Genomic DNA, 54,629 nt, shown 5'->3' on the forward strand with positions numbered 1-54,629 from the left:
CTTGCTCGGGCGTCAGGACCCCATCTGTCCAGCATCAGCTAGACCTCCCAGCGTTGGTGGATGAGATCAGCCAGGGCAAGGGAGGTGGCCCCGGGAAGAGACCGACAGGCGCTGGCGCCACCTGCTGGAGGGGGCCCGCGGACAGCCCCACCTTCTTCCCGATGGGCGTGTCTAGCCCTGAGTAGCAGAAGGCCCTGGCCACGTGTCCTTTCAGAAGAGAAAGTAATCCATATCTTTTGCTCACTCATTCATTCACAAGTATTTACTCAGGGCCGTCTGTGTATCCTCGTGGAACAAGTGATGAAAGTTGCCAGGTGTGATGCACACACCTGTAATCCCAGCAACTAGGGAGGCTGAGACAGGAGGATTGTGATTTCAAGGCCAGCTTCAACAATTTAGTGAGGCCCTAAGCAGTTTAGTGAGACCCTGTCCCAAAAGAAAACATTAAAAAAATAAAAACGAAAAATGGCTGGAGATGTGGCTCAGCATCCCTTGGATTCCATTCACATACCAAAAATAAATAACTAAAAATAAAATAGGGCTGGGGCTGTTTAGCTGCCAGTAGAGCCACGTAGTTTCAATCCCTAATTCCTGAAAACACACACACACACACACACACACACACACACACACAGAAACATTTTAAAGTGGTGGAAGTTCTCAAAAGGGGAGGCTCAGGGTCAGGGACTGGATGCACCTGACCCAGCTTGCTGTTGTGGAAGGGATGATTAAGCTGAATCCTGAATAATAACAACCAACATTTATTAAGCACTTTCTGTGTACTAGACGCTGCTATGTCAGTACTTTAAATGCTTTTCCCCACTAATTGTACAACAATCCCATGAGGTAATTGCTACCATTATCTTCATTTTATAGATAGGGAAAACAGGTTCAGAGGTGCTAAGGAATCTGCAGGCGGTCACAGGTAGTAGGCAGGCTCCTTGTCCAACTACAGGCTCCTGCTTGAAAAGTCAGGTGAAGAAAGTTGTAGCCAGGGCTGGAATCGTTGGCTGTGTGGACAAAGGAGGAGAAATGGGTGAAGGGGACCAAAAAGGAACCCCCAGGCAGGCAGCAGAAAACCTAGGGAGGGACTAAATATTTCTTCTTTTTGCAGCACTGGGGATTGAACCCAGGGCCTTAGCACATGCTAGGCAAGTGCTCCACCACTAAGCTACATCCCCAGTAGAAGCAGAAGGAATTCTGAGAGGACAGAGGCACCAAAGGGTCAGAGGTCAGAAGTCAAATAAGATAACAACTGAGACTGGACATGCTCCTACTCACTGGGTGCTCCAGGCAATGTGGAAAGTTGGGGCACAGAAACATAAGGAGGCCAGAATAGGTAGTCTCTCTGCAAAGGTCTGAACACCAGGATGAGGTCAACCAGTAGATCATGAGTAGTCTACCAAGAATGCCTGAGAGGGCAGTTAACCATCTGGAAAGGCATGCAAGTGCCTCGAGGACACTGGGACTGGATGTAAGAAATAATTGGAGGTCTGGGGACGTAATGAAAGTGTAACAGCCTGACCTCTGACCCCCAGGCTCCTGAGGGAGCTGGGATAGGGACTAGTGCAAGAAGGTGCAGCTAGAAGAGTACCTTGGGAGAGCCTGGTGCGGTGGTGCATACCTATATTCCAGCTGCTTGGGAGGCTGGTGCAGGAGGATTGCAAGTTCAAGGCCAGCCTCAGCAATTTATGGAGTCTGTCTCAAAATTAAAAAAAAAAAAAAAAAAACTTAAAAAGAGCTGAGGATAGAGCCCTGAGCAGAGCACTCCTGGGTTCAATCTCCAGTACTTTTTTTTTTTTTAAAAAGTCCTTAACCACTGAACAACATGCCTCGTCCTTTTTGTATTTTATTTAGAGACAGGGTGTCACTCCTCAGTACTTAAAAAAAAGACTGGCTGTGAACTCGAAATCCTCCTGCCTCAACCTCCAGAGCCACTGGGATTACAGGCATGCATAGTACCTGGCTCACTCCCCAGTACTTAAAAAAAAAAAAAAAAAGTGCCTGGGAGACCATCTTCACCTGCAGTGGCGAGCTGCTGAACCTCTAATATAAGCCCGGTGTTCACATTGAAATCAGCCATGGTGAGAGAATTTACACCGTAGAGGTTCATATTTGCCACAAATCACAGCTTTCCCCACTCCTCTTTATTAAACATTTACCAGCATAACAATTCTCCTGTGCCAACTTCACAGAAGAGGAAACTGAAACCCAAAGATAAGGAAGGACTTATCAGAATTACATATGGAATTTTCCCCCTTTGATCCTTTCAATCAATCATTGACTCAACAAATTTGGAGCCAGGAGCAGTAGTGCACACTTACAACCCCAGGACTTGGGAGGTTGAGGCAGGAACATCTCAAGTTTGAGGCCAGCCTCTGAAACCTAGTGATACCTGTCTCAAAATAGAAAATAAGGACTGGGGATGTAGTCCAGTGGTAGAGCACACACCTAGCATGTGTGAGACCCTGGGTTCAAGTTCCAGTACTACCAAAAAGAAAAGAAAAAGGGCTGGGGCTGGGGATGTGGCTCAAGCGGTAGCGCGCTCGCCTGGCATGCGTGCGGCCCGGGTTCGATCCTCAGCACCACATACCAACAAAGATGTTGTGTCCACCAAATACTAAAAAATAAATATTAAAACTCTCTCTACTCTCTCTCTTTAAAAAAAAAAGAAAGAAAGAAAGAAAAAGGGCTGAGGATCTAGCTTAGTGCTAGAGTATCCCTGGCTTCAATTCCCAGCACCGAAAAAAAACACTAATAATAATAATTACTATTATCATATCACGTGCCGAGTGCCTCCTCTGTGTTAGGCTTTGGAAAGAAACATCCACTGTCCTGCTGGAAGCTCTTTCAGTCTGGTGTAGCACGCAGAACATAGAAATTGGCTTTGAACACTGAGGGCTAACTACCAGCACGGGCAAATACGGGTGCTGTAGCCTTGTGGGGGTGCACATCCATCGGCTTGGCCAGGAAGGCTCCTCAGAGGACATGACACAGGTCTGGAGGGTGCATTCAAGACAGAGGGAAAGCAAGCGAAAGGCCTAAGAGCCGAGGGCCTGGCAGGAGCCTGCGAGCCATGCATTCCTTGTGCAAGTCTCATTTTGCCAGCAGTGACCGGGAGGAGGGGTTTACAGTCTAGAGATACTTGCTGGTCCACCAGCCAAAACCTACGTCAGTGAGTTAGCACAGGGATCGCATTCCTGAGCCCCAGTCTAGGTGTGGAAATTGAGGAATCCAGTGACAGTATAGGCCAAGCCTCTTGCAGACAGCACCCCCTGGGGGCCAGATGGGGGAGCTGTGAGAGGTTAGGTGACAAAGGGAGGGAAGACATGGAGCAGGGTGTGCGAATGAAATAGGGTAGAAAAGCAGAGCGAGAAGTTGAATATTGGGCAGCATATGTGGTGGGGAGGAAAGTATAGATGAACAGGCACAACTTCCAAAGAGCAAACATGTATTGAGCATCTACTGTGTGCCAGGCACTGGAACACAGGAGTAGATTAGATCCAGTTCTTGTCCTCAACGGAGCTTCTGATGTATTGGAGTAATAAACAGAAGCAGGACGGGTGCAGTGGTGCATGCCTGTAATCCCTGCAGCTCAGGAGACTTAGGCAGGAGGATTGCAAGTTCAAAGCCAGTCCCAGCAACTTGGTGAGGCCCTGTCACTCAGTGAGACCCTGTCTCTAATTAAAATACATTAAAGGGCGGAGGGGGGAGGCAGAGAATGTGGCTCAGTGGTTAAGCACCCCTCAGTTCAATCCCTGCTACCAAATAAATAGTTACAATATAGTTCTTAGGAATGGTAAAAAAGACACACAAAAGTAATCAGGGGGAATTTCTGGGGGGAAAATGACATTGAAATGGAAGATGAAGAAGCATTATCCTACCCAGGTGAAAGGCGGAGTAATGGGAAGGAGGTTTAGGGTCAGCTGGATAGGAGGACAAGGGCCAGATCATGAAGAACATAACTACAGGAAGGAACCTGAATCTAACGGCAAAGGAAAGCTAATCCAGGGTTTCAAGCAGGAGGGTTTCATGAGTAGATTTTATTTATTTATTAGAATATACTGGGGATTGAACTCAGGGTCACTCGACCACTGAGCCACATCCCCAGCCCTATTTTGTATTTTATTTAGAGACAGGGTCTCTCTGAGTTGCTTAGTGCCTCACCATAGCTGAGGCTGGCTTTGAACTCACCATCCTCCTGTCTCAGTCTCCGGAGCCACTGGGATTACAGGCGTGTACCACTACGCCAGGCTCCCAATCCTTTATATTTTGAGATAGGTTATAACTAACTTGCCCAGGCTAGTCTCAAACTTGGGATCCTCCTGCATCAATCTTTAGAATTACTGGGATTACAGACATAGGTCACCAAACCCAGTTAGATTTATTCCATTTATTTATTTATTTACTTACTTGGATACTAGAAATTAACTTTTTTGTGGTGCTGAGGATCAAACCCAGGGCCTCACGCGTGCGAGGCAAGCGCTCTACCACTGAGCCCCAGCCCCAGCCCTTTTTGTTTTTTATTATTTATTTATTTAGAACTCAGGCATTTTGATTTATTTTTGTTGTTGTTGTTTATTTTGAGACCAGGTCTCACTGCATTGGTGTGGGACTCTCTAGGTTGAGGTGGTTGGCCTTGAACTTGCAATCGTCCTGTCTCAGCCTCCCGAGTTATTACAGGCATGCACCCTCACACCCAGACAGCTAGATTTCTTTTAAATGATCTCTCTGACTGCTGTGTGGAGACTGGACTGAAGCAGGCAGGGGCAAGGCAAGGACAGAGGCAGGGAGACCAGTTACAGGCAATTTCAGACATGGTGACGATGGCTCACATCGGGAGGGTAACAGGAGCAGAGCGTAACAGGAAGTTAATGGACATGGGATTTTTATTTCTTCTTTTGTTTGGTACTCAGAATTGAACTCAGGGCCTTGCACATGCTAGACAATTGCTCTACCACTAAGCCACATCCCCAGTTCTTTTATATATATATATATATATATATATACCTTTATTTAATTTATTCATTTTTATGTGGTGCTGAGGATGGAACCCAGTGCCTCACATGTGCTAGGCAAGTGCTCTGCCACTGAGCTACAGCCCCAGCCCCCAGGCCCAGTTCTTGGGAAATGTTATTGAGGTTTAGTAGAGAGAACTTGTTGCTAGACCGGATGGGAGGAAATTAGGTGAAAGAGAGGACTCTGAGAAGGCTCCAGATTTCTGGCTTGAGCAACCAGGTGGATAGTGATGTCATTTACCAGAAGCTGGCGGAGGAGCTAGTTCAGACTGGTGGAAGCAAGAGCCAGAAATTGGGCTTGCAGTTCCCAAACCAGCACCTGTTTCCCTGTGGGGGCGTTGCTGGGAGGAGGCATGGAGAATTCAGGACAGAGGAAAGGGAGTACAAGGAAGAAGAAGGGCAGAAAGAGGGAAGAATAGTAACAATACTATCTATGCCAGGCACTGTGCTACATGCTTTATATACGTTCAGTGAAATTCTCACAACATGATCATCTTTCCCAAATTAGCTACCTCAAACCCTTCCACCTTCATATCCTGCTTTTTTTTTTTAACTTAAAAAAATTATTTACTGGGCTGGGGATCTACCTCAGTTGGTAGAGTGCTTGCCTTGCATGCTCAAGGCCCTGGGTTCAATCCCCAACACCACCACCACAACAAAAATTATTTATTTATTCAGTGGTATTAATGGTTTAACCCGGGGGCCTCTACCACTGAGTTAGACCCCAGCCCTTTTTATTTTGAGATAGAGTCTCATTAAATTGCCAGGTTGGCTTTGAACTTGCAGTCCTCCTGCCTCAGCCTCCAGAATCACTGGGATGACAGGTGTGTACCACTGCCATACTGGGGATTGAACCGAGGGCCCTTTGCTTGTTAGGTGAGTGCTCTGCCATGAGCTAAGTTGCCAGCCCCATTTTATTTTTCTTTGTAGCAACTATCACTGCCAGAAAGGACATTGTCTATTTGTTTACCATTGCCTCCCCTCCCCCCATAGAATATCGGCTCCATGAGAGGAGGGATTTTATATGTCTTGTTCTCTGATATATCTCTGATGCCAAAGCAGTGCCCAACATAGCAGATGCTCACTATATATTGACTGACTGGTGAAAATCTTTAAATTCGTTTTTTTGTTTTGTTTTGTTTTTTTAAAGAGAGAGTGAGAGAGGAGAGAGAGAGAGAGAATTTTTAATGTTTTATTTTTTAGTTCTCGGCGGACACAACATCTTTGTTGGTATGTGGTGCTGAGGATCGAACCCGGGCAGCACGCATGCCAGGCGAGTGCGCTACCGCTTGAGCCACATCCCCAGCCCAAAAATCTTTAAATTCTTGTTAGGTAGGTTTTTTTTTGTTGTTGTTGTTGTTATTGTTTGTTTTGATACCAGGGATTAAACCCAGGGGCACTTAACCACTGAGCCACATCCCCAGTCCTTTTTTTACTTAGAGGCAGGGTCTAGCTAAGTTGCTGAGGCTGGCTTTGAACTCGCAATCCTCCTACCTTAGCCTTCCGAGCCACTGGGATTACAGGCGTGTGCCACTGTGCTGGGCATTAGGTAGATATCATTTCCCTTCAGACCCAACTTGGTTGGACTTGGATGCCTGTTTCCTTAATTTTTCCCCTCAACAGTGACTCCCAGGGGGTTAGGAGGGAGCTAGACAATAAGCCAGTCTAAACAGCTGAAGGGGACTCAGGATGACCCAAGGAGTTGATCGATCGGACCCACCAAAATGCCCACCACCTGGGTGTTTATTCTAAATCAGGAATAGACTGATAGCTTGATTGCCCCATCCATATTGGATGTCCATCAGAAGCCGGAGAGGGCCTAGTGGAAGCCTGAGATGATATCTGAGGAGTGTAGGGTAGAGAATGGAGCCCTAGCTCAGCAGGGGAAGAGCACTTGTACCCTGGGGTCAGAACCCAGCCAGGGGCCCCCTCCTGGTAACTGGCCTGCAGTGCCATCTGGTGGCCAAGGCTCAAAAACACGTTTTTTGAACCTGTCCACTCCAGGGTCTACAAAAAGCTAGCCACCTACCTAACCAGCAAGACTCCTTGGCCACCTCTGCCACCAAGCTCCAGATATCCCTCCAGTTCTCTCCCTTAGAATAAACCTCATCCATCCTTCAGAGGCGACATCGGATACTTCATCCAGGAAGCCTCTCCAATCTGCTCCAGCTCCACAGTGGATTCCTTCACAGCCTCTAAGCACTCACTGGGTGTCACTGTCTCTGGGATCCCAGGCTCTGACATCAGAAAGCTCTGGCTTAGACCACTGAAGTCTCGACTTACCGGCTGTATGACCTGGGCAAGTCACTTGACCTCTCTGAGACTCAGGTCTCTCATGTTAAGCAGAGAGACAGCAACTCCAGCTTCAAGGAGTTATGAAGATTAAAGCTATGAAGTCTGAAAAGACTAAGCAAAGATCCTGCACCAAACAGGCATCCAGGAAATAGCAAGTCCTTTCCCATCCTCTGTCTTCCTCTTCCCTTTCCTGAAAAGGAAGTATGATGGAACAGAAGGCTGAAGGGAGTCACAGGACCTGAGTTCTCTAGGCCTTCATCTCTTCTGTAAAATGAGGCCATTAGATAATGAATGAACTATTAATTTACCCACTTCCTCGCTCAACTTCTATCCCCACCACCCATATAGGGGATGGACCCCAAGGGGGTGCTGTACCACTAAGCTACATCCTCAGCCCTTCCGATTTTTTTTTTTTTTAAAGAGAGAGTGAGAGAGAGGGGGGGACAGAGAGAGAGAGAGAATTTTAACATTTATTTATTTTTTCTTAGTTCTCGGCGTACACAACATCTTTGTTGGTATGTGGTGCTGCTGAGGATCGAACCCGGGCCGCATGCATGCTAGGCGAGCGCGCTACCGCTTGAGCCACATCCCCAGCCCCCGATTTTTTTTTTCTTTTCTTTTCTTTCTTTCTTTCTTTTCTTTTCTTTTTTTTTTTTTTAATTTTGACACAGGATTTGCTAAATTGCTTAGGCTGGCCTCGAATTTGCAATTCTTCTCCTTCAGCCTCCTGAGTTGCTGGGATTATGGGCGTATGCCATCATGCCCAGAACTCATTCAATTTCTATCCCAGCTGGGCATTCTATGCAGAATATCCTGTTCTATACATCATATCCATCAATTCATCTGTGCCAGACTTTTTTTTTTTTTTTTTTTTGTATCAGGGATTGAACTCAGGGGCACTCCACCACTGAGGCACATCCCTAGCCCTATTTTTTTTTTGTATTTTATTTAGAGACAGGGTCTCTCTGAGTTTCTTAGTGCCTCGATGGTGCTGAGGCTGGCTTTGAAATTGCAGTCCTCCTGTCTCAGCCTTCAAACTGCTGGGATTATAGGTGTGCGATACCACACCAGGCTCAGTCTGGGCTTTGTCCTTCAGAATCCCCTTCTAATACCTAGCACACAGTGCCTGGAACAGAGAGAGCGGGAAAAACTGCCCTCCACAACCCACCAAAGTCATGTTTACTGCCTATGTGCTCGCGAACACACACACACACATGCACAGAGCAGCCAGGAGAGTACCCAGCCCTGTCTGGCTCCAGGTGTCCCTCCCCCTCCCTCTTCCCAGCCAGAAACCAGAGCTGGCGCCACTGGGTGAGGAATCTAGGGACCAACTGTCACAGGCTCCAGTATCACCTGCCTCCTGGACGCCTGAGTCCAGCCCTGAGTCCCACAGGGACCCTGTCAGCCAGCTGTCCTGGGGGGCCCAGGCTCTACCCCAGCCCCTTGGAGCAGCTCTCCCTGGGGAAATCAGACAGTGCAGGGGACCTGGGGGGAATGCTGGGATAGTCCCAGAGGAGGAGCAGACATGTTTGTCTGTCCAGGTCTAAACTGCAGGCTGGGCCGACAAAGCTCTTGGAGATGAGATGAACCCTCCCTAGGACTAGGGAGGGATAAGTGTTAGGTGTAGGTCCCCAGCCCTTGGTACTTAGTGTGTAGACAGCAATAACAGGTGCTCAGAGGACAGAAGGGACAGGACTCCACAGACAAGCACAGCCAGGGTTTCCACTGCTCTCCTGTCCTCTAGCCTCCTACAAACCTCTCTTCACCATGGCACCTTTCCTGCCCTGCGGCCAGGCCTGTGTGTGTGTGTGTGTGTGTGTGTGTGTGTGTGTGTGTGTATGAGAGAAAGATAAAGAGAGAAGAAAGAAAAGAGAGAAGACAGAGGCAGGCAGACAGAGTTCGCCTGCATGCCAGTGCATAATGGGAATTATTTTTGGAATTATCCGCTGTTTGGCTGGTCTCATTTTATTTCAGCAAGTTGATCTAGAACTGACTTCAAGTGACACACCATGGGTCAGACTCTTCTCCAGCACCTACCACATCCTATAGGAGCTTTTTTTTTTTTTTTTTTGGGGGGGGAAGGAAAATGGAAATCCCATAGGTAGATGGAGCCAGGCAGATGGATGGAGCATGCCTGTAATCCCAGTGACTTGGGAGGCTGAGGCAGGAGGATCGCAAGTTCCAAGCCAGCCTCAGCAACTTAGCGAGGCCCCAAGCAACTCAGTGAGACCCTGTCTCTAAGGGCTGGGGATGTGGTGAGGTGGTTAAGTGCCCCTGTGTTCAATCCTTACTACTACAAAAAAAAAAAAAAAAAAAAGTGACTGGCTAAATGAATGAATAAAAATTAACCAGTGAAGACCACAATCTATCTAAAGTCAACCGCAAGGACAGAATAAGAAAGGCTAGGAAATGACGCTGACTGAACACCTGAGAGGAGCCAGGTATTGGGCTAGGGACTTGACATATGATTTTTATCTTTGAGGTGAGGAAATTGAGGCTCAGAGGTACAGGCTCAAGGTGGCAGAACTAACTAACAAACAGCATGTTTGGCTCCAGAGCCCTGTCCCTTCCTCTTACACTTTGAAATTTTAAAAATGCAGTTATACTTGGGGCTGGGGCTGGGGCTGAGCGATAGAGCGCTCGCCTAGCATGCTTGAGGCCCTGAGTTCAATCCTCAGCACCACATATAAATAAGTAAATAAAATAAAGGTATTGTGTCCAACTACAACTAAAAATAAATGAATAAAATATTGTGTCCACCTACAATTAAAAACTAAATTAAAAAAAAATGCAGTTATACTTCATGCATCCTTACTGCTAGGTGTGGTGGTGCATACCTGCACTCCCAGCAACACTGGAGGCCCTAAAGCAATTTAGCAAGACACTGTCTCCAACTAAAGAAAGGGGGCTGGGGCTGTAGTTTTTTTTGAATATTTATTTATTTATTTATTAGTTTTTGGAGGACACAACATCTTTGTTTATATGTGGTGCTGAGGATCTGGGCCGCACGCATGCTGGGTGAGTGCGCTGCTTGAGCCACAGCCCGAGCCCGAGGCTGTAGTGCTTGATAAAGCACTTGCCTCCAATATGTGAGGCACTGGGTTCGATCCTCAGAGTTCATCTATTTTCTTTTTTCTTTTTTTTGAGAAATGCCACAAGGGCTGGGGATGTGGCTCAAGCGGTAGCGCGCTCGCCTAGCGTGCGTGCGGCCCGGGTTCGATCCTCAGCACCACATACAAACGAGGATGTTGTGTCCCCCGAGAACTAAGAAAAAATAAATAAATGTTAAAATTCTCTCTCTCTCTCTGTCCCCCCCTCTCTCTCACTCTCTCTTTAAAAAAAAAAAAAGAAATGCCACAATAATTTAAATACATACACACATACACATATACTTACTGAACCTCTGCTGTGGACAGGGTAGGTGCTCAGTGCTGGGGCACCCAGGGTAGGGGATACAAAAGTTAAGATGAAAAGGCTAGCTGGGCACTGTGGTACATGCCTATAATCCTAGCAACTAGGGAGGCTGAGCCAAGAAGATCGAAAGTTTGAGGCCAGCCTCAGCAACTTAGTGGGGCCCTAAGCAACTTAGAGAGACCTTGTCTCAAAATAAAAAATAAAAAGGGCTGGGGATGTAGCTCAGAGGTACAGTGTCCCTAAGTTCAGTCCTAGGTACAGGTGTATGGGTGTGAAGGTAAGAGGGCTTGAGGTGTAGTTTAGTGGCAGAGCACCCATCTAGCATGCTTAAGACTTCTGATCCCATCCCCAATACTAGGGAAGAAAAAAAAAAAAAAAAGGAGAGAGTTTGGTCCTCCAAGGTCCTCAAGGAGAGAGACATGCCACCTATATACCTTTCTGTCATGAGGCAAAGAGTAGGGGTATTTTTAAAGTAAGGCCCTCTGCTCTCATTGCCATAACCTTAGATTGAGCAGGCAGGGGTGGGGGAGAAGAGCCCCTGGATAGCAAGGTGGCTTGGCTGTAGCCTGGCTGGCAGGACTGTCAGTGGAGGGGGAACTGAACAAAGGAGCCCATTGGCTTCAGGAACCAAAGCTTGGAAAAAACCCACCCTGCCGGCAGTCTCGGCAGCTCTGGCGACTGAGGCACGGGGATTGCAAGTTCAAAGCCAGCCTCAGCAACTTATTGAGGCCCTGAGCAACTCAGTGAGACCCTGTCTCTAAAAGAAAATATAAAAAAAGGGACTGGGGGTGTGGCTTAGTGGTTAAGTGCCCCTGGGTTCAATCCCTGGTACAAAAAAAAAAAAAAAAACAGGCAATAAAAAAAACCCACCCCAAACCTGCCTCCTCTAGGTGCCCACCCTCAGGTCCCTCTGTGTTAGGCACTCCCCCACATGACTTGCAGGCACATGCTACACACACCACGTACACCATGCCACACATCTAAGTATGCGTGCACGCCACCAGCATGTCCTGCCCTCCGGGTGCCAGGTTCACACAGGCTCTTCTCCTGCCTTGGAGGATATTTGCCTGGAGTCGCAGTGTAAGCCCCAGGGTGGACGTTTACACACTCAAAGGGCTGATTTTTGTTTGTTGGATCAGTGATGTGGGCCCAGCAGGGACTTGCCTTGCCCACCTCGCCCTTCGGCCTGTCCCTTCCCCACTTAGTAGTCATGCCCACTCACACACACTTGTTTCTGCCCTTTGTTTTCCACCCTCCAAATCCCCATGGCTTCTTTGGTCATTAACCTCCTGCTTTAATTGGCTTATTGGGGAGGAAAGCAGAGGTAGGGCAAATTCAGGGTGGGTGTCTGGGGGGAATCTCATTTCAACGGGGACAGGAAAGCGCAAGCCATCTGGTAACCCTACAAAAACGCCTGACACACAATAAGTCCTATGCAACTATCTGCTCTTTCCACTAATGTGAAAAACGGTCACCTGGTCTTCAGTATAAACTTCCCCAGATGAGAGCCCTGTAGTCTCCAGTACCAAGGATCCTCCAATCCAGGTTTCTGGGGACAAGTGTCTGAAACAGTCCACTCTCCAGGGCCCTGTCTTTCCCATTCTTCCTCTTCTACTCCTGCTTGATGGCAATAGCACCCAACCCCACAATAAGATTTGTTGTTATCTTCTGTTAAACCCTTCATCCAGGGAACACCCTGCCCCAACTCTGGAGAATTCTGGGGTTCTGGGTCCAGGCTTCTCCTTCCTTGGATCTGCCCAGCAAAGGAGAAAGAGCCCTGCAGTGTGGCAACCCCTCAGCACCTCCAGGGATCCCACCCTTTCCTTGGTGTGCAAAGTCAGTGTTTCCAAGAATCAATTTTTGAGGGAACTGAGTTTACATTTGCTTAGCCTTTAGGGCCTCAAAGTGCATGGGTCTATGAGGTCATGTCACCCATTTCCCTGCCTCCAAGAAAACTAGTTCAGATTTCAGTTCCCAAGGCACTCTAGAAAAGGACACCTTATCACTGTGGCTCACCCACTCATTCTTTTCTTTTTTTAGTTATATATAACATTATGATACATTTTGACATAATCACAAAAGCGTGGAATATAATTAGCTCTAATTCAGTCTGCAGCATTTTACCCCCTCCCCTTTCTATCTGCCCCTGCTCCTGCTCCTTTCCCTCTACTGATCTTTCTGTAATTTATTTATTTATTTATTTTTAAATCAGTGTATTGTGGATATATTTGTTTTTTTTCACCCACCCATTCTTATAAAACTTTTGGAAAGTCTAATCTCAAGCCCTCAAGCTGCAGTGTCATTCATTCTCTTGGGAAAGACCCAGAGATAAAAAACGGTAACAAACAAACAAAAAAAAGCCGAAGGCATGGAGTAAAAGGGAGAAGACAGTACTGCGTTGCACCTCAACTTCCCCCAAATGCCTCCTGAAGGTGTCCAACTGTCTGATTCAAGCCTTTCAAAACTTATTTTCAACTCTCACCAAATTCCCAGCTTCAGAGGGGCTAAGCTAACGGGTGTTCAGCTGGACAGAGGCGAGCGAAGCAGAGTGGACTGAAGCTTGGTGTTGAGAAGCAGATCACCCCCAGACCGGGTTCCCAGCGCAGGCCCGAAGGAAGCCTGGGTTCCCGGCAGACCCCGGTCTTTGCGCCCTCCGTCGGCTACACCCCAAGTTCAAGGCCTCACCAGGACTTTGGCCGCCTCGCGGCTCTCCGGGCCCTTCTCCCTCGTCTTCCTCCCGCGTCACTCCAGCTTCCCCGCCCATTCCACGGCTCGGAAGGACGCGGACTAACTCACCTCCCAGCCGGCGCCTCTGAGATCTCCGGGACAGGGGGGCCGAGGGGGCGGGAGGGGACAGTCTGCTGCTTAAGGATGGGGAGCCCCATTCTCTGCCAAGGGCCCACGCCCAGCCCGCACCCCCTCCGGGCCCACGGAGCGCCGAGGCCGGTCCTCCCCCCATCGCGGCTGCGGGCTTTGTCTGCCGCGCCGAGAACCTCTCCCCGCGGCCCGGCCGACTCGACTCCGGCGGCGGGGAGGGGAGCGCGAGGGAGCGGGCGGGGAGGGGAGGAGGGGAGAGGGGAGCCGCAGTGACCGAGCGGGGACCGCTCCCGCCCCGGCCCCTTCATTACCATAAGAAAGAGGGCCCGGACGGGCCGGACCGGGAGGGAGCCGCGCGCGAGGGGGCGAGGAGCCACCGTCCTTTTCACACACCCGTCTGTTTCTGCACACTGTCCCCTCTCCCCGTGTCCGCCCCCAGGAAAAATTAGGGACCTCGACTTCCACCCCACCCCTAGCTTTGCCTGGGAGCGGTGGGTAGAGAGCCAAAGGCACAACCCTACCCGCCTCGGGTCAAGGAATTCGTCCCCGCGCCCCGAGGGCGGGAAACTACAACTCCCGGCATGCCCCGGGCGCCCCCGGCGCGCCCCCCTCCCGTCAGTTCCATGCTGCTCCATCCAGTTCATTTAAAACAAAAGAGTTTGAGCGCTGGAAGGGGCTGGGCTCTACTGGGGGCCACGGCGCGCAGCTCCAGGACTGGGGCTTGGTGCGGGAGCCTAAGGGGGGCGTCTGGACGGCGGAGACTAGAGACTCCCGGGTCCGAGGCGGGAGGGGTGGGGGCCGAGATCCCGCAGCCCCCCGCCCCCCGTCACCCCCGGAGAAGAGCGGAGATCGGCTTTCTTGGTTTTGCTTCTCTTTACCCCCACCCCCACCCCGGGGGCTGGGGCGAGGGGAGTCGGGTTACAGGGTGTTTGGGGAGGGGGGCTCAGGGGGAGGGGCTATCTTTCTATCTCGCTTTCTTCCCCCCTCCCCAGTTCTTTGTTCCCCCCTCCCCACACACCCCCTCCTCTCCTCTCCCCTCCCCTCCTCTCTCCTCTTTTCCCTTCCACCACCTCTCTCTCTCCCTCTCTCTCTCTCTCCCCCAGCTTTTGTTTCGCCATGCCTAGTCTAGTGGTATCTGGAATAATGGAAAGAAATGGGGGCTTTGGAGAACTAGGATGTTTCGGGGGAAGCGCTAAGGACCGAGGGCTGCTGGAAGACGAGCGCGCCCTTCAGCTGGCTCTTGATCAACTCTGCCTCCTGGGTTTGGGGGAGCCCCCCGCCCCCACGGCGGGCGAGGACGGGGGAGGTGGGGGGGGCGGCGCCCCCGCGCAGCCGGCCGCCCCCCCGCAGCCGGCCCCGCCGCCGCCGCCCGCGGCGCCCCCGGCCGCCCCGACAGCGGCCCCCGCGGCGCAGACGCCCCAGCCCCCCACCGCCCCCAAAGGGGCGAGCGACGCCAAGCTCTGCGCTCTCTACAAAGAGGCCGAGCTGCGCCTGAAGGGCAGTAGCAACACCACGGAGTGTGTACCCGTGCCCACCTCTGAGCACGTGGCCGAGATCGTGGGCAGACAAGGTAAGCGGGCACCGGGACCACGGAGTGGGCTGGAGTGGGGGGCACCCCATTCCCCGCGCGGAAAGTTCATTTCTTCCTCTCTTGCCCGCCCCTGCCCTGTCCCTTCCCCACAAAGGGGGACCCGCCCCCTACCCTGATTTCCAAGTGCCACAAAGTTCCCTGCTACCCTTAGTCGGGACGGTTCTCCAGACCCTTCCTTCCCCAGGGCTCTGCCCTTAGACAAAGAAATATCCTCGAACTGGGAAGAGGGAAAGGGGAGGGGGACCGGCCTCCCAATCCAGGGAGGCTGTCCGGAGGGGGTGTCCGCTCCTAGCTAGAAAAACTGATGGAATGTGCAAAGAGTTGCGCAGGAACCCCTAGTTCAGTATCTGCTTGTAGGTTGGGGAGGGGGCACTCCTGGGACCCCCGGCTGCCTGGAGTTAAGGACTTTGGGGGAGACCTGGCCCGGGAAGCCAGCCTGAGTATCTGTCTCTTTGTTGGGCTGAGTGTAGGAATGGAAGGGGGTGTGGCTCACCGAGGGTCCGGGTCTGGGGGAGAGGTGGAATGGGGGGCCGCTGGGAGGAGGGGTTCCTGTGGTTACCCACACACCAAAGTTGGAGGATCCTCGGTGTTTTGGAAGGGGTGTCTCCAAGGAAGTGCTAGTCCTGGTGTGGACCGCTGCTTCCTCTCTGGCTTTTGTTCTGGGCTGGCCACGGCCTGGGGCCAGAGGCCTGGAGAGGGGTCTCTGAGTGAGAAAGTGGGACAGGGCCGGAGGGGAAATGCCGGGGTAAGGGTGAGGAGCCTTCACCTGGAAATTTGGCGAGGGGTGTGTGTCTGGGTGTGTTGGCAGGGGGTGTAGTATTAATCCAGCGTAGAATGTCTGATACCGCACCCTCCTCAGCCCAGCATCCCTGGGCGGGTGGGTGGGTGGGGGTGTTGGTAAGGGTCCAAATTGAGCAGACGGGATCTTGGGGACCCTTCCCTCTCCCAGTTTCCCAAAGGGGGGGCGGGATTTGGAAATTGCGAAGGGGCTGGGCTGGGGAGGTGTGGGGTGGGGGAGGAGCGGGGGAGGAGCTGTCCCACAGTGGGGAACAATAGAGGAGCTGCATTCCGGCCGGGAGTGAGGGAGGAGGCCGGCTTCTGGCGGCGGAGGAGGGGAAGCAGGCCCGGGGGGCCCCGACTCCACATCCCACCTCATCCACTGGGAGTCTGGGGGCTGGGGAATTTAGAGAGCAGAATGGAGGAGGGGAGGGTGCCACTCCCCTGCATGGCCCTGAACCCCTCTGGGGCTCCTGATCTCCTGAGATTTCTGATTTAGAAAGTTGGATTTCCTCTTCTTAGAAACTGGGGATCCTGATCCTAGAACTGGGTGGGGACACTAATATCTTTTCTTGGGTGTGGGGGTGGTCTTGGGAGGACCCGGAATTTAATGGAGTCATTCTTTACTCTTCTGCCTCTGCGTCATAAAAGTAGGGGGATTTCTCCTATTCAGAGAAGATATGCCTCCCCCTCCCCTCATTCCTTAAGTACATGGAAGTCCTCCCTCTTGTCTGACCTCCCTCCTCCTGCTGCAATGTTAATGCTCTCTATTTGACCTCTAGGAAGGTGAGGCCCAGTGGGTTTTTCCTTCAAGAGATACTTGTTCAGAACTGCAGAACCCAGGATGAGGCCCACCCCAGTCCTGTCCCTCCAGGCCTCTAGATTTTCTCCTTAGCCGTGTACCCTGGCCTCCCCTCACTCCAGCCCCAACTCTGAAATATACCTAGCTCCCACTTAAGTTATTGACCCCAAACTTAGAGCCTGAACCCAGGTGCCCATCAGATGGCATGTTAGTAGGAGTGGCAGGAGAGGGGACTTTAAAGCTCCGCAACCCTCCAAGCCTCACAAATAGAACAATCATTTACTGATATTAAAGCAGCACAGATGTGGGCTTGACAACAGGTAGGACTTAACTGCCAAAGGCTGAGGAAGAAGCCATCTGGAGTGGAGGAAGGAGATTTTAAAAAAAAGAAACAAAGAAAGAAAGAGCTCCCTTTGGCTTGTGGTTGGAGGGTTGGGGCAGTCAGAAAAGTGGACCACTTGGATTGGGATAGGTGGTGTGTTGGGAAGAGAGAAAGGGGAGAGTGAATTGTTGGTGGAGATGGGTGTGAGCACAGCTGTGTGTAAATGGGGCCAAAGTTATTTGTGTGCTCAGGAATGTGCAGTTTGTGTGCTGGCTTGGGAGGATGGGAATGGAAACACCAGGACCCCGTGTGCAAGTGAAAGGGGCATATGAAAGTGTATCTTGTGCTCACCCCACAGGTATTGTTATGAGATAAAGGCACTCCGCACCGCTGCTCTTAGTGCATGTGTGCAAACTCACAGGCATGTGCTATGTGTGCTTCGAGGAAGAGTGTGGTCCTCTGAGACTGGGGGCAGGCAGGGCATGTGGAGGAGGAGGAGAGGGCTTGTGGAGCCAGCCTGGAGGTCTCTAGCCTTTCCCCACGGTGCTGCACCCCAGCCTCCCTCACTTTTCTCTCTCCCCTTCTCCCTCTTTGTCTCTTTGTCTTGTATTTCTTTTTTCTCTTCCTGCCTCTCCCTCCAGCCTCCCAGCTTTGACCCACTCCTCTTTCAAAGCAGAGGTATGGATCCAGAATACCCTTTTCCACCACCCTACTCAGCCCCTAGCCCATCTCAGCTCTCCCCCCACCCCCACCTAGGGACAAGGGGACAGGAGTGACAGGGGTTGCATGCTGCTCCTCCACACGGGGTTTTCTTTATTACCCTACTCCTCCATTCTCCCTTGAAATTCTGATTCTCAGACCCGCCCCAGGGTCCCCCTCTGCACCAGTTGCTGCAAATGCGTTATGATTTGGGGACCCTCAGAGAGAGACTACTGGGTAGAAGATGTGGGGGGGGAGGTCACAGAGCAGATGGAGGTCGGAGTTCCTGAGTCAGCTGCAGGACACTTGTGATGAATGGAGGCTAAGTGAGGGGTAGATTGTGAGGTTACTGAATGCATTGGGGTTCAGTGTAAAGATTGGGGTTGGTGACAGAGCGGGTGATAGTGATTTGGAAGTTGATCAGTAGCCAGAAAAATTGAGGGGACAGCAAATGTTTGGGGAGTTTTTGAATGGATATATGGGAGCAGTTTGTCTGGGAGGATGATTATTTGGGGGTATATTCGGAAGGTCCAGGATGGAACTTGAGTGGAAGTTGGTGCGTTTTGAAGTCTGTGGTTAACAGAGACACTGGGTAGATCTGAGATCCCGTGAGTGGATTGTTCAAGTTGGGTGGGCTGTGTGTGCGGTGGTGAAGTCTTCACTGGGCGGACTGAAGGGTTTGAGGAAGGTTGGGCATCTGGGAAGGAACCCCGAGCTATCTAGTCCTAGCACGAACCTCCTTGTCCTGTAAGTTTATTTCTCTTCCCCTTCCCTACTGTATCCCAGGCTGCAAGATTAAGGCTTTGAGGGCCAAGACCAACACCTACATCAAGACACCGGTTCGGGGCGAGGAGCCCGTGTTCATGGTGACAGGGCGGCGAGAGGACGTGGCCACAGCCCGTCGGGAGATCATCTCAGCAGCTGAGCACTTCTCTATGATCCGCGCCTCCCGCAACAAGTCAGGCGCAGCCTTCGGTGTGGCCCCTGCACTGCCGGGCCAGGTGACCATCCGTGTGCGAGTGCCCTACCGAGTAGTGGGCCTGGTGGTGGGCCCCAAGGGGGCAACCATCAAGCGCATCCAGCAGCAGACCAACACGTACATTATCACGCCGAGCCGGGACCGTGATCCGGTGTTCGAGATCACTGGTGCCCCCGGGAACGTGGAGCGTGCGCGCGAAGAGATCGAGACGCACATCGCCGTGCGCACGGGCAAGATCCTCGAGTACAACAATGAGAACGACTTCCTGGCCGGGAGCCCCGACGCCGCGCTCGACAGCCGCTACTCGGACGCCTGGCGGGTCCACCCACCAGGCTGCAAGCCGCTCTCCACCTTCAGGCAGAACAGTCTGGGCTGCATTGGCGAGTGTGGAGTGGACTCTGGCTTTGAGGCCCCACGCCTGGGCGAGCAAGGCGGGGACTTTGGCTACGGAGGATACCTGTTTCCGGGCTACGGCGTGGGCAAGCAGGACGTGTACTACGGCGTGGCCGAGACTAGCCCCCCGCTGTGGGCGGGCCAGGAGAACGCCACGCCCACCTCAGTGCTCTTCTCCTCCGCCTCCTCCTCCTCCTCCTCTTCCGCCAAGGCCCGGGCTGGGCCGCCGGGCGCACACCGATCTCCTGCCACCTCTGCAGGACCCGAGCTGGCCGGACTCCCCAGGCGCCCCCCAGGAGAACCGCTCCAGGGCTTCTCTAAACTCGGGGGAGGCGGCCTGCGGAGCCCCGGTGGCGGGCGAGATTGCATGGTGTGCTTTGAGAGCGAAGTGACTGCCGCCCTCGTGCCCTGCGGACACAACCTGTTCTGCATGGAGTGTGCAGTACGCATCTGCGAGAGGACGGACCCGGAGTGTCCCGTCTGCCACATCACAGCCACGCAAGCCATCCGAATATTCTCTTAAGTCCCCTGCCCCGTGTGTCCTAGGCCCACTCCCCAGGGGCCGGCCCTGGACCTCTTTTCCACTAGGGCCTTTTGGAAATCAATGAGTTTTGCAGGGCTAGGTGCTTACAGATATTCGCTCGCTGGGGAGGGGGGTGGAAGGGAGGCCATGGTGGCTGGAGGGTGGGCCACTTTCAGAGCCTCTGGTCACCCTGCCTTGGAAAGATTGGGAGGGGGGCCAGACCGAAAATTTTACTAGAGTTACAACTCTGATACCTCAACACACCCTTAAATCTGGAAGCAGCTAAGAGAAACTTTTGTTTTGCCAGAGGTGGCCGCTAGGGCGTCCTGACCCCCTCTGCCCACCTCCCCAACTATGTGTTACTGCCCTATCCTCTGTGGAGGGGGTGGGGAAAGGGAGAGGGAGAATTACCATCTGTATCTAGAGGTGCTCTTTGCAGTTCTTGGCCCTCTCTGGTCCTGACCTCTGACCTCCTAACGTGACCCTTTAGCAACCCCCCCACCCCCACCCATATCCTGTTTGGGAAACTTGTTCCCAGACTTTCCTATAGTATAGGGGAACTGCCGCCCGGCAGAAGTCTGCAGAGATCTTCTGTGGGGCGGGTGGGATGGGGAGCAGCCTGTCAATCAATAAAGGGCTCAGAATTCATCCTCCTCGCAAGGCTGGGCTAGAGGAGTCTGGAGAGCGGCGCCCCTCTACGCCCCTCCAGTTCTTCCCTGTCTTCCTTCCTTTGGTTCTTCTTTGCTTTTTCCTTTTTTCTAGCTCTTTTTCCTTCCCCGGGGCGGCTGTCACTCCCAGCCCTGTCTGGCTCCTTCTCTTTCTCTTCTCCCTTCTCCCCTTTCGCTCCTGTTCCTTCCAGCCCAGCTTTGGGGACACCGTCTGTCTGGAGAAAAGTGGGGGAAGAACCTTTTGATGACCCCTCAGTTCCTCTCCAGGCATTGGGAGGCCCTCTCCCCACTCCTCCAAAGAAACATCTCCAACCCTTGATGGAATGTATCCCCCGTTCTCAGTGACACTTTGAGAGGGGGACTAATACTGGGGTACATAAAGGGTCAAACACCCGCCTTCTTCACCTATGGGCATTATATTTAGGGAGCAGTTCCCACGCTGGGTTTTCTGGCTGTGGGAAAGGGGAGCAGAAGCAGGAAAGGGCCCGGGTAGGAGAGATGTGGTGGGGTGACCCCCTCTCCTGCAGTGCTCCCTTCCCTGGTTCCTCTCTGGACCTGACTGAACCTTTAGTGAATCCTTATTAGTGTGCAAATCATGAAATGTCTGTCCTACCCACTGTGGTTGAGGAGAGAGGCCAGGTCTTAGGAGAGGGGGTCAGGCCTGGGCAAAGCAGGATGGAGGTGCTTCAGGGCCTGTTCCGAGAATCATGTATTGTGACAGTCCTGGCACCCCCTTTGCTGCCTCCCTACTGCTCACTTGGGGCTGCCACCAGCCTCCCACCCTCCTGGTTCCGCTGGCCAGGCCAGGAGAGGATGGGGATGGGAGCCCCAGAGGGCCCAGGAGATCTTGTATATAATGGGGTGGGACTGTTGTGCGTGATCTCTGAGCACTTAGAGCTCAGGAGTCCCATTCTTTCAGAATGGAGAAGGGGTGCAGGGATGGAGGCACAGAGGGAGTCCCCTCCTCTCCTTTCTCCTGTTGTGAATTAATTCACCTCTCCTCAGCCTTCCCCTCCAAACCACCAGCCTGGGAGGGGAGAGGAAGGAGGTCACAGCCCAGAAAACTGGCCTGTGGCAACTTCCCTCCTTCCCGCCAATGTGAGCCATCCTGAGATGTCTGTACAATAGAAACCAAACCAAATGGGCACCCTCGGTCACCGAGGGGCGGGCGGGAGGGGGGTGGGAAGAAGGGATGTCTGTCTGTGGATCCCCCTCCCCCTCTCCACTCCTTACCCACAAAGGCAAAAGACTGTTACACTAGGGGCTCAGCAATCCAATCCCACCCTTACTGAGTGAGCCAGACCTAGGAACAAAACACACAGCAACAAAACAGGAGAGAGAGCGCGAGAGTAGGAGAGGGAGCGAGATGGGCGACAAACACAGGAGAGGAAACAAAAATAGCAAAAAAAAAAAAAAAAAAAAAAGCAGTTCTTTATAATTTAATATTCTATTTTAATAAAGGCGTTTATTACCGTATAAATGTAGCAAAGAACCTGGGCTAATATGAAAAAAAAAGACTTTTTATTAGGTAATTTATTATATGAAAAGGATATTTTATTTTATGATAAAGTGATCCTTAAAAAAAATAAAAAAACTTTAGAAGGTTTAGAATATATGTAGGGAGAGAAGAAGAAAAAAATACATTTGTATTCAGAGTTAAATCTTAAAAAAAAAAAAGTGTTTTTAATATATGTTCGGGTTTACGTTCCTTTTTTCCCCCACTTTTTTTTGGGGAGGAATGTCATTTGCTTTTCTTGGGGGAGCATCCTGGGATGGAGGGTGGAGAGAAGGACTGGGGGAACCTGGTCCCTTCTGGGGCCCTGCAAGTAGATTGGATTTCACTCGGTGGGCTCCCCCTCCCCTCTCCCCCTTCCCCTCTGGGGAGCCGGCAGAGCCAAACAAAGAAAGGGATTAACTAGAAAGGAAGAAGCTGTGGGACTAAGGACTGAGGATCCTGGGGTGTCCCCCCCTTCCCCTGCCCTGTCCCAGGGGCTACTGCGGAGGGGAGATCCAGAACTGAGGCCTGGTAGGCCTACGGGAACCCTCAGAGAGGTGTGAGATTTAATAGAAATAGATTTTTTTTTTTTTAACCAAAAAGAGAGAGAGAGAAGAAAAAAGAAAGAAACCGAGGGGTTTAAAAGAAAAGAATACTACAAAATAATAATAATAATTCAAATTTATTTCATATAATCCTAGAGAAAGAAAGAAAGAATTACTAGTTACTTAGTAGACGATATTCAGATAGTTTAAAGTTTAGTAGCATCGAGGACCCCTGGGTCCAGTAGAATGTATAAAAGTCGTATCAAAAAAGAATAGAGGAGGGAAATGGCTGAGTCCACCCTGGTCGCCCCATCTTCAGGAATCAGGGTTGGAGCAGGTTGCTAGTTAAGATTGGGAGCTTCCAGTCTGCTGGGGTTGATTCTGAGAATCCGTGGAGTTTTTAATTGTAGGACAGGTAGATGAGGGGCTCCTTCCCAGGGTCTTTGAAAGGGTGCACACTGACCACCTCAGCCAGGTGGGGGCCTGGGCTGGGGGCAGCAGAGGAGGCTGAGCACGTTACCTACACACCCTGTACCTGGGGGCCTGGCCATCTCTATTGGGCGGCCCTTGCGGCAAAGTGGTCCATCCTCTCTGGGGACTCAGGGAGGATGGAGACTGCTTGCTTCAGCTCTCCCAAGTCAGCTTCTCCCAGGCCTGAGGAAGTCCTTACCAAAGTATAACCTCAATTCACTTTACTACAGATAAGAGCCAGGTAAACCATCCCACAGACGAGTCAGTGGAACACACTTTCCACCATCCCTGGTCCCTTTCAGCATTTAATGTTGCTTTTGACCTCTGAAAGTAGTGATCTCAATAATTATTCTCCTTTAAGTCTGTATGGTGCTTTCTAGGTTTGCAAGTTATCTCATAAAAGCTAGATTTCAAGAAGGACTTTCTACCCAGTGAGGTGGAATGGAGACGACTATCCTCCAAGGCCTGGGAGAATAGTCCCCCCAACAATACAGAGACAGGTAGGGGCACAGGGGCTTTGGGTGACCCCAGCTCTTAACTCCTTCTACTCCAGCCCTCCTCTATCCATAGGGGTCATCCACTGTGCCCTGGCACAGGGGCACGTGGCCTTCCCCACAGAAAACTGGGAGGCTAGCTTTGCAAGTGAGGAATCAACATTTAAGCACTTGCCTCCTACCAAACCCAGCAGTCGACCCCATCAGGCCCTTTCCTCCCATCTCAGAGGGTGGAGAAGCCCTTGGCTCTCCCTTTGGCATGAGGTGCCTGTTCCTTTACACCAGTGACTCTGCCATGCCGCTCCCTGACCCCAGCCCCCAACATCTCCCTCTCCCCAATTTACTCTTCTTGCCCCACCTAGGGACAGATTTCCCCCCTGCTCTATTTGTCCTCAAACCCTCGCTAGTCTGGGATGGTAGTGTCTGGGATGGGGAGGGCCTGCTTCCCCTTCCCCGCTCGAGGGTGCGGGTGGGGTAGGGTGGGTGGGTGGAGACCGCCCTGGGGCAGAGAGGATGGTCTCTCCACTGTAGAAAGTAGAGTAGGATTGTGGTCAGACTTAATTTGAGGCATCTAGTGAAGACACATCCACCAAGGAAAAACAATTTCAAAAGCAAAATAAAAGCGGGAAATAAAACGGACCCATGAATAATCAAGTCAAAGTGATGTTGCACAAAATGCAGAGAAACCAAGAAGGGGGAGGGTTAATGTATTAAATGTGCTATTAAGAACTTAATTTTATTAAAAGTATTATTACTTAAGGCTTTGTCTTCCTCTGCATTTCACTCTGCATCGACCTGGGGTGAGAGCCAGGGACTGTGGTGGGGATGTCGATCCTGGGGGGTTCTCTCTGCTTTAGCTCTGGGTGCCCCTAACGCCCCTTGTGGGAAGTGGTGCCTCCAGGGTTCCCTGCCATTGGCTGCCCTCTCCTTTCTCCAAAGCTCTCAATCCCTGTCTCTTCCTTCCACATTTACTCCCTTCTTTTCCTTGGAGATGTTTCCGCACCTCCTACCCTGCCCTGCAGAACTGGAGAAGTTGAAGCAAGGGGAAGAGCCCTTGCCTGGACTCCTCTCCCAGGCTCCATGAAGAAGATGCAGAGGGCTGAGCGACCCAGAGCCTCCCCTACTCACCCTGCTAGATTCAATCCATCCCTCTGGGGAGAGGCAGGAGACTGGATGGAGGACTCCAGCCTTCAACCTCCCAGCCTTAAAAGCCCCTTTCCAGCACACATCCAGGGCCAGCCCTGCCTCCCCTTCTCTCCTGTATCTCCCTCAGCCTCCTCCTCTTGCCCCTGGCATTGGCGTGACCTCAGTTCTTGGCACCAGGACCCTGGGCACCAGATGGTGCCCGCCGATGGTTTCCTTTGTCTCGCCTTCCAGATACCCCTCCCCTCCAGGCTGTCCTCCCTCCCCACCTGCCCTGGAGGTTGGCAGAGGGAAGGGCGGCACCTCCCTCTCCCTTGGCACTGTCCCCAGACCACAGAACTCCAGAGGCAGCTGGCCCTGGGGAACAGTCAGGATGGTGGGGAAGACTGGAGAAGGAGGAGGAGGAGAGGGGATCTGGGATTCAGAGGAGGGGCCAAAGTTGGGTGGGAGGCACAGACAAGTGCAAGAGGAGGAACCATAGGAAGCAGCAAGACAGCCAGGCATTGATACAAAACAGCTTTATTTGAGGGTCCTAGCCTGTGTGGGGGTAGATAGTTCATAAAGATACGCACAGAGGGGCATGAGGACCCCAGGGCTCTGGGGGGCTGTGAACAGGGAACCAAAGGGCAGAGAAAGTCCTGCAATGGGGGTGGGGTGGGGAGCTTCAGGAAGCATGGGGGTGGCGGGCAGGGTTGGTCATGGCCAAGGTCAGAGGCTGATGCAACAGGCCCTCTTCTGCCCAGGGCCAGGCTCCTGCCCAGCCTGGGCACTGCCCAGGGTGATGGCATTGGTCCGGGTGCTATTCTGCCTCTGCTTGGACACCTTGGCAAAGATCTCTGAGAGGATGGAGGGCAGTGATCAGGCCCGAAAGTCTGGAGGTGCACACGCACACACCCACCTGCACGCACACACTCTGCGTGTCCATTCTGAGAACCAGGGGCTGGCCACACATGCAGTTCTGCCAGAAGGACGTGGAGTTGGGGTACAAGGGTCCCTTCTACTTACCTGAGTGGAAAAGGAACCGCTCACTTTCCCCTGGGAAGTGTGGCTTTATGTTTCCTTCCCTCAGCTGCAGGCTGAGTGAGAGGCCCCGGGGTGGGGGGTGGCAGGGGCCCAGGGGCTACAGCTCTGGAGGGGGAGCCCACAGTGGGCTTAACAGAGTGTTTTCGTTTCTACCACTGCCCTTTGAAGCCCCAGGGATGGAAGGAGGGTGCCAAATGGAGGCAGGCTCTAACCTTTGAGGACAGTCTCAAAGGCCAGTTCGACATTGGTGGAGTCCAGGGCTGAGGTCTCCAGGAATAGCAGCCCATTGTTTTCTGCCAGGAATGGAAACACTCGATTAACTGTCGGATCAAAGGCAGTAATAACAATAATAGCAGCAACAACAACTTAATGTGTTATGTGCTAAATCCTTGGTATATAGTAACTCATTTAATCCTTCAAACAACCGCTGAGACAGGTAGTTATGAAACTGAATCAGAGAGAATGAAGGAACTTACATCCATGTCTCACATCTAGTAACAACAAGAGGAGATGGGAGGCTGGGCCACGGGGGCGGGGACCCTGAAGCACTATGTTGTGCTGCTGTTAAGCCTAGAAAAGCCCTGGGGAAAGGGTGACTGGAGATGACCAAGGGGAGCCCACCAGCATCTTTGAGCATTGCAGGGAAGGGCTGTCCTAAAATCAACTATGAATGATTGCTGAGGAAGACCATCTCAGGGCAAGTGGAGGGACATGATGGCAGACGCGGGGTCCCAGAGGGAAGTACTGGGAGACACTGAGCAAGACTAGATGGAAGTCGGGCATGATGGCACTGGGCTGGCCTGTAATCCCAGCAGTTGGGAGGCTGAGGCAGGAGGATTGCAAGTTCAAAGCCAGCCTCAGCAAAAGCAAGGTGCTAAGCAACTCAGTGAGACCCTGTCTCTAAATAAAATACAAAATAGCGCTGGGGATGTGGCTCAGTGGTTAAAAGACCGTGGGTTCAATCCTTGTACAAAAAAAAAAAAAAAACAGTGGATGAAGATAGAGAACCAGGGGCCCAGATGGAGGAAACCCACACTGGGGGCCCCGGGGTGAGAGTGGGGACTAGAAAAGATGGAGCTGGTGGGGTGTGGGCAAACCGGAGGAGTCAGACTGGGTGGGGGTGAGCTCTCACCAGCGAACATGCGGGCCTCATCAGTGGGCACTTCCCGGGCCTGGCTGAGGTCACTTTTGTTCCCCACAAGCATGACAACAATAGTGGCCTCAGCATGGTCATAGAGCTCCTTCAGCCAGCGCTCCACGACAGCATAGGTCTGGTGCTTGGTCAGGTCGAACACCAGCAGGGCCCCCACTGCTCCACGATAGTACCTGGGTGGGAGTGGGAGGACAGACAGGAACAGGACAGACAGCCTCAGAACAGACTCCGGAGCCAAAAGGCCTGAGAGCAGGATGCCAGATACTGAGAAACACAGAAACTGGGGTTCAGGGATCCAGACCCCAAGGGAGCAGCCATGTGCTCCAGGGATGCTGGTCTCGGGCTCTGGAGCTTCACCTCTGTGCTTCAGAACCTGCACTGGCCCCTCAAAGGCCCGCCACTCCTCGGGTCCTTGGTCCTGATTTTAGTCAGTACTCTGCACCAACGCACCTCTGGGCTCTGGCCAAGTGTGCCTCCTGGATGCCCCACTTGGGAGATCTTTGTCACAGGGCTCCTCGACCTACAGTGCCCTCTTCTCTCCGATGGCCATTTCTCAAAGACAGGTCCCTGACCTGGCCACTCAGGGCATCTCTGCCAGCGTCCAGCCGCCCACTGGAGCCGGAATAGCCATCTTCAGCCTCGGTTTGTATAATTTTTCTCTGTTTCTTGATTAATCAACTAAGCTCACAAGATGTCAAGTGACCAAGAGTGATGAGTGTGTGAGTGTGACCATAACCCTCCCCCCACCCCCGACAGCTGCTATCCCCCACCACACACTCCTGGAGCACCTTTTACATATTTGGGTCTGATACTGACTAAAAGACACTTTGAATAGGTGTCAGGAACCCTAACTTCCCGTTGTCCTCTGAGATGTTATAAATTACTCCAATTTAGCACTTGTGGTCAGATGAATGTGGCCAGATGGAGTGCTGACGTCAGGGGGCGCTGTTGGTCCGCGGAGCCTGCCCCATCCCTGCTCCACCCTGATTTCATTTCCCCTTGCCTGTATTTAAACCAGGATTAATTATAGCACCTTCTTCAGGGGTACTTGAAGGGTTACATAAAATGCCAAGTATAAATAAAGTTCTTTGAACTTTCCTGGGCACATGGCAAAGGCTTAGTAAATTGTGGCAAGGACTTTTTCCCCCTTTCCTTTAGTACAGGGGATTGAACCCAGGGGCACTTTACCACTAAACCACAGCCCCAGCCCTTTCTATGTTCTATTTGGAAACAGGGTCTCCCTTAATTGCTGAGGCTGGCCTCGAACTTGTGATCCTCACACTGTTGCCCGTCTCCTGTCATCTCCTCTGGGAGCACACTGCCGAGCCTCCTGTGCCTCCCCCTGCTCCTCCACTTCTCAGGGGTGTCCCTGACTTCCCCCCCAGGGCTCCAGCAAGCAACCCACCATCCCCCCAGGCCCCGGGCTCACGCCGAGGTGATGGCTCGGTATCGCTCCAGGCCAGCTGTGTCCCAGATCTGAGCCTTGACAGCTGCGGTGCCCAACATGACCGTGCGCGTGGAGAACTCCACCCCGATGGTGGTCCGGCTGTCGTGATTGAACTCGTTGCGCGTGAATCGGGACAGCAGGTTGGTCTTCCCCACACCTGACTCGCCGATCAGCACCACTGGAAGAGCCGGGAAATAAGGGCTGAGCACCCAGCAGAGGGGCCCTGAGCGCACCTGAGCCGGGAGGGTCTGTCCCTGCAGAAAGGCAGAACTGAGCTCCCCAAACTGAGGAGGGAGCCCCTTCGTTCTCCTGGCAAAGACTCGGGTCAGCAAGTCGCATAATGCATCCGTCGTGGAGGGCAGAGGGGTCAGAAGTTTAAATCAAACAAAGGTGCTGCGAGGGTTGCAGGCCTGCTCCGTAGAGCCCTGACTGATGGTCAGCCTGCATTGCTGGGAGGAGTGAAATCTGTGGACTCTTCTGGGTGACATGTGAAAAGGTTACTGAGGTGGGTAAATATGGACAGGGATGGGGCAGCACATATCTCTGGCTGGAAAGTACAAGAACGTTGGGCATGTCTCTGTGCATTAGCTGAGCAGACACGTGGGGAGGGAGGGTCAGTGTGGATTATTTGCATAGCCAACAAAGATATGAACAGAAGTATGTGTGAGGGGACAATTTAATAGGTGGCATATATGTGGGCAAGGGTAAGGTAGGGAGTTATGTGTGCCCGTGACTGTGCATAAAAAGTCAGGGTGGTGCACCCCTGTAATCCCAGTGACTCAGGAGGCTGAGGCAGAAGGATTTCATATCCAAGGCCAGCTGCTGCAAATTAGCAAGACCCTGTCTTAAAGGGAAAAGCAAAAGGGCTGGGGATACAGTTCAGTGGTAGAGTGCTCTTGGGTTCAATCCCCAGTACATACATAAATAAATAAATAAATAAATATAGAATTCAGTTGACCCTAAAGAGATCCTGCACTGTATGCTTAAAAGCAGGGAACTAATCTGGGCACAGTGACACATGCCTGTAATCCCAGTAGCTCGGGAGGCTGAGGTAGGAGGATCACAAGTTCAAAGCCAGCCTCAGCAAAAGCAAGGCACTAAGCAACTCAGTGAGACTGTCTCTAAATAAAATACAAAATAGGGCTGGGGGTGTGGCTCAGGGGTCGAATGTCCCTGAGATCAATCCCCAGTACCAAAAAAAAAAAAAAAAAAGCAAGGGAATGAGGACTGGGTGTTAGACTAGCTCTGTGTCCTTCAGGAAGCTATTTAACCTCTCTGAACCTTATTTTCATATGAAAAAGGGGGGTGGTGAATAGCAATAGTATTTACCTTATGGGCTGTTGGAAGAAGCAGATTAGATATTGCCCAGAATATAGCAAATGTACAAAACTGCCAGGTGCGGTGGCACACAGCTGTAATCCCAGAGACAGGAGGATTTCGAGTTCAAAGCCAGCCTCAGCTGGCAACTTAGTGAGGCCCTAAGCAACTGAGTAAGACCCTGTCTCTAAATTAAATACAATAAAGGGCTGGGGATGTGGTTCAGTGGTTAAGTGCCCCTGAGTTCAATCCTGGTACCAAAATAACAACCAAACCCCCATATACAAAACTACTGATAAGTTTGGTTGTTGCTGACCTTCCAGTGCTTCTGCCTTGGGTTTTCAGGGAAAAGGACCACTAGAGGGGCCACAGAGACCTTTTAGGTTGATGAGCAGCACAGGAGCTGCAGCAGGGTATGAGGGGCTGATGTAAGCACAGCCCACACATTGCATGTCACTGACCTGAGCCCCCAGCATTGGAGGAGGCCACCCAGCTGGTTCTGGAAAGGCAGCCTGGTACCCGACCACTGGGAGTCACATATCTTGAACTCTGGTCTCTGCTCAGGCTCCAAGGGGCTATGTGAACTTGAACAAATGGCTCTCCTGGGCCTCAGTTTCCTTGTTTATACACTTTTAAAGGCCTCTTCCAGCATTAAAAAATCCTTATTTGTACAGGGCAAGAAAGAGCCAGTAGCTCTTTCTTGGTATGTGTGGGTAAGAGGAGTGTGTGTGTGTGTTCCTATCTCTTCCTACTGGAAACCTCATCTCAATTTCATCCCTCCCAGTGGGTGGGTTTCAGGCTCTGTCCTAAGACCCTAAAGTTGCTCAAGATGAGAGTTTCAGAGACAGACTTAGGTTTGAGTTCTACTGACTTTGTGAACTTTTTTCCCCATTATTTTTTATTGGTGCATTATACTTATATATCATAGTAAGATTTGTTATCTTTGTGAACTTTTGTAAGTTACTTATTCTGTCTCTAAACCTCAGTTTCCTCATCTTTAAAATGAAGTTACTAGCCGGGCACGGTGGCACATGCCTGTAATCTCAGCAGCTTGGAAGGCTGAGGCAGGAGGATCATGAGTTTATTAAAGCCAGCCTCAGCAAAAAGCGAGGTGCTAAGCAACTCAGTAAGACCCTGACTCTAATAGAATACAAAATTAGCGCTGGGGATGTGGCTCAGTGGTCGAGTGCCCCTGAGTTCAATCCCTGGAACCCCCCCCCCAAAAAAAAAGGTGTTACTAGTAGTTAACGTTTATTGAGTGCTTACTAAGTATCAGGCACCAGCCTAAAAGCTTTACACAGATTAATTTATTTAATCCTCAGATAACAATGCCCTGAGGTAAGTGCCATTATTATTATCCCCCACCTATCCCACCACAGGGAGTGCAGGCAGTGGACAGCCTCCAGCTGTCACCTTCATCAGAGGCTGACTCTGATGCGGACAGCAACCTCCCTGGAAGTCATATCTTTCCTTGACGGTCCCTTCTTGATGGGGGGCTGAGCAAGGTGAGGTCATCACAGAGCCCCGCAGCCTTGGCCCAGGCTTTGAGGAGTTGTTGGTGTGGTTGACTTCTCCCTCTTCCCAAGCCTGTCTCCTCCCTCTTGCTTTCACAGGTGTCGAGTCAGTCCCTGATCAACACCGGGCGGCCCGACCTTAGAGTCAGCTTCTGGTGAGCCCTCCTACACTAACCTGTAAGTGGCAGGACCCAGACCTCATGCTGTGCTTCCTCTCAGAATGCAGGATAACTTTGGGGGTCGTTATGGTGATTAATGAGTTAGTGGCTGGTACCTAGTAAGGGCACCCGGACTCCTGTCAACCCTTACTCTGTTTCTCCTTCCTGGGAAGGATGCCAGAAGTACAGGTTCCCCAACCTGAACAAGGGTGGGGCTGCGGCCGGGGAAGGCAATGGGGTGAGGTGGGGTGGGGTGGCTAGAAAGGGATCTGAGCTTTACCAGGCCACCCTGCCCTCGAGGAGGTATGGAGGTGGCTTTGGGGAATCACAGTGGGACCAAACACAGGGGCCAAGGTAAAGAAGGAAGGATATGTGCGTATTTCCAGAGACAGCCAAATTTAATTCAGTGCCTAATATTCAGGTCCAGGAATCTGCCAAGGGATAGTAGCTCAAGTCTCAGCGCCAGGAGTCCCCTGGATTTTATCAGACCCAGCTCCAAATTCATTATACTTCCTCAGTGTGTTTCCTGTATATTTACAGACTAGCCCAATAAAGACAGATCTTCTCTTTCTCTCCTTTTCCATACATCTGCCCAGAAAAAAACAATTTTATTCCTGTCAAATGTTTGTTTCTCCCTCTATCCAGAAAGAAAGTCCTTTTTGAAGTCGGACCTGCATCTCTTGTGCTGCAATGTCTGACTATTCCCCGGGATCCGGGCTTCTATTAAGAACGAGGCCAAGAGGGCAGTATAAAGGCATGATGAGCATCGTTATTTACAACAGTGGGGCGTACTTGGCAACTCCAGAACCTTTGCTCCTTGTCACCAGACCCTCCTTCACTTCCTGCACCTTCCTTTCTGAGCTGGGGGGAATCAGGAGATGTGGGGAGTCCTAAGAGAAGCAAAGCAGGAGGGGGTCCCCTCTGACTCTATTCATTCATTCCTGGTCTTCTCAAGCTTCCTCTCTCTCCAAGGACCCCAACTTACCTTTGAAAACAAAGTTATAATCTTCCTCAGTCCCATTCCCCATCTCGGCTCCGCATGGAAGGTGCAGATGTCTTCGGTGGCAGAGGTCACAGTGTGTGCGTCAGCTCAATGCCCTGAACGCTCAGCTCTCAAGAGACCTGGACCCACTTCTCTTCTCATTGGGGGCAGGATGGTTTCTACAGCCAAAGGGACTGAGGACCGACTCAAAGCCAGCCAGGTCCAGGAGGCTGGGTTCTGGCAGGTGGGGTGCAGGGTGGAAACCGAGAAGACGGAAGCTGAGAACAGGAAGAGCGGGCGCTGGAGACCTGGGGCCCAGGTGGGTGGAGAGAGGGTGACGTCAGACAGGTTGGACAGGTTGGGTGTCTGCCCTCAGCCTGGGCTCCCACAAGGGGAGAGACAACTCTAAGGGGTAACAGTAGGGAAGCTGGGGACAGGGTCTTTGGACAGAGGCTGCTGAGAGCCGAGTGTGCGCTGCTTGGCTCCTGCCCCAGCCATGGGAGAGGTGGGGCAGCCATCAGTGGGAGAGAGACAGCTCCTTGGGAAGCAGAAATCCACTTGGTGGCCTACTTTTCCTTCAGAGGCCCTGGTAGGAGTCTGCTGGAGGACCAGAGAAGGGTTGTTGCAATAAAGGGGCAGGGGCTGGTGGACTGCCAGCCACCCAGGTGCAGAGCCCAGCTATGGGAGCTGCATCTTGGCCAGACTTCTGCCCCTCCCTCACAGCCAGGGCCTGGGATGGGCAGTATTTCTCACCCAGGGTGGAGCTGGACTATTTTTTTTTTGGTACTGGGGATAGAACCCAGGGCATTTAACCCCTGAATGACATCCCCTGCCATTTAAAAAATATATATTTTATTTAGAGACAGGTCTTGCTGAGTTGTTTAGGGCCTCCCTAAGTTGCTAAGGCTGCCTTTGAACTTTCGATCCTCCTGCCTCAGCCTCCCAAGCGGCTGGGATTACAGGTGTGCACCACGGTACCCAGCTGGGACTCTGAATTTTCTGCTTGCCTGGTCCCTTCCTCTGGCACTGGGGCAAGGGACTCACCAGCACAGACCTGCTCTAAGGACACTGAGGAGGGAAGAGGTGAGGCAGAAAGAGCAGATGGGGTGAGTACGGAGGCAGGATCTGGAGATCAGAGCCTCTGGGCAGCCTTCTAGGATTCTACTCCTTGTCTGGGATCCGAGGTCTCACAACAAAGGCATTTTGTCTGCAAAGAGCTTCAAGATCTGGAAGGACCAGGCATGGTGATGCACACCAGTAACTTCCAGTGACTTAGGAGGCTGAGATAGGAGAATCGCAAGTTTGAGACCAGCTTCAGCAACTTAGTGAGAACCTGTCTCAATTGTATACATAAATTATATAGGTTTATGTGTGTGTGTGTGTGTGTGTGTGTGTGTGTGTGTGTGTGTGTGTGTATTTTCCTGGAAAGGGTCTGGGTGAGCCTTTGAACACCTGGGAGAAGAAGAAAGGAATGGCGCCCCCTTTTGGGCAGTCAGAGGGACCCTTTCAAAACCTCAATCAAGGATACTACACTCCCAGGGCCTTCCATGTATTCTTTTTCCAAACCTAACCAGTTCTTTGCTCATCTGAGCTCACTCCTAAGGTTTTGCCACTAGGTGGGTAATTCTGCTCTGAGCAGCAGAGGTTAGGTAAGGTCACCACTGGATAGGCAAAGGAAGCTTGCACCAGCCAAGAACCATCAGGTTATGGGATGTCACAGTGAAGGAAGGATGGGTGGAAATCCACTCTTGTAGAACATGAGGAATCCTCTAGGCCATCCCTGATTCCTTCCATCCAAGAAAGTAGCCAAGAAACAAGTCAGGAGTTAACATTTATTCTGGAAAATACAAAAGCCCACCCTTCCCCCACAGTTCAGGAGGTTTGCCCAGGAGGCCTTGCCCCTCTGACTGGTCATCTCTCTTTTCTGACCCCAGCCTCCATCAACGCCCATTATGATGCTGCTACTTGGGTGAGGGGCTCCTCCAGGTATTGCACCAAGGCCTGAGCCTGCAAGAGGGTGAGCACACATCAGTCCACCCAGAGGGATCCCAACCCAGTCTGATCCCCAAGACATACTGAGCAACCACCTGCTCTTGGGAGTTCACCCACAGCAGACATGGACTAAGGAGATAGAACTCCAGAAAGGGAATGTGGATCGGAGTAGACCAGGCGACAGAGCACAAAGGCCGGGCCCAGAGCGGTAAAGAGATGGGCACAGACATACCTTGGCCTTCAGCATCCCAAAGCCCACTGTCTCCTTGGCATACATGCACAGCAGAAGGTTGGCCACACGGGTGATGGCTACACGGCCCTCCTGTGGGGATCATATGATGGGATGGGATGTTCTGCTTGGCACTTGGAGTCCCCCTTCCCCAACAGTTCCTGGGGCTCTAGAGACTGCATGTCCTAGCACAGCAAGAGGTTCAACTGACAAGCATTGGTCATAGTCCTGGATGTGAGGTTATTTACCCTAGGGAACAGTCTCCCAGAAACCTGACTTCTCTTTCTGAATCCCCAGTCAGCAGAGGCATTAATATATACATTAAAGATTTTTTTTCTTAGAGTCTTTTGGATTTTGTTTTTGTTTGTTAATTTTTTGGTACCAGAGATTGAACGCAGGGGCACTTAACCACTGATCCATATCCCCAGCCCTTTTTATTTTTTATTGTGAGACAATCTCAATAAGTTGCTTAGGGCCTCACTAAGTTGCTGAGACTGGCTTTGAACTTATGATTCTCCTGCCTTACTCTCTATAGCTCCTGGGATTACAGGCATGCACCACCGCACCTGGCTGATTAAAGAGTTTTACATCTTGTAACAATTATCCAACAGGTGATGTTATTGTTTCTCTGTCTGCTTGTTTTCTTTCTGTACTGGGGATGGGGATAGAACCCAGGCTGGTTTGATCAGCATTAAAAAAAGGAAAAAAAAAAAAAAGAAAAAAAAAAAAAGCAGCAGCATCTGGGCAAGGTGGTGCACACCTGCAATCCCTCAGCTCTGGAGGCTGAGGCAGGAGGATGGTGAGTTTGAGTTCAGCCTCAGCAATTTAGCAAGACCCTAAGCAACTCAGTGAGATCTTGTCTTAAAACAAAAAAAAAATATAAAGGGCTGGGGATGTGGTTCAGTGGTTAAGCATCCCTAAGTTCAATCCTTGGTACTAAAAAAAGAAAAGAAAAAAAAACCTCATGTAGTAAGGGAAGTACTGTTTCAAGAAACTTCCTTTTTAGTGGATGCATATATGTAGTAAACTGATTTAAAATGCATTTCTTATGGCTGGGGTTATAAGTCAAAATATTTGGAAGTCATTGCCAATAGCACCAACTCCACACTATGCAATAGTAGAAGTCATTTGTTAAACCAAAATGGCATTGGTTGGGCATGGGATGGGGAACAGTAGGTAGTGGAGTAGAGATTCTTCCTGGGGAGTTCACCGTTAGGGCCTGTTCAGGTTGGTTCTGCACACCTTCCCTAGGTATTCCCCTGATGGGAACCAGGCACTGCACCCCTGCCTCTCCGGCTCCATCTACTAATCTCCCCCGTTCTCATGCCACTCCGGCCATACCAGCCTTGTTGAGCCTTGACCAGGCATCATTTTCCCCAGTCTTTGTACTTGCTGTTCTGATAGAAACTCACTGTTCTTCCTCCAGATAGCTAAACAGCCTGCCCTGAGCCCACTCCCCCAGCACCTTCCTTCAGATCTCAGATCTTTTCAGGTCTCTTATTCAGGCCTCTGATACACACCACCCTCACCCCATTTTCTCATTTTAGTTTTTTTTCCATATATATATATATATATATATATATATATATATATATATATGAAACCAGAGGTGCTTAGCCACTGAGCCGTATCTCCTAGCCTCCCTGTCCCCACCCCCCTTTTTTAAAATTTTGAGATAGGTTCTTGCTAAGTTGTTTAGGGCCTTACTAAGTTGCTGAGGCTGCTTTTGAACTTGCAATCCTTCTGCCTCAGCCTCCTCAGTTGCTGGAATTACAGGCCTGCAACATGGTGCCCAGCCTAATGTGTTTTACTTATTTTTAAAATATAAGACTGTAAGCTTCATGAGGCTGGGGTTTTGCCTGTTCCATTTGCTAGTTTTTCACTAGTTCTAAGAACATTGCAGGAACCTGATGACTGAACAGATCAGAGATGAACGAGATAGTTCCTGTTCCAAAGAAGTTCACATTTCCTCTTTTTGCACTTCATTTCCTTTCTTTGTAAACTGAAGGGGTCTAGAGACTCTGCTGTGGTTCTGTGAGTCAGAAGAAGCAGATGACAACACTTGGGTCACACTCTGTTTAAATCTAGCCATTCTTTCATTTGATTTTTCACAACACCTGGGGAAGTGGGGAGGGGCATAAGAAATTACTGTTCAGTCCTTAGAGAGGAGGTAAGGAAGCTCATAGAGGTTAAGTGATTCACCCAAGGATCCATAACTGACAAGTAAGTGACTGGCTGGGACCAAAACGCAAGACAGACCAGAGGTCTCGGGCTCCTTCCTTACCACCACTAGACTCCCAGAGTCCTGCCTATTACAAATGCTGCTGCTGACCAAACCTTAGTAATCATGTTCCGGAGATCTCCCTACCCTTCCAACCATCCAGAATGGAATCCAGGTCTCCCTCTTGAGATCCCCTTAGGGAACAGAGTAAGTCTGACTCCTCTCTTCATACCATGCAGTCCATGAGGATGAATTTGAGATTGTCTTCATTAAATGCCTGGTTCCCATTCCGGTCGTAGGCGGCCCAGATGTTACTCGCGATGGCTGCGGTAACCCGGGCGTCCGTGTCCCCGTAGCCCGAGTAGGCCAGCAGGGATCCCTCGTTATTCAGGAGCCTGGCGAGGGGCAGGGAGGGACACAGACAAGCTCAGGGGAAAAAGCAAAACGCCTGGGTTCCTAACCCTCCTCCCTTCTAGGAAGTCAGGGTCTGGGCCGAGTGTGTCTTGGACCGTGCCCTGCACGCCGGCTACCCGTTCCCAAAGGGGCTCTCATGCTGGTTCCCGCAGCCACTGTCCGCCTCTGCCCCCGCCTCCCTTCGTGGAGATCCTTCCCTAACCCTCCCGCAGCAGCCGCGCACGGCCCCGCTCCAGCACTCGCCGTCGGGTCCTCGAAGCGCACTCACAGGGTGCTCTGGACGCCTCCAGTGTTGGCTTGGCTTAGCACCTGAGTCAAAGCCTTGGGACGCAGCATGCCTGCAGCTCCTAACCCTGGGCTCCTGCACCCAGACCCCCAAGCTGCCCGCCGCTAACCTCTGCCTACCGCTTCCCGTACACCTAGGGCCCCGCTCCGCCTCTCCCTGGGACTTGTAGTCTCTCCGCCAGCCTAGCGCCCCTCGGACTGAACCCCGCCCCGCGCGGGGAACGCTGGGAATCGTAGTGCCTTGTGGCTTCGCGAGGCACTCTGGGAAGTGTAGTTCGCTTTCCAGTCACACCACGTGGCTGTGGCGGGGGCGGTGAAGAGCGGGAGTAAAAGGACAGTGACACTTTTAACCCCTTCGGGGACAGGAAATCATGTCGGCTCGCCAACGCACGGTCCAATAGTCACTTAAAAACCTCGCACTCGTTAGGCACACCGGTGGTCACTTTTCAAAGCGTGGCGTTGTGTACGATTCTGGGAGAAGGGGCGAGCGGCGCAATAATCTCGGGGCCGCGGAGGCTTGGGAAGGCCACGTAGGCAAAATCCCGTCTCCGAAAGCGCACTCAGTAGACCGCTGAGGCCCCGGGGAGCAGTGTCCGTCCCAGGGAGGTCTTAAGTGGACGTCCAGCGGTGGGGGAAGTTAACCTCCGGGTCGGGAGAGGCCCCAGGCCTGGGAGAGCCTCGAGCTTCCCGAGAAAGACCAAGTTATCTCTGGGGACGGAGATACGGCGGCGACACAGAAAGTCCTTTGTCCCGGAGCGGGAGTTACCCGCCGAGGCGGGGGCGGCCTCGGCCGGGGCCGCGGCGCTCTTCCGGAGGGCTAGGCCGACCGGGTCTCCGGGCGGGAGCTCGCCCCCGGCCCTCGGCCGCTGAGGGCCCGCCGCGCGCCAACCCGAGCGCCGCTGGGGCTACAGCGCGGCGCGGCCCGGTCCAGCGGCGCGACCCGGGGCTCGGCCCTGGGCGGACCCGCTGCAGTGGCCCCCCCAGTCCGCCCGGGGCGCTGTGGCGGCGGCTGGTCCGGAGGGGGCGGCGGAGCCTCGGGGAGGGGAGGGGAGGAGAGGAGGGGGTGTCGGAGGCGCCGGAGCCGAGCCGGGCCGGCGGGGCGGGCGGGGAGGAGGAGGAGCCGGACGGGCTGGCGGGCGGCCGGGTGGCGGCGGCGGCGGCATGGCGGAGCCGAGCGGGGCCGAGACGAGGCCCCCGATTCGGGTCACCGTCAAGACCCCCAAGGACAAGGAGGAAATTGTGATCTGCGACCGAGCCTCGGTCAAGGAGGTAGTGCGGCCGAGTGGGGTGGGCGCCCGGAGGAGGGGTCCACAGGGGTGGGGGGCCCGAGTGACGGCCTGGCGTCCGGGACTGCCCCCGACAGCAGGGCCGGGGCCAGCGGGGACTCGGGCGGCGGGACCGAGGGGCGGGTAGGGGGCGCCCTCCGAGGGCAGGTCGCGGGAGCGTGGCGCGTGTTGGGGGACGGGTTTGGCTTGTGGTGGCCAGGGCTGGGGGCGTGGTGGAGAGCGGGGAGGGGACACCGTCACCCGCACCGGGCCGGAGAGCCTGGGCTCTGGCGGGGTGCACGCCCGCGTTTCTGGTCGGGGTTCGAGTCGCCGAGGCAGAGTGGGGCCCCGGCCGGGGGCTGAGCCAAAGGAAACCCGCGGGAGGCCGGCGGAGCGCCGGGCGCCTGCCGTGCGCCTCGGGGAGCGCCCAGTGTCCACTGAGCGCCAGGGCAGGGGGTCTTTCCCGCGGCCCCAAGCCTTCGCACTCTCTCGAGTCGAAGCAGTTACTGGTTCTTGGCCCTTCTGGGATGCTCGGAGTGCAGTAGGTGCTCAATAAAATCTTGTTGAATGAGTGAGGAGGGACTGTTACCGTATTCTCCCCGGCTTGTGGCAGCCCCAGAATTTCACCTAGGCGGGGCTTAAGATAGGCCATCTGGTTGGAAGAGAGGGATCTGGAAGCTGCTTTTGCTCAGCAAGTGCACTGTTTTTACTTAGAATGTGTGTTTTGTTTTGTTTTGGAGGAGCTGATAGAATTTGGAGAGTCAACTCATACTGCTACCCCCTATATAAAATTGCTAAATACTAAAATTTAAATAGTATTCTCTGTAAGACTGAATTTGAAAACAGCCCTGAGAGGGGAGTGTTTCTGGTCAAAAGCCGGGACTTTGATGTCCAGATCTGAGTTCCCATCTCCCCATGACAAGTTGACCTAACCTCTCAGATCCTCAGTTTTTTCTATTTTAAAAAAGGAGATAATAACTAATACATTAGACGGCTAACCAGTGAAGGGTTAGTGCCCAATGACTGGGATCCCTTGGTTGTAGTTGTTATGAGAAAGCTGGGAATTAGGAGAGAAGGATGAAGCAAGACAGATCCAAGGTTGGGGAAGGAGTTGGCATGGGGAGAGTGCCCATGCAGCACCCTCACTGAGAACCGGATGGAGGGGCTGAAGCTCCGTTCTTAGATATCAGCAAGGGCTTTCTAGGGTAGGAGACTCTGGCATGGAGTTGAGAAAAGTGCCTCTTGCTTATCCGTCTCCTTGATTCAAGGAGCTGCAGCTGGAGGGATGGGGTTGAGACTGTAGAAAGAACTTCCCTTGAGTAGCAGTCAGAGTAGAAGCAGAGTCTCTGGTGGGCGAAGCCCATGCAGCCTCCATAATGATATTTGCCTCTTGATAACAGTTCAAAGAGGAAATCTCCCGGAGGTTTAAGGCTCAGCAGGATCAGCTGGTCCTGATCTTCGCAGGCAAGATCCTCAAGGATGGGGACACCCTGAACCAGCATGGGATCAAGGATGGGCTCACTGTCCATTTGGTGATCAAGACCCCTCAGAAGTAAGTTGAGGAGAAGAGCAGACCTCGCTGTGGACTGGGACTCCCATCCCTATTTCCCTATCGTTTCCTCCACTGTACCTGGAGGACCCAGGCCAGGCAGGGGTCTGGGCACCTAGAACGCCCTGAAATCATGATGCTAGTGACCTCCTCCCTCTCCCTGGCTTACTGACGCCCAGCGCCCCTCCCAGTCTGAGGTGGGGGTGATGGTGTTTAGAGGCGGCCTCGGCTTGCAGTGGCTGTGCGGCACTCGGAAATCCCGATGTCACTGTGCTGCCTTCCCTCTTCTGTGCCCACTCCAACGGGGAGTCTCCTTTCTCTGTCCTCAGGGCCCAAGATCCAGCTGCTGTCACTGCTTCGTCCCCCTCCACTCCAGACCCTGCCTCAGCGCCCTCCACCACGCCCGCTTCACCTGCCACCCCTGCCCATCCCTCTACCTCTGGCAGTGCCACTTCGGATGCTGGCAGTGGAAGCCGGAGGAGCAGTGGTGGGGGCCCCTCACCAGGGGCAGGGGAGGGACCCCCCAGTGCTACTGCATCTATTCTCTGTAAGCCCTCGGGAGGAGAACAGGGTCCTGGGTTGTGCTGGAGTGTGGGGAGCCAAGGAGGGCGAGACAGCCTTGCTCTTAGTGGGATGGGGAGGCTGCCCTGGACACAGCGTTCCAGACCCTGGTGCTTGAGCCAAGCTGAGGAGGAAGCCAGTCTGAGGGCTTCCTGGAGGAGGGGAACACAGCTCAAGTGCTAGGAGGGAAGGAGAGATGGAGATGGGGCCGTGGGGGCCCTGAGTGAGGAGATTGGAAAAGATGGCTCCAACAGTAGGCTGATGGGAGGACTCGATTTACTCATTGAGCGGTGCCCTGCTGGTGGACGGAAGTGCTCTCAGCCCTCCCTCGGCTGACATCTCTCCGCCCAAAGCAGACCAGGGTGGGGACTGTGGAAGTCACTGGAAGAGGGAGATGTGAGCAGCCCCCGGGCCCACCCATCCCGGAGACCCAATTCCGTGGCTGTGCTAGGAGGGGGAAGGGCTCCTGGGGTAAACTGTGACCCTACCCCCTCCTCACAGCTGGCTTTGGGGGCATCCTGGGCCTGGGCAGCCTGGGCCTAGGCTCTGCCAACTTCATGGAGCTGCAGCAGCAGATGCAGAGGCAGCTGATGTCCAACCCTGAGATGCTGTCGCAGATCATGGAGAACCCCCTGGTCCAGGACATGATGTCTAACCCTGACCTGATGCGCCACATGATCATGGCCAACCCCCAGATGCAGCAGTTGATGGAGCGGAACCCCGAGATCAGCCACATGCTCAACAACCCCGAGCTCATGCGGCAGGTGGGTAGGGCAGAAGGCTGGAGGGTGGAGAGGCACCTGGTACCAGCCTCTCCGACATCCATTTGTTCATTCACTCACCTAGCAGCCACGTTTTGGACGTTTGAGGTACAGGGATAAAAAGATTCATGCCTAGCTTTCTAGGAACTCCTGGTGTCCAAGGGAAGGAGACAAGTGAATGGGCAATTATAGAACAGTGTGGTCATTGCTGTCCTAAGCACAGTCACCAGTGTCCTAAGGATAATCACAGCATAAGAAAGGGCTTCTAACCCTATCCTGGGGCTTGGAGGAGGTGTCACCTAGCTGAAACTCAAAGGAAGAAGGTGGGTAAACCAGGGGAAGAAAGAAAAAAAAACTCAAGGTCAAGGGACAATAAAGCAAAGCCCTGGAAATAAGAGACAGTAGGAAGTTGGAGAGCATTATTATGGCTGGGTAGGCCTGGGGAAGAGGCCCAGCAGAGACTGTTTGAGTGTTGGTGTTTGGGGACTTCATCTCATGGTCCAGTCCACCAGGGGACGAGAGCAGATGATCCTCCCAACGGAGTTGTGGACACCAGTGCAGGACTCACCAAAAGACAGCTTCTGCTAGGAGAGTTGTTCCTTGTCTAAAACTGTGCCTCTATGTAGAGGTCACTCAGTAAGTACTGATTGGGTGTCTGGACTATGGGACAAGTGGGAGTTCTGTGAAGGCAGGTGTAGTCTGGAAAGCAGACTTAGAAGAGGCAGGTGTGGAACAGATGTTGGAACAACGAGAGGGAAGGTGTTCCAAGTTGCATGGGAATAAGAAGTAGCTTGCTCTTGTCATAAATCCCCTGGTGTGGATTCAGGCCATGGGCACCAGAACAGAAAGCCCCCATCTTCAGTGTGGCTTAAGGCTCAGTCAGGCCGAAGACTCAGGTGGTGGTCAGGGGGTGTGTGGAACACTGTCCCAGCGGAGTCCTTCCCTGTCCAACTTGTAGTTGTTTACTAGGAACCACAGTGTGATCCTGACCAGATTTACACCAACCTGGCCCCAGCTGTCTCCCCCGCTAACTGGTTGTGAGTCCTGGTGCTGGAGACCATGACGTCTCTGAGCCTGTTTCCTCACCTGCCAGTGAGGGGCAGGCACACCCAGCCTGCAGGGTTATTGTGGGCCGCTTAGCCCAGCGCCTGTGTGCAGTAGGTGTAGAGCAGAGGTTCCTGTTCTCTCTGCCTCCTCTCCTTTCTCATATCCCTTCTTACTCACTTTCCTCCTGCTTCCTGATACCCTTCTTTGCGCCCCTGAACCTGAGAGAGGGAAACTGCTATCTCACCCCACCTGAGAGCCTTGTCCTCCATTAGAAGAAGCCACAGGGTGCTAGGTGGGGGGCCAGATGACAATAGAGGTAGGTGGTCTGCTCCTGCAGCTTTGGGCTGTGCACTTATGCATTCCTCAAGCAGAGCCCCTCCTCAGGGTGTGTGTGTGAGTGAGGATTGAACCCAGGAGTGCTCTATCAAGCTCCGTGCCCAGGTTTTTAATTTTGAGACATGGTCTCACTAAGTTGCCCAATCTGGCCTCAAAGTTGCGATGAAGTAGCTGGGGTTACAGGTGTGTGCCACCGCACCCAGCTTGGTGCTCCCCTGGTTCCAGGGCCCATGGCGTCTCTCTCCCTTCACCAGACAATGGAGCTTGCTCGGAATCCTGCAATGATGCAAGAGATGATGCGGAACCAGGACCGGGCCCTGAGTAACCTCGAGAGCATCCCTGGGGGTTACAATGCCCTGCGCCGCATGTACACCGACATCCAGGAGCCCATGTTCAGTGCTGCCCGGGAACAGGTGGGGCCAGGGGCCGGGCTAGGGGAGGGTCTGTCTGGCTTAGGATTCTCTGCCCCCTGCTGAGGCCAGCCTGGACTGTTGCCTGCCCCTCCATCCTTCTGCAGTTCCCTGAGGGGTGGGCCTTGGCTAGGAGGCATTCTGCAGCAGTGCAAACCAGAGGAGTCCAGCTTGTCATGGGCTGAGGGTAGCACACAGCAGACATCCATAGAGAACTCGGTGAGGTGGTGTGTTTGAGGGACTTGACATTGTTTTGAGAAACTTCTTGTATCAGGGTTTCAGAATTGTGGGGCAGACCTGGGTGCGGTCACGTCAGCCCTAGTACAGTGTGTCTCAAGTGTGGTCCGTGGTTTACCTGCATCAGCCTCACCTGGGGAGCTTGTTAATAATGAGATTCCTGCTCCCCAGCTCTGAGCAACATTTGCAATTAATCAACCTCCTACATCATGGCCTGGGATTATGCATTTTTAAAAATGCTTTATGAATTTATTCCAAATATACAAAAAGTATAGATAAAAATTTAGCATTCTCTTGTACCCAGGTTGCCATATATATACATATATATATATATATATTTTTTTTTTTTTTAGTTGTAAATGGGTATAATACCTTTATTTGTTTATGTGGTGCTGAGGATCAAACCCAATGCCTCATGCATGCGAGACAAGCACTTTACCACTGAGCCACAATGCCATCCTGCCACATATAATTTTAATTCCTTTCTTTTTATTTATTTATTTTTTTTTTTAAGAGAGAGTGAGAGGAGAGGAGAGAGAGAGAGAATTTCCAACATTTTTTTTTTTTTATTTTTTAGTTCTCGGCGGACACAACATCTTTGTTGGTATGTGGTGCTGGGGATCGAACCTGGGCCGCACGCATGCCAGGCGAGCGCGCTACCGCTTGAGCCACATCCCCAGCCTTAATTTTAATTCCTTTCTTGGTTCTTTTTTTTTTTTTTCTGGTATTGAACACAGGGGCACTTTACCACTGAGTTGCAGTCCCAGGGCCCCCTCCCCCTTTTTCTTTTGAGACAGGTTCTCACTACATTGCTTAAGGTCTTGCTAAGTTGCTGAGGCTGGCCTCAAACTTGCCATCCTCCTGTCTCAGCCTTGAAACTTAATTTTATGTCAAACATATTATATATCTGTATGTTTCAAAATTCAGAAGTTACACAAGATAAAAGTATTCAAAAAGTATGGAAAGTCATGCAAGCCAAAAAAGGTATACAAAAGGGATCCTCTTGGGCTGGGGTTGGGGCTCAGTCAAATAAGTCGTTCTAGGTCGAGTTGTAGACTTCACTGGGATCCTCTGTCTCCTCAGCAGAAGGAACTGCTCTCCCGAGGGCAGGGTTTACCATTGTATTCCTTTATTACTTTTGCATATATCCATGAACATCTCTGGTATCCTTTCCCATACTAAACCTTGTGGAAGTGGTATCAGCTGTTCCTGACACTCTAACTTGCTCCTTTTGAAACGTTTTATTGAAGATTAAGAGAACTACAGAAGAGTGACATACCCTCAAGTGTACAGCTTGATGAATTTCACAGTTAACTAACACCCTGGTGTGAGGGCGGGAACCCACCTGATTTGTTCCTGTGGAAAGGAAAGAGTCCATGTCCTGGGCGGCCCTGCTTTCCCAACAGATGAGCCCTTCTTGAAGTTTCTTCCCTCCACCAAGTCTCTAAGCTGAGTTTTCTTTTGCTGGCTCTTCTGTTCCCCTATCCTGTCCCTCTCTCCCTACAACCATCCCTAATTGTCTTAATCAGCCTTGGTATCTGGTAGAGTGAAATCCCCACCATATTCTTTAGGACCATCTTGGTTATTCTTGGCATCGCTCTTTCAGATTTTTAAAATTGCTTGAGGGATCAACTGTGAATGTATTTTTATTTTATTTATTTAGGTACTGGTGATTGAACCCTGGGGTACTTAACCACTGAGCCACATCTCCAGCCTTTTTTTATTTTTTATTTTGAGACAGGATCTCACTAAGTTGCTTAGGGCCTCACTAAATTGTGAGGCTGGCCTCCAACTTGTGATCCTTCTGCCTCAGTGTGCACTACCATGTCTGGCTAAAATAAATAACATTCTTTTGAAAAATAAGTGTTTTCCAAGGCAAATAAAACTTTACAGGAAAGTTGGCCTTGTTTCACATTTTTGCAGATCTCTTTAATGCCTGGCTTTCTATACAAAACAGTTGGCTTCTCAGATCTTACTTGTTCCACTGAATGTCACCTTATGAAGCCTCTGGAAAACTACACTATATCCTCATGAGACAATAAGAGTGAAAAAGGCAAATTAATATCTTAGAATCATAAAAATCATTTTAAACCTTGCAGGATTCTGGGACCACACTTTGAGAACTAGGGTATTCGAGGGATCTTTTGAACATTAGAATAAATAGTAGGTGTTCAATAAATAGCAGCTGCTATCACTGTGGGTTGTTAGGAAGAGAGTCTGTCAGGTGTACCAGGAAGAACAAAGCAGAGCTGAGAACTAGGTAGAGTAAGGTGCTAGGCGGATTACCAGAACAGGAAATCTGAAGCAGGGACAAAGATTGAAATTATGGTATGTGAACCCTGGCCTGCAAGCCCTGTTATCTGAACAGGCATCTGGTAAGGCGAAGGAACCACTGCTCAGAGAGGAGCCCTTGATCATCTGTGTTCCCATGGCCACTTAGAATAACAGGAAAAGTGACTGTAGGAAACCCCTCGGTGGAGAGGGCCTGGGCTGCTCAGAATACTCCTGCTTCCTTGCTTCAGGACCACCCGGAGCTCAGAGAGGGACTGCTGAGCTCTGCGACCCTGAGGAAGGCTAAGCAGTGCAGAAGGGTGTGGAACACCCGCAGCAAGTACAGCCCTGGACTCCCGAGCTCTGTCCCTCTGCCCGGAGTGCTGAGAGGGCACTCCTCGTTCCCTGAGGAGCAGACCTGGGCCACCCTCGGGAACACAGTGGGGGCCCTGGTACTGAGGCATGAGAGGGATCAAGACCTGCTGGGCTGAAGACCCAGAGTAGGAGGTTCCTTTTGGGGCTCCACAAAAGAGGGGAAGGAGAAAACCTAGAAGAGAGCATGCGCAGCTAGAGGTGTACTCCACTAGAGGGCGCCACCGTGGTGGGCCTGAGTGGACAGAGAATGCCTCTTAAGGACCTGGAGAGTCGGGGAGAAGGTTCTGGGATTTAGCATCAGACTAAGAGGGCTGGGAGAAGGGGAGCTGCGGGTAGGTCAAGGTTGAATGAGAGGGCCAGGTCTAAGAGCCACTCCCATCAAGTCAGCAGTTTTATTGAGCACCTACTAATATGGAGTTGAAGCTACAAAGGTAAATCTTTGCCCCTTGAAAGCTACAGGAAAACAAATATCTTATTACACAGTGGGAAAGGTGTGTGTAAAGTGCTTCAGGTCACAGAGAGAGACCAACTTAGAGCCACCAGGAGAGGAGGGAAGTTTCCAGTTATCTAAGGGATCAGTTCTGTAGTCATTAGCATCAGCCAGCTCCCACTCCCAGGGCAAGGGTGGAGCTGTCCGTCATTGGGCGAACAGTTGCGACCTGGAGTCCAAGTTCTTGATCTCCCTCCCTTTTCTGGGGGAGGGGAGTCTATTAGGAGAAAGAAGAGAAAGGGCATAGCCCTTGTCCCTAACTTGTTTCAGTCCTTAACCCAAAACCTTTCCCTCCTCCCAGTTTGGCAACAATCCCTTCTCTTCCCTGGCCGGGAACTCCGACAGCTCATCCTCCCAACCTCTACGGACTGAGAATCGAGAGCCCCTCCCTAACCCCTGGAGCCCCTCGCCCCCCGCCTCCCAGGCCCCCGGGTCCGGTGGGGAGGGCACCGGAGGATCGGGGACCAGCCAGGTGCACCCGACAGTCTCGAACCCTTTTGGGATCAATGCGGCTAGCCTGGGGTCAGGTATGTCCTAGGGTGGAAGTTTAGTGGGGTCACCAGGGCAGTCCCCTGCCCCCAGGACTAAGTGGGATTCACTCTGTTCCAGGATATTGAAAATAGGTGGGATTGTATTAAGGCTACTGAGGGGGCTTAGCAGCCTAGAGTAGTGCCCCACTGTTCTGAGGGTGAGAGTTTGATTCTGGCCTGAACAATGGCTCGTGAATAAACCAGGTCCCGTTCCCAGGCTCCATGAGCACCTTTGGTTCCATCCAGTGTAAATGGGCCAGAGTGGGAGGCGAGAGTGGGTGGGGTAGGCAGGGGTGGAGGAGAATCAGGGCAGACCTGGGGACAGGCAGATGTGAAACTGACGGAGGTAGATGTGCAGGGCTGCCCTACACTGACGGACAAGTGATGCACTGTGCAACCCTACAGAATGCCCCATTTATCTGGACTCTGACTGTACACATGGCCCTGGGGATGTCTTTGGTGGATGCCCTGATTTCTCTGTTCACTGGGGGATATCTAGAATGGGAAAGTCCTTTCCCCTCCATGTGCTTCAGTGACCTTATCTATAAAATAAGGACTGGAATTTGGTCCATGGTTTTCAAATTGTGTTCCTGAGTTCTGGGGAGTCGGGACCATCTCCAGGAGGAGGAAGAACCAAATAGGAGAGGCTCTCGGCCTCCTGTCCCAGCTCCAACCAGACCACTGACATACATGGTTTCTGAGTGAGATTTGGCTTGAGGAAAGGGTCTTTGCTACTAAGACAAGTTTGAAAAACACTGGTCTAGGTGACATTTAATCCTTTCCAACTCAGACATTATCTGAGCTTGTGGCAGGAACAGTCCAGAAAGGGCATGAATTAGACCCAGTTTCTAGCTGGCTTGTTCTTAGAAAAGTGGATGGAGAAGTCCAGGCCAGAGAAGGACAGACTTTCCTCAGGCTCGGAGGCCTGGAGCCTTGCCACAGTACTTGGGTGCCCTTGAGCATTGCCTTTCTGAGTTTCAGGACCATTCAGTGTCCAAAGTAAGGTAGACTGAAGTGAAGCATGAGGCTCCCATCTGGACCCCTTCTCTCCTGTTTTATTTCACCTTCCTCGTCCTAGGGATGTTCAACAGCCCAGAAATGCAGGCGCTCCTCCAGCAGATCTCTGAGAACCCCCAGCTGATGCAGAATGTGATTTCAGCCCCCTACATGCGCAGCATGATGCAGACACTTGCCCAGAACCCTGACTTTGCTGCTCAGGTATCAAACTGGCTCAGGGGAGTGTTGCTGGGGAGGGCTCCTTGAGTGAGAGCAGTTTCTTTTGGTCTAAACACTCTGGGTCGCCGGGCGTGGTGGCGCACACTTGCTATCCCAGCAGCTCAGGAGGCTGAGACAGGAGGATCTGAAGGTCAAAGCCAGCCTCAGCAACTTAGTGAGACTCTTAAGCAATTCAGTAAGACGCTAAGCAACTCAGCAAGACCCTGTCTCTGAATAAAATATAAAAAGGGCTGAGGATATGGCTCAGTGGTTAAGTGCTCCTGGGTTCAATCCACGGTACAAAAAAAATCAAAAGCAAACTCTTAACAAAAAGCACTGGGGCTCAGTGGTAGAGCGCTTACCTCACACCCATGAGGCACTGGGTTTGATCCCCAGCACCACATAAAATAAATAAATAAACAAAATAAAGGTATTGTGTCCATCTACAAGTAAAAATACCCCCCCCCCAAAAAAAAAACACTGTTGTTCTGGGCACAGTGGCAAAAACCTGCTGTTCTAGGGACTCAGGAGGCTGAGGTAGGAGGATAGCAAGTTCAAGAGTAGCCTCAGCAACTTGGCGAAACCTTTTCTCAAAATGAAAAATAAGAGGCTGGGGATGTGGCTCAGTGGTAGAGCGCGTGTTGGGAAGTTGAGGCCCTGGGTTTAACCCCTGCACAATCAAACAAAACACTGGGACTGCCAGACTGCTTGGGTTCTGCCACATCTCAGCTTCGTGAGCTAACAGTTATTTAACCTCCCAGTTTCCTCATCTGCAAAATGATATTAGACTACTTCCTGCCTCACTAGGTTAAAGGATTAGAAAAGTTAACACATGTCAAGTGCTTAGAACATAGTGTGCCACAAAGTAAGCCCTGTGTACTTGGAAGTGTTAGCTGGTGTCACCACCATCTGACCAGACGGAGCAGCCTGATATCTGACTCTTCATTTCTCAGAGCACGGTTCCATCTCCTTGCTGTCCCACGTGGGCCTTTAGGATATCTGAGGTCCTTGGGAGCCATAGTGGTGGGGGTTGTGGGGGTGGCTGAGGCTGTGGGCAGTTCTCCGGGTGGGAAGTTCCAGGCCTCTCTTCTACCTTCACCCTGGCAGATGATGGTGAATGTGCCCCTCTTTGCCGGGAACCCCCAACTGCAGGAGCAGCTCCGGCTGCAGCTCCCGGTCTTCCTGCAGCAGGTGAGTACGGGGCCTAGAGGGGCAGAACTGGGCTCTGGACTTAGGCTGCCTGCTCTTCCCACCACTCCTGCTGCCTGTCTCTTTCCCAGATGCAGAATCCGGAGTCCCTGTCTATCCTCACCAATCCCCGGGCCATGCAGGCCTTGCTGCAGATCCAGCAGGGACTGCAAACCTTACAGACTGAGGCCCCCGGGCTGGTACCCAGGTGAGGGCCAGTGCCCCCTTCCTCCCCTCTCTGCCCTCTCTGGCAGCCTTTGTGTCCCCGAGGATCTGCTGTCCCATCGCCCCCCCCCCCTCGCTGTTTTTCCTTCTGGATCTCATATCCCCACCTCTCTTGAATGCCGGCTCCTACCCTTGGCCTTTCCTGCCTGCAGCCTTGGCTCTTTTGGGATGTCCCGGACCACAGCGCCCTCAACGGGCAGCAGCTCTGGGTCTACGGCCGACGGCCCCACGTCTTCGCCAGCCACGCCCGCCACGACTCCTCCCACCGGGGCTTCCAGTGCCCAGCAGCAGCTCATGCAGCAGATGATCCAGCTTTTGGCTGGGAGTGGAAACTCACAGGTACCAGGGGCAGCAGGGCTGGTATCGGGCTCACCACTTCCCCCTGGGCAGCGTCAAGGGTAGCAGAAGACCAGAGGCAGCAGGGCCGGCTTTGCAGTCGGCCAGAGCTGGCTGGCCTACCATTCACCAGGCGCGGGCAGGCTACCAGCCACCCCTCAGTTCAGTGCCTACAGCTGTAAGGTGGAGTTGAATAGTGATAGTCCCCTGGTGTGCTCGGTACTGCTCCAGATGCTCTGTATAAGAGTTCATTACCTCATTCTTTTTTTTTTTAGATATTGAGGGACCTTTATTTTATTCATTTGTCTATATTTGGTGCAGAGGATTGAACCCAGTGCCTCACACATGCTAGGCCCTAGCCCCAGCCCCATTACCTTATTCTTAGGAGAAAGTTATTGTTAGTACTATCTCTGTATTACAAATGGGGAAACTGAGGCCCAGAGAGGTTCAGTGGATTCCTCATTTTCATAGCTAGTAAGTAAGGGAGCCATGATTCAAACCCAGGCATTCTGGTTCCAGAATTTACGCTTTCCACCCTCACCACTGGGAATTGAACCAGGGGTGCTCAACCATTGAGCTACTTCCCCAGCCCTTTAATTAATTTATTTATTTCTAATACCTTTGTTTTATTTATTTATTTTTATGTGGTGCTGAGGATCAAAGCCAGTGCCTCACCCGTGAGAGGCAAGTGTTCTACCACTGAGCTACAGCCCAGCCCTTACTTTTAATTTTGAAACAGGGTCTTGCTGTTCTGAGGCTGTGGCTCAGCTGGTAGAGTGCTTGGCTAGCATGTGTGAAGCACTGGGTTCAATTCTCAGCACTGCATGTAAATAAATAAAGATCCATTGACAACCAAAAATAAATAAATAAATAAGAAGAAAAAAAGAAACCGGGCCTTGGGAAGTTTCCCAGGCTGGCCTTGAACTTGCAATCCCCTTGCCTCAGCTTCCAAATTACTGAGATTACAGGCACATGCTGTGCCCAGCCAGAAGTTTACCCTTATACCTTTTATTTATTTGTTTACTTTTTGTGGTGCTGGGGATTGAACCCAGGGCTTTGTGCATGTGAGGCAAGCATTCTACCTCTTTTTTTTTTTAATTAGTTGTTGATGGATCTTTATTTATTTACGTGTGGTGCTGAGGATAGAACCCAGTGCCTCATACATGCTAGGCAAGTGCTCCACCACTGAGCCCCAGCCCCAGCCCCTGTTCATCCTCTTTGGGGGAGGGGAGGGTTAGAAATGAACCCTGGCCTTGCATAGCCTAAGCACACATTCGACAACTGAGCAACCTTCCCAGCCCCTTGGGTATTTGTTTGGTAATTAAAACACCTTCCACCTCCGAGACTTTGTTTTTGTTTGTTTTTCTTTTAATAAATTTTTATTTATTTTTTAGTTGTATTTGTAGTTGGACACAACACCTCCATTTCACTTGTTTATTTTTTTTTTAATGTGGTGCTGAGGATCGAACCCAGGGTTTTGCACATGTGAGGCAAGTGTTCTACCGCTGAGCCACAACTCCAGCCCCCACCTCGGAGACTTTGGAAGGAGGAATCTGGAAGGATTGCAGAGTCCTGGGCCACAAAGTCAAGGCCAGGGCTTGGAGTAGGGGAAGAGATACAGATGCCCTGGATTGTCTCCGACCTCTGTGACCCACAGGGAAAAGCTGCTCAACAAAAATGTGTGTGAAGCCAGTGGTGGTCGTGCACACGTGTAATCCCAGCAACCTCAGAGGCTGAGGCAGAAGGATCGCAAGTTCAAGGCTAGCCTCAGCAGCTTAGTGGGGCTGTTAGCATTCTTAGCAAGACCCTGTCTCAAAATTTAAAAATAAGGGCTGGGGGTATAGCTCAATAGTAAAGCACTTGCCTAGCATGTGCATGGCCCTGGGTTCAATCCTTAGTATTACAATAAGAAGAGACCCAGACAGGTAGGGCTGGAGATGTGCCTCAGTGAGTGGTTGAGCACCCCTGGATTCAATCCCTGGCACTAAAAAAAAAAGTGTGAAGCCACTCAGCCCCTCAGGAGACTGAGGCAGAGTATAACAAGTTCAAGGCCAGCGTCAGCAACCCAGCAAGACCCTGTCTAAAATTAAAAAGGGCTGGGAATGTAGCTCAGTGGTGCCCGTGTTCAGTCCCTCCTACAGCTTCATACATACAGACATACAGTCTTTTCCTGGGACCCTTCTCTGGCCTCTTAATGTGGCTGTGTGTGTGATGACCGTCAGGAAGGAGCATGTTTGGCCTGCCTTTTATTTGGCCGCAGAGCATTTGGCTTTTGGAGCACCAGAGTATTTATGGGAAATAGGAATATAAGGTGACCCAGGCCCATCAGGCACTTTGAGATTTCAAGTAAGATCCCTGCCTTTTTATCATAGTTCTTCAGTGACTCGGGAGCTCTTCCTGGTGGCCTTCCTGTGCAGCCCCCTCCTCCCTACCCCACTGACTGAGGACGTCAGGGACCTGTTGGTGTTGTAAGCCCTTCAGCTTCAGCTACTCCTCTGGGGTGGGTTCTGTGCCCACTTCATAAGGCCTGTCCCCTCCAGGTGCAGACGCCAGAAGTGAGATTTCAGCAACAACTGGAGCAGCTCAACTCCATGGGTTTCATCAATCGTGAGGCCAATCTGCAGGCCCTGATTGCCACCGGAGGGGACATCAATGCAGCTATCGAGAGACTCCTGGGCTCCCAGCTCTCCTAATCCTTCGGCCCATGCCTCCTGCCTCTCCCCTGACCCAATACTGACCTTTGGTTCCTCTGTCAGCCCCTAACCTCTGCAGCTTGTCCCTCTGTCTTCTTCTTTGACTCTCCAAACAGTAGGGTGACCTTAGAGGCATGGGCCCAATGCCACCGCTCTGTCTGAGCATTTTGATCTCACTGCTGTCTGTAACAGAGTCTTCTCTCCTGGTCCTCCTTGAGCAGATCTGTTTAAACAGTTTTCACAGTTCTGTTGGTCGACCCCACCTCCTTGCCCACACTACCTTTTGCAATCTTCAGACTTCTCAGTGGGGACTGCAAAGTTGCAGGAGGACCCAACTCTCTGGTTTACTGGAACAGTCTTCCATCCACACCACTAGGCTTTGGCTTCTCTTAACTTACCTTTGGTAACTGTCCTCTTCCCCACCCTCCCTGGGCCCTCCAGGGCTAGCACCGCACTCTGAAGGTGGGGGCAGGTGAAACAGGCTGTGATTTTTCTCCTCAAACCCTACTCTGGGCACTTCACCTAGGACTTTTTCTTGGGCTCTGTTGGGACTTCTCATCCAAAGGGGAACACAAGGCACAGCACTCTGGATGGAAATTAACAGGCCCTGGACCAGAGCAATGAAGACTGTTACGGCAGAGGAGCCATTGAGATTTCCTAGAGGAAGAGGACAGGGAGGCAGCCTAAGCAAAAGGCTTGCGATTGGAACTACAGCTGGGTCTGGGAGTACTAGTAGCTCTTTAGGCAAGAGACTCCAGGCGCAGGTCCGACTGAGGAGAAATAGGTAGACGAATGGGATTTGAACTGAAGAAGGGCTCGATGCTGAGCAGTGTCACACACACGTTCCCACGAACTCAAGACCTCCCTGTCTCTCCTGTCCCCAGTAATTGTGAGTTCCACTCAAAGGGTGTGGAGGGGATCGGAGTCTGTTCAGCAGGGGTAGTGTGTGTGCATGTGTGCCCACATGTGAGGTGGGCCAGTCGGGTTCTTTGTGGATTTCTAGTTTAGTGCTGCCTCTCAGAGGGACAAGGAAGTAAGAGGGCTGGTCTAGAGCAGAATGGGGACACCCAGGAGGGCTTAGGCCTCTGGATGCTGGATCACGGAAAGGCAGTGTGGGCACCCTTGTGAAGCTGTTGGGTGTGACTGGTACCCTTACCACCCACCACTGTTTTGGAGACTAGCACAGGGGGTTTCTCCCTCCAGAGCCCCTGGTCTTTCCATTTTTTACTGTTTTCCCTCCAGGCCAGAAAGTTTATTTGAGGAGGGAGAGGGGATGGTGGCAATGATGCCTTTAATCTGGAACTGGACATTGCTGTACTGGAGCATGGAGGAGGCTCTTACCACCTCCTCCCTCAGCTGTGTGGCCCCGCTGCTTGGAGAACACGGAGGCAAGAGGAACAGAATTTTGCTCCAAGTGGGAAAGGGTCCCAAACAGTCCAGAGAAGATGTCTGCCCTTTTCCTCCCTACCTCCCCCAACTCCCACACTGGCCTTTGTAAATAAATGGTGTGATGTTTGTTGTGAAAGTGTGTTGGTGTGTTTTCTGCTGCAGGCTGGCTGGACAACATCCTGGCTCTACCAAGAATAAGGTGGACTATAGAGGGGTTTGAAGTTGGGTTCAGTTACCACAGCTGTTAAGGAGCATTGACGGTTAAGAGAGAACTGGCCAGGCCCAGTGGCGCACACCTGTAATCCCAGCAGCTCTGGAGGCTGAGACAGGAGGATTGTCAGTTCAAAGCCAGCCTCAGCAATGGCAAGGCATTAAGCAACTCAGTGAGACCCTGTCTCTAATAAAATACAAAATTGGGCTAGGGATGTGGCTTAGTGGTTGAGTGCCCTTGAGTTCAATTCTTGGTACCCCCAAAATAAATAAATAAATAACTGATCAGCCGGGTGCAGTGGCACTTGCCTGTAATCCCAGCAGCTCAGGAGACTGAGGCAGGAGGAACAAAAGTTCAAA

The 54,629-nt window shown here is 51.9% G+C and overlaps 4 protein-coding genes and 1 long non-coding RNA gene across 8 annotated transcripts; 2 read left to right on the forward strand and 3 right to left on the reverse strand.

Annotated features, from left to right (window-relative positions):
- Positions 1-745: 745 nt before the first annotated feature.
- On the reverse strand, positions 746-13,844 carry LOC110598747 (uncharacterized). 2 transcript variants are annotated; one of them, XR_013428233.1, is made up of 3 exons: positions 13,524-13,844; positions 1,625-1,698; positions 746-1,010 (listed from the first exon to the last, which is right to left on the reverse strand). It is a non-coding gene; the product is annotated as an uncharacterized LOC110598747 (long non-coding RNA). The 2 variants fall into 2 exon arrangements; XR_002484660.3 differs by lacking the exon at positions 1,625-1,698.
- Mex3a (mex-3 RNA binding family member A) lies at positions 13,808-24,062 on the forward strand. Its single transcript, XM_021730568.3, has 2 exons — positions 13,808-15,114; positions 18,522-24,062. Exons 1-2 carry the CDS (start codon positions 14,661-14,663, stop codon positions 19,628-19,630), a joined length of 1,563 nt encoding a protein of 520 aa, XP_021586243.2. The 5' UTR covers positions 13,808-14,660; the 3' UTR covers positions 19,631-24,062.
- An 887-nt stretch (positions 24,063-24,949) lies between these two features.
- Rab25 (RAB25, member RAS oncogene family) lies at positions 24,950-33,726 on the reverse strand. Its single transcript, XM_005331372.5, has 5 exons — positions 32,044-33,726; positions 28,052-28,247; positions 26,602-26,795; positions 25,682-25,762; positions 24,950-25,282 (listed from the first exon to the last, which is right to left on the reverse strand). The coding sequence occupies exons 1-5, from the start codon at positions 32,084-32,086 to the stop codon at positions 25,155-25,157; spliced, it is 642 nt and encodes a 213-aa protein (XP_005331429.1). The 5' UTR covers positions 32,087-33,726; the 3' UTR covers positions 24,950-25,154.
- A 132-nt stretch (positions 33,727-33,858) lies between these two features.
- Positions 33,859-37,389, reverse strand: Lamtor2 (late endosomal/lysosomal adaptor, MAPK and MTOR activator 2). Its single transcript, XM_005331370.5, has 4 exons — positions 37,165-37,389; positions 36,715-36,877; positions 34,265-34,354; positions 33,859-34,047 (listed from the first exon to the last, which is right to left on the reverse strand). Exons 1-4 carry the CDS (start codon positions 37,230-37,232, stop codon positions 33,991-33,993), a joined length of 378 nt encoding a protein of 125 aa, XP_005331427.1. The 5' UTR covers positions 37,233-37,389; the 3' UTR covers positions 33,859-33,990.
- An 889-nt stretch (positions 37,390-38,278) lies between these two features.
- On the forward strand, positions 38,279-54,195 carry Ubqln4 (ubiquilin 4). 3 transcript variants are annotated; one of them, XM_078027392.1, is made up of 12 exons: positions 38,279-38,450; positions 39,847-39,998; positions 40,325-40,542; positions 41,058-41,320; positions 42,955-43,113; positions 46,785-47,010; positions 48,092-48,231; positions 49,336-49,419; positions 49,509-49,624; positions 49,794-49,980; positions 52,350-52,445; positions 52,518-52,708. In XM_078027392.1, exons 1-11 carry the CDS (start codon positions 38,343-38,345, stop codon positions 52,419-52,421), a joined length of 1,725 nt encoding a protein of 574 aa, XP_077883518.1. In that variant the 5' UTR covers positions 38,279-38,342; the 3' UTR covers positions 52,422-52,445; positions 52,518-52,708. The 3 variants fall into 3 exon arrangements, with proteins under 3 accessions (XP_077883518.1, XP_005331511.3, XP_077883517.1); XM_005331454.5 differs by lacking the exon at positions 52,350-52,445 and having other exon boundaries at positions 38,280-38,450; positions 52,518-54,195; XM_078027391.1 differs by lacking the exon at positions 52,350-52,445 and having other exon boundaries at positions 38,280-38,450; positions 40,325-40,482; positions 52,518-54,195.
- Positions 54,196-54,629: the final 434 nt, after the last annotated feature.

Source organism: Ictidomys tridecemlineatus, chromosome 11 (genome assembly GCF_052094955.1).
Source record: "Ictidomys tridecemlineatus isolate mIctTri1 chromosome 11, mIctTri1.hap1, whole genome shotgun sequence".
In the NCBI taxonomy this organism is placed as follows: Eukaryota; Metazoa; Chordata; class Mammalia; order Rodentia; family Sciuridae; genus Ictidomys; species Ictidomys tridecemlineatus.

Coding starts and splice junctions, on each gene's coding strand:
- Mex3a (XM_021730568.3), top strand. CDS start 14,661: ATGCCTAGTCTAGTGGTATCTGGAATAATGGAAAGAAATGGGGGCTTT. Junction 15,115..18,521: donor CGAGATCGTGGGCAGACAAG/GTAAGCGGGCAC, acceptor ACTGTATCCCAG/GCTGCAAGATTAAGGCTTTG.
- Rab25 (XM_005331372.5), bottom strand. CDS start 32,086: ATGGGGAATGGGACTGAGGAAGATTATAACTTTGTTTTCAAAG. Junction 28,248..32,043: donor TTATAACTTTGTTTTCAAAG/GTAAGTTGGGGT, acceptor CGGCTCTTCCAG/TGGTGCTGATCGGCGAGTCA. Junction 26,796..28,051: donor TACCGAGCCATCACCTCGGC/GTGAGCCCGGGG, acceptor ACTCCCACCCAG/GTACTATCGTGGAGCAGTGG.
- Lamtor2 (XM_005331370.5), bottom strand. CDS start 37,232: ATGCTGCGTCCCAAGGCTTTGACTCAGGTGCTAAGCCAAGCCAACACT. Junction 34,355..36,714: donor TCATCCTCATGGACTGCATG/GTATGAAGAGAG, acceptor TGATCCCCACAG/GAGGGCCGTGTAGCCATCAC. Junction 34,048..34,264: donor TTGGGATGCTGAAGGCCAAG/GTATGTCTGTGC, acceptor ACCCTCTTGCAG/GCTCAGGCCTTGGTGCAATA.
- Ubqln4 (XM_005331454.5), top strand. CDS start 38,343: ATGGCGGAGCCGAGCGGGGCCGAGACGAGGCCCCCGATTCGGGTCACC. Junction 38,451..39,846: donor ACCGAGCCTCGGTCAAGGAG/GTAGTGCGGCCG, acceptor TCTTGATAACAG/TTCAAAGAGGAAATCTCCCG. Junction 40,543..41,057: donor TGCTACTGCATCTATTCTCT/GTAAGCCCTCGG, acceptor CCCTCCTCACAG/CTGGCTTTGGGGGCATCCTG.